Here is a 54,578-nt window from a genome sequence, read left to right on the forward strand (position 1 = left end):
AAACCAGAATATCTTAAAACCATAGCACAAGTGATGGATCACTGCATTCTTATTGCAACTTTTCCTATTTCCAAATGTTTGACAAACATCTCTCCAGTTGAAAACTGATTTGAAACAGTTTCAAAATTAGTTTGGAGTAAAGAAACCACTGAAGATGATGGGATTTATACAAAGTTTAAATATAGATAAGCTATCCTAAAATTCAACTTTAAGGAAATTGAACAAAGTTAGGTCCCACCAAGATTTGAAATCAGATTACTGGATTCAAAGTCCAAAGTGCTCACCATTACACCATGGAACCTATTGTTCGAGAGTCTTCCTCTACTCAATATTGCTGATCTTTGAAATACTGAATGTTCTCCTGTTTTAGGTACATTTGGCATTTTTGTGTTTGCTGATGCTTTTATGTTTGGCCGGTTAGCTCAGTTGGTTAGAGCATGGTGCTAATAACGCCAAGGTCATTTGTTCGATCCCCATACGGGCCATGTGCTTTTTCTTGTTGTCCTACAAGAAATGCCAAGAAGGGATTTTATCCAGCGGCAAAGTGCATGAAGTCTGGGATGAATGCATTGGCTACAGTTAGCAGCCCTTGAAACTTGCTAGAGAACATCATAGACACATACAAAACAGAGAATTTTTAAATCCATGTTAGGAATAAACAAAAATGTCATCCTTTGGCTGATGCAGTATTTCTCTATATGGCATACATAGAAAACTTTTTCTCAAATATAGCAATATGGCAAATCTAAGAAATGCTAAGGCAAATTAATCAATCAGGACATTTATTTGGTGATTGAATCTACTATGGGGGACTAAGTTTTAAGAAGAGAAGAAGAACAGACCTTTACTCTCATTAGTGCTCTCTGAAGAAGAAAATTCTTAAAACCAGAATATCTTAAAACCATAGCACAAGTGATGGATCACTGCATTCTTATTGCAACTTTTCCTATTTCCAAATGTTTGACAAACATCTCTCCAGTTGAAAACTGATTTGAAACAGTTTCAAAATTAGTTTGGAGTAAAGAAACCACTGAAGATGATGGGATTTATACAAAGTTTAAATATAGATAAGCTATCCTAAAATTCAACTTTAAGGAAATTGAACAAAGTTAGGTCCCACCAAGATTTGAAATCAGATTACTGGATTCAAAGTCCAAAGTGCTCACCATTACACCATGGAACCTATTGTTCGAGAGTCTTCCTCTACTCAATATTGCTGATCTTTGAAATACTGAATGTTCTCCTGTTTTAGGTACATTTGGCATTTTTGTGTTTGCTGATGCTTTTATGTTTGGCCGGTTAGCTCAGTTGGTTAGAGCATGGTGCTAATAACGCCAAGGTCATTTGTTCGATCCCCATACGGGCCATGTGCTTTTTCTTGTTGTCCTACAAGAAATGCCAAGAAGGGATTTTATCCAGCGGCAAAGTGCATGAAGTCTGGGATGAATGCATTGGCTACAGTTAGCAGCCCTTGAAACTTGCTAGAGAACATCATAGACACATACAAAACAGAGAATTTTTAAATCCATGTTAGGAATAAACAAAAATGTCATCCTTGGGCTGATGCAGTATTTCTCTATATGGCATACATAGAAAACTTTTTCTCAAATATAGCAATATGGCAAATCTAAGAAATGCTAAGGCAAATTAATCAATCAGGACATTTATTTGGTGATTGAATCTACTATGGGGGACTAAGTTTTAAGAAGAGAAGAAGAACAGACCTTTACTCTCATTAGTGCTCTCTGAAGAAGAAAATTCTTAAAACCAGAATATCTTAAAACCATAGCACAAGTGATGGATCACTGCATTCTTATTGCAACTTTTCCTATTTCCAAATGTTTGACAAACATCTCTCCAGTTGAAAACTGATTTGAAACAGTTTCAAAATTAGTTTGGAGTAAAGAAACCACTGAAGATGATGGGATTTATACAAAGTTTAAATATAGATAAGCTATCCTAAAATTCAACTTTAAGGAAATTGAACAAAGTTAGGTCCCACCAAGATTTGAAATCAGATTACTGGATTCAAAGTCCAAAGTGCTCACCATTACACCATGGAACCTATTGTTCGAGAGTCTTCCTCTACTCAATATTGCTGATCTTTGAAATACTGAATGTTCTCCTGTTTTAGGTACATTTGGCATTTTTGTGTTTGCTGATGCTTTTATGTTTGGCCGGTTAGCTCAGTTGGTTAGAGCATGGTGCTAATAATGCCAAGGTCATTTGTTCGATCCCCATACGGGCCATGTGCTTTTTCTTGTTGTCCTACAAGAAATGCCAAGAAGGGATTTTATCCAGCGGCAAAGTGCATGAAGTCTGGAATGAATGCATTGGCTACAGTTAGCAGCCCTTGAAACTTGCTAGAGAACATCATAGACACATACAAAACAGAGAATTTTTAAATCCATGTTAGGAATAAACAAAAATGTCATCCTTTGGCTGATGCAGTATTTCTCTATATGGCATACATAGAAAACTTTTTCTCAAATATAGCAATATGGCAAATCTAAGAAATGCCAAGGCAAATTAATCAATCAGGACATTTATTTGGTGATTGAATCTACTATGGGGGACTAAGTTTTAAGAAGAGAAGAAGAACAGACCTTTACTCTCATTAGTGCTCTCTGAAGAAGAAAATTCTTAAAACCAGAATATCTTAAAACCATAGCACAAGTGATGGATCACTGCATTCTTATTGCAACTTTTCCTATTTCCAAATGTTTGACAAACATCTCTCCAGTTGAAAACTGATTTGAAACAGTTTCAAAATTAGTTTGGAGTAAAGAAACCACTGAAGATGATGGGATTTATACAAAGTTTAAATATAGATAAGCTATCCTAAAATTCAACTTTAAGGAAATTGAACAAAGTTAGGTCCCACCAAGATTTGAAATCAGATTACTGGATTCAAAGTCCAAAGTGCTCACCATTACACCATGGAACCTATTGTTCGAGAGTCTTCCTCTACTCAATATTGCTGATCTTTGAAATACTGAATGTTCTCCTGTTTTAGGTACATTTGGCATTTTTGTGTTTGCTGATGCTTTTATGTTTGGCCGGTTAGCTCAGTTGGTTAGAGCATGGCGCTAATAACGCCAAGGTCATTTGTTCGATCCCCATACGGGCCATGTGCTTTTTCTTGTTGTCCTACAAGAAATGCCAAGAAGGGATTTTATCCAGCGGCAAAGTGCATGAAGTCTGGGATGAATGCATTGGCTACAGTTAGCAGCCCTTGAAACTTGCTAGAGAACATCATAGACACATACAAAACAGAGAATTTTTAAATCCATGTTAGGAATAAACAAAAATGTCATCCTTTGGCTGATGCAGTATTTCTCTATATGGCATACATAGAAAACTTTTTCTCAAATATAGCAATATGGCAAATCTAAGAAATGCTAAGGCAAATTAATCAATCAGGACATTTATTTGGTGATTGAATCTACTATGGGGGACTAAGTTTTAAGAAGAGAAGAAGAACAGACCTTTACTCTCATTAGTGCTCTCTGAAGAAGAAAATTCTTAAAACCAGAATATCTTAAAACCATAGCACAAGTGATGGATCACTGCATTCTTATTGCAACTTTTCCTATTTCCAAATGTTTGACAAACATCTCTCCAGTTGAAAACTGATTTGAAACAGTTTCAAAATTAGTTTGGAGTAAAGAAACCACTGAAGATGATGGGATTTATACAAAGTTTAAATATAGATAAGCTATCCTAAAATTCAACTTTAAGGAAATTGAACAAAGTTAGGTCCCACCAAGATTTGAAATCAGATTACTGGATTCAAAGTCCAAAGTGCTCACCATTACACCATGGAAACTATTGTTCGAGAGTCTTCCTCTACTCAATATTGTTGATCTTTGAAATACTGAATGTTCTCCTGTTTTAGGTACATTTGGCATTTTTGTGTTTGCTGATGCTTTTATGTTTGGTCGGTTAGCTCAGTTGGTTAGAGCATGGTGCTAATAACGCCAAGGTCATTTGTTCGATCCCCATACGGGCCATGTGCTTTTTCTTGTTGTCCTACAAGAAATGCCAAGAAGGGATTTTATCCAGCGGCAAAGTGCATGAAGTCTGGGATGAATGCATTGGCTACAGTTAGCAGCCCTTGAAACTTGCTAGAGAACATCATAGACACATACAAAACAGAGAATTTTTAAATCCATGTTAGGAATAAACAAAAATGTCATCCTTTGGCTGATGCAGCATTTCTCTATATGGCATACATAGAAAACTTTTTCTCAAATATAGCAATATGGCAAATCTAAGAAATGCTAAGGCAAATTAATCAATCAGGACATTTATTTGGTGATTGAATCTACTATGGGGGACTAAGTTTTAAGAAGAGAAGAAGAACAGACCTTTACTCTCATTAGTGCTCTCTGAAGAAGAAAATTCTTAAAACCAGAATATCTTAAAACCATAGCACAAGTGATGGATCACTGCATTCTTATTGCAACTTTTCCTATTTCCAAATGTTTGACAAACATCTCTCCAGTTGAAAACTGATTTGAAACAGTTTCAAAATTAGTTTGGAGTAAAGAAACCACTGAAGATGATGGGATTTATACAAAGTTTAAATATAGATAAGCTATCCTAAAATTCAACTTTAAGGAAATTGAACAAAGTTAGGTCCCACCAAGATTTGAAATCAGATTACTGGATTCAAAGTCCAAAGTGCTCACCATTACACCATGGAACCTATTGTTCGAGAGTCTTCCTCTACTCAATATTGCTGATCTTTGAAATACTGAATGTTCTCCTGTTTTAGGTACATTTGGCATTTTTGTGTTTGCTGATGCTCTTATGTTTGGCCGGTTAGCTCAGTTGGTTAGAGCATGGTGCTAATAACGCCAAGGTCATTTGTTCGATCCCCATACAGGCCATGTGCTTTTTCTTGTTGTCCTACAAGAAATGCCAAGAAGGGATTTTATCCAGCGGCAAAGTGCATGAAGTCTGGGATGAATGCATTGGCTACAGTTAGCAGCCCTTGAAACTTGCTAGAGAACATCATAGACACATACAAAACAGAGAATTTTTAAATCCATGTTAGGAATAAACAAAAATGTCATCCTTTGGCTGATGCAGCATTTCTCTATATGGCATACATAGAAAACTTTTTCTCAAATATAGCAATATGGCAAATCTAAGAAATGCTAAGGCAAATTAATCAATCAGGACATTTATTTGGTGATTGAATCTACTATGGGGGACTAAGTTTTAAGAAGAGAAGAAGAACAGACCTTTACTCTCATTAGTGCTCTCTGAAGAAGAAAATTCTTAAAACCAGAATATCTTAAAACCATAGCACAAGTGATGGATCACTGCATTCTTATTGCAACTTTTCCTATTTCCAAATGTTTGACAAACATCTCTCCAGTTGAAAACTGATTTGAAACAGTTTCAAAATTAGTTTGGAGTAAAGAAACCACTGAAGATGATGGGATTTATACAAAGTTTAAATATAGATAAGCTATCCTAAATTTCAACTTTAAGGAAATTGAACAAAGTTAGGTCCCACCAAGATTTGAAATCAGATTACTGGATTCAAAGTCCAAAGTGCTCACCATTACACCATGGAACCTATTGTTCGAGAGTCTTCCTCTACTCAATATTGCTGATCTTTGAAATACTGAATGTTCTCCTGTTTTAGGTACATTTGGCATTTTTGTGTTTGCTGATGCTTTTATGTTTGGCTGGTTAGCTCAGTTGGTTAGAGCGTGGTGCTAATAACGCCAAGGTCATGTGTTTGATCCCCATACGGGCCATGTGCTTTTTCTTGTTGTCCTACAAGAAATGCAAAGAAGGGATTTTATCCAGCGGCAAAGTGCATGAAGTGTGGGATGAATGCATTGGCTACAGTTAGCAGCCCTTGAAACTTGCTAGAGAACATCATAGACACATACAAAACAGAGAATTTTTAAATCCATGTTAGGAATAAACAAAAATGTCATCCTTTGGCTGATGCAGCATTTCTCTATATGGCATACATAGAAAACTGTTTTTTTCAAAAATAACAATATGGCAAATCTAAGAAATGCTAAGGCAAATTAATCAATCAGGACATTTATTTGGTGATTGAATCTACTATGGGGGACTAAGTTTTAAGAAGAGAAGAAGAACAGACCTTTACTCTCATTAGTGCACACTGAAGAAGAAAATTCTTAAAACCAGAATATCTTAAAACCATAGCACAAGTGATGGATCACTGCATTCTTATTGCAACTTTTCCTATTTTCAAATGTTTGACAAACATCTCTCCATTTGAAAACTGATTTGAAACAGTTTCAAAATTAGTTTGGAGTAAAGAAACCACTGAAGATGATGGGATTTATACAAAGTTTAAATATAGATAAGCTATCCTAAAATTCAACTTTAAGGAAATTGAACAAAGTTAGGTCTCACCAAGATTTGAAATCAGATTACTGGATTCAAAGTCCAAAGTGCTCACCATTACACCATGGAACCTATTGTTCGAGAGTCTTCCTCTACTCAATATTGCTGATCTTTGAAATACTGAATGTTCTCCTGTTTTAGGTACATTTGGCATTTTTGTGTTTGCTGATGCTTTTATGTTTGGCCGGTTAGCTCAGTTGGTTAGAGCATGGTGCTAATAACGCCAAGGTCATTTGTTCGATCCCCATACAGGCCATGTGCTTTTTCTTGTTGTCCTACAAGAAATGCCAAGAAGGGATTTTATCCAGCGGCAAAGTGCATGAAGTCTGGGATGAATGCATTGGCTACAGTTAGCAGCCCTTGAAACTTGCTAGAGAACATCATAGACACATACAAAACAGAGAATTTTTAAATCCATGTTAGGAATAAACAAAAATGTCATCCTTTGGCTGATGCAGCATTTCTCTATATGGCATACATAGAAAACTTTTTCTCAAATATAGCAATATGGCAAATCTAAGAAATGCTAAGGCAAATTAATCAATCAGGACATTTATTTGGTGATTGAATCTACTATGGGGGACTAAGTTTTAAGAAGAGAAGAAGAACAGACCTTTACTCTCATTAGTGCTCTCTGAAGAAGAAAATTCTTAAAACCAGAATATCTTAAAACCATAGCACAAGTGATGGATCACTGCATTCTTATTGCAACTTTTCCTATTTCCAAATGTTTGACAAACATCTCTCCAGTTGAAAACTGATTTGAAACAGTTTCAAAATTAGTTTGGAGTAAAGAAACCACTGAAGATGATGGGATTTATACAAAGTTTAAATATAGATAAGCTATCCTAAAATTCAACTTTAAGGAAATTGAACAAAGTTAGGTCCCACCAAGATTTGAAATCAGATTACTGGATTTAAAGTCCAAAGTGCTCACCATTACACCATGGAACCCATTGTTCGAGAGTCTTCCTCTACTCAATATTGCTGATCTTTGAAATACTGAATGTTCTCCTGTTTTAGGTACATTTGGCATTTTTGTGTTTGCTGATGCCTTTATGTTTGGCCGGTTAGCTCAGTTGGTTAGAGCGTGGTGCTAATAACGCCAAGGTCATGTGTTCGCTCCCCATACGGGCCATGTGCTTTTTCTTGTTGTCCTACAAGAAATGCCAAGAAGGGATTTTATCCAGCGGCAAAGTGCATGAAGTGTGGGATGAATGCATTGGCTACAGTTAGCAGCCCTTGAAACTTGCTAGAGAACATCATAGACACATACAAAACAGAGAATTTTTAAATCCATGTTAGGAATAAAGAAAAGTGTCATCCTTTGGCTGATGCAGCATTTCTCTATATGGCATACATAGAAAACTTTTTCTCAAATATAGCAATATGGCAAATCTAAGAAATGCTAAGGCTAATTAATCAATCAGGACATTTATTTGGTGATTGAATCTACTATGGGGGACTAAGTTTTAAGAAGAGAAGAAGAACAGACCTTTACTCTCATTAGTGCACACTGAAGAAGAAAATTCTTAAAACCAGAATATCTTAAAACCATAGCACAAGTGATGGATCACTGCATTCTTATTGCAACTTTTCCTATTTTCAAATGTTTGACAAACATCTCTCCAGTTGAAAACTGATTTGAAACAGCTTCAAAATTAGTTTGGAGTAAAGAAACCACTGAAGATGATGGGATTTATACAAAGTTTAAATATAGATAAGCTATCCTAAAATTCAACTTTAAGGAAATTGAACAAAGTTAGGTCCCACCAAGATTTGAAATCAGATTACTGGATTCAAAGTCCAAAGTGCTCACCATTACACCATGAAACCTATTGTTCGAGAGTCTTCCTCTACTCAATATTGCTGATCTTTGAAATACTGAATGTTCTCCTGTTTTAGGTACATTTGGCATTTTTGTGTTTGCTGATGTTTTTATGTTTGGCCGGTTAGCTCAGTTGGTTAGAGCATGGTGCTAATAACGCCAAGGTCATTTGTTCGATCCCCATACGGGCCATGTGCTTTTTCTTGTTGTCCTACAAGAAATGCCAAGAAGGGATTTTATCCAGCGGCAAAGTGCATGAAGTGTGGGATGAATGCATTGGCTACAGTTAGCAGCCCTTGAAACTTGCTAGAGAACATCATAGACACATACAAAACAGAGAATTTTTAAATCCATGTTAGGAATAAACAAAAATGTCATCCTTTGGCTGATGCAGTATTTCTCTATATGGCATACATAGAAAACTTTTTCTCAAATATAGCAATATGGCAAATCTAAGAAATGCTAAGGCAAATTAATCAATCAGGACATTTATTTGGTGATTGAATCTACTATGGGGGACTAAGTTTTAAGAAGAGAAGAAGAACAGACCTTTACTCTCATTAGTGCTCTCTGAAGAAGAAAATTCTTAAAACCAGAATATCTTAAAACCATAGCACAAGTGATGGATCACTGCATTCTTATTGCAACTTTTCCTATTTCCAAATGTTTGACAAACATCTCTCCAGTTGAAAACTGATTTGAAACAGTTTCAAAATTAGTTTGGAGTAAAGAAACCACTGAAGATGATGGGATTTATACAAAGTTTAAATATAGATAAGCTATCCTAAAATTCAACTTTAAGGAAATTGAACAAAGTTAGGTCCCACCAAGATTTGAAATCAGATTACTGGATTCAAAGTCCAAAGTGCTCACCATTACACCATGGAACCTATTGTTCGAGAGTCTTCCTCTACTCAATATTGCTGATCTTTGAAATACTGAATGTTCTCCTGTTTTAGGTACATTTGGCATTTTTGTGTTTGCTGATGCTTTTATGTTTGGCCGGTTAGCTCAGTTGGTTAGAGCATGGTGCTAATAACGCCAAGGTCATTTGTTCGATCCCCATACAGGCCATGTGCTTTTTCTTGTTGTCCTACAAGAAATGCCAAGAAGGGATTTTATCCAGCGGCAAAGTGCATGAAGTGTGGGATGAATGCATTGGCTACAGTTAGCAGCCCTTGAAACTTGCTAGAGAACATCATAGACACATACAAAACAGAGAATTTTTAAATCCATGTTAGGAATAAAGAAAAATGTCATCCTTTGGCTGATGCAGCATTTCTCTATATGGCATACATAGAAAACTTTTTCTCAAATATAGCAATATGGCAAATCTAAGAAATGCTAAGGCAAATTAATCAATCAGGACATTTATTTGGTGATTGAATCTACTATGGGGGACTAAGTTTTAAGAAGAGAAGAAGAACAGACCTTTACTCTCATTAGTGCACACTGAAGAAGAAAATTCTTAAAACCAGAATATCTTAAAACCATAGCACAAGTGATGGATCACTGCATTCTTATTGCAACTTTTCCTATTTTCAAATGTTTGACAAACATCTCTCCAGTTGAAAACTGATTTGAAACAGCTTCAAAATTAGTTTGGAGTAAAGAAACCACTGAAGATGATGGGATTTATACAAAGTTTAAATATAGATAAGCTATCCTAAAATTCAACTTTAAGGAAATTGAACAAAGTTAGGTCCCACCAAGATTTGAAATCAGATTACTGGATTCAAAGTCCAAAGTGCTCACCATTACACCATGGAACCTATTGTTCGAGAGTCTTCCTCTACTCAATATTGCTGATCTTTGAAATACTGAATGTTCTCCTGTTTTAGGTACATTTGGCATTTTTGTGTTTGCTGATGTTTTTATGTTTGGCCGGTTAGCTCAGTTGGTTAGAGCATGGTGCTAATAACGCCAAGGTCATTTGTTCGATCCCCATACGGGCCATGTGCTTTTTCTTGTTGTCCTACAAGAAATGCCAAGAAGGGATTTTATCCAGCGGCAAAGTGCATGAAGTCTGGGATGAATGCATTGGCTACAGTTAGCAGCCCTTGAAACTTGCTAGAGAACATCATAGACACATACAAAACAGAGAATTTTTAAATCCATGTTAGGAATAAACAAAAATGTCATCCTTTGGCTGATGCAGTATTTCTCTATATGGCATACATAGAAAACTTTTTCTCAAATATAGCAATATGGCAAATCTAAGAAATGCTAAGGCAAATTAATCAATCAGGACATTTATTTGGTGATTGAATCTACTATGGGGGACTAAGTTTTAAGAAGAGAAGAAGAACAGACCTTTACTCTCATTAGTGCTCTCTGAAGAAGAAAATTCTTAAAACCAGAATATCTTAAAACCATAGCACAAGTGATGGATCACTGCATTCTTATTGCAACTTTTCCTATTTCCAAATGTTTGACAAACATCTCTCCAGTTGAAAACTGATTTGAAACAGTTTCAAAATTAGTTTGGAGTAAAGAAACCACTGAAGATGATGGGATTTATACAAAGTTTAAATATAGATAAGCTATCCTAAAATTCAACTTTAAGGAAATTGAACAAAGTTAGGTCCCACCAAGATTTGAAATCAGATTACTGGATTCAAAGTCCAAAGTGCTCACCATTACACCATGGAACCTATTGTTCGAGAGTCTTCCTCTACTCAATATTGCTGATCTTTGAAATACTGAATGTTCTCCTGTTTTAGGTACATTTGGCATTTTTGTGTTTGCTGATGCTTTTATGTTTGGCCGGTTAGCTCAGTTGGTTAGAGCATGGTGCTAATAACGCCAAGGTCATTTGTTCGATCCCCATACAGGCCATGTGCTTTTTCTTGTTGTCCTACAAGAAATGCCAAGAAGGGATTTTATCCAGCGGCAAAGTGCATGAAGTGTGGGATGAATGCATTGGCTACAGTTAGCAGCCCTTGAAACTTGCTAGAGAACATCATAGACACATACAAAACAGAGAATTTTTAAATCCATGTTAGGAATAAAGAAAAATGTCATCCTTTGGCTGATGCAGCATTTCTCTATATGGCATACATAGAAAACTTTTTCTCAAATATAGCAATATGGCAAATCTAAGAAATGCTAAGGCAAATTAATCAATCAGGACATTTATTTGGTGATTGAATCTACTATGGGGGACTAAGTTTTAAGAAGAGAAGAAGAACAGACCTTTACTCTCATTAGTGCACACTGAAGAAGAAAATTCTTAAAACCAGAATATCTTAAAACCATAGCACAAGTGATGGATCACTGCATTCTTATTGCAACTTTTCCTATTTTCAAATGTTTGACAAACATCTCTCCAGTTGAAAACTGATTTGAAACAGCTTCAAAATTAGTTTGGAGTAAAGAAACCACTGAAGATGATGGGATTTATACAAAGTTTAAATATAGATAAGCTATCCTAAAATTCAACTTTAAGGAAATTGAACAAAGTTAGGTCCCACCAAGATTTGAAATCAGATTACTGGATTCAAAGTCCAAAGTGCTCACCATTACACCATGGAACCCATTGTTTGAGAGTCTTCCTCTACTCAATATTGCTGCTCTTTGAAATACTGAATGTTCTCCTGTTTTAGGTACAATTGGCATTTTTGAGTTTGCTGATGCTTTTATGTTTGGCCGGTTAGCTCAGTTGGTTAGAGCGTGGTGCTAATAACACCAAGGTCATGGGTTCGATCCCCATATGGGCCATGTGCATTTTCTTGTTGTCCTACAAGAAATGCCAAGAAGGGATTTTATCCAGCGGCAAAGTGCATGAAGTCTGGGATGAATGCATTGGCTACAGTTAGCAGCCCTTGAAACTTGCTAGAGAACATCATAGACACATACAAAACAGAGAATTTTTAAATCCATGTTAGGAATAAACAAAAATGTCATCCTTTGGCTGATGCAGCATTTCTCTATATGGCATACATAGAAAACTTTTTCTCAAATATAGCAATATGGCAAATCTAAGAAATGCTAAGGCTAATTAATCAATCAGGACATTTATTTGGTGATTGAATCTACTATGGGGGACTAAGTTTTAAGAAGAGAAGAAGAACAGACCTTTACTCTCATTAGTGCACACTGAAGAAGAAAATTCTTAAAACCAGAATATCTTAAAACCATAGCACAAGTGATGGATCACTGCATTCTTATTGCAACTTTTCCTATTTTCAAATGTTTGACAAACATCTCTCCAGTTGAAAACTGATTTGAAACAGTTTCAAAATTAGTTTGGAGTAAAGAAACCACTGAAGATGATGGGATTTATACAAAGTTTAAATATAGATAAGCTATCCTAAAATTCAACTTTAAGGAAATTGAACAAAGTTAGGTCCCACCAAGATTTGAAATCAGATTACTGGATTCAAAGTCCAAAGTGCTCACCATTACACCATGGAACCCATTGTTCGAGAGTCTTCCTCTACTCAATTTTGCTGATCTTTGAAATACTGAATGTTCTCCTGTTTTAGGTACATTTGGCATTTTTGTGTTTGCTGATGCCTTTATGTTTGGCCGGTTAGCTCAGTTGGTTAGAGCGTGGTGCTAATAACGCCAAGGTCATGTGTTCGCTCCCCATATGGGCCATGTGCTTTTTCTTGTTGTCCTACAAGAAATGCCAAGAAGGGATTTTATCCAGCGGCAAAGTGCATGAAGTGTGGGATGAATGCATTGGCTACAGTTAGCAGCCCTTGAAACTTGCTAGAGAACATCATAGACACATACAAAACAGAGAATTTTTAAATCCATGTTAGGAATAAAGAAAAATGTCATCCTTTGCCTGATGCAGCATTTCTCTATATGGCATACATAGAAAACTTTTTCTCAAATATAGCAATATGGCAAATCTAAGAAATGCTAAGGCTAATTAATCAATCAGGACATTTATTTGGTGATTGAATCTACTATGGGGGACTAAGTTTTAAGAAGAGAAGAAGAACAGACCTTTACTCTCATTAGTGCACACTGAAGAAGAAAATTCTTAAAACCAGAATATCTTAAAACCATAGCACAAGTGATGGATCACTGCATTCTTATTGCAACTTTTCCTATTTTCAAATGTTTGACAAACATCTCTCCAGTTGAAAACTGATTTGAAACAGCTTCAAAATTAGTTTGGAGTAACGAAACCACTGAAGATGATGGGATTTATACAAAGTTTAAATATAGATAAGCTATCCTAAAATTCAACTTTAAGGAAATTGAACAAAGTTAGGTCCCACCAATATTTGAAATCAGATTACTGGATTCAAAGTCCAAAGTGCTCACCATTACACCATGGAACCCATTGTTCGAGAGTCTTTCTCTACTCAATATTGCTGATCTTTGAAATACTGAATGTTCTCCTGTTTTAGGTACGTTTGGCATTTTTGAGTTTGCTGATGCTTTTATGTTTGGCCGGTTAGCTCAGTTGGTTAGAGCGTGGTGCTAATAACACCAAGGTCATGGGTTCGATCCCCATACGGGCCATGTGCTTTTTCTTGTTGTCCTACAAGAAATGCCAAGAAGGGATTTTATCCAGTGCATGAAGTGTGGGATGAAAGCATTGGCTACAGTTAGCAGCCCTTGAAGCTTGCTAGAGAACATCATAGACACATACAAAACAGAGAATTTTTAAATCCATGTTAGGAATAAAGAAAAGTGTCATCCTTTGGCTGATGCAGCATTTCTCTATATGGCATACATAGAAAACTTTTTCTCAAATATAGCAATATGGCAAATCTAAGAAATGCTAAGGCTAATTAATCAATCAGGACATTTATTTGGTGATTGAATCTACTATGGGGGACTAAGTTTTAAGAAGAGAAGAAGAACAGACCTTTACTCTCATTAGTGCACACTGAAGAAGAAAATTCTTAAAACCAGAATATCTTAAAACCATAGCACAAGTGATGGATCACTGCATTCTTATTGCAACTTTTCCTATTTTCAAATGTTTGACAAACATCTCTCCAGTTGAAAACTGATTTGAAACAGTTTCAAAATTAGTTTGGAGTAAAGAAACCACTGAAGATGATGGGATTTATACAAAGTTTAAATATAGATAAGCTATCCTAAAATTCAACTTTAAGGAAATTGAACAAAGTTAGGTCCCACCAAGATTTGAAATCAGATTACTGGATTCAAAGTCCAAAGTGCTCACCATTACACCATGGAACCCATTGTTCGAGAGTCTTCCTCTACTCAATTTTGCTGATCTTTGAAATACTGAATGTTCTCCTGTTTTAGGTACATTTGGCATTTTTGTGTTTGCTGATGCCTTTATGTTTGGCCGGTTAGCTCAGTTGGTTAGAGCGTGGTGCTAATAACGCCAAGGTCATGTGTTCGCTCCCCATATGGGCCATGTGCTTTTTCTTGTTGTCCTACAAGAAATGCCAAGAAGGGATTTTATCCAGCGGCAAAGTGCATGAAGTGTGGGATGAATGCATTGGCTACAGTTAGCAGCCCTTGAAACTTGCTAGAGAACATCATAGACACATACAAAACAGAGAATTTTTAAATCCATGTTAGGAATAAAGAAAAATGTCATCCTTTGCCTGATGCAGCATTTCTCTATATGGCATACATAGAAAACTTTTTCTCAAATATAGCAATATGGCAAATCTAAGAAATGCTAAGGCTAATTAATCAATCAGGACATTTATTTGGTGATTGAATCTACTATGGGGGACTAAGTTTTAAGAAGAGAAGAAGAACAGACCTTTACTCTCATTAGTGCACACTGAAGAAGAAAATTCTTAAAACCAGAATATCTTAAAACCATAGCACAAGTGATGGATCACTGCATTCTTATTGCAACTTTTCCTATTTTCAAATGTTTGACAAACATCTCTCCAGTTGAAAACTGATTTGAAACAGCTTCAAAATTAGTTTGGAGTAACGAAACCACTGAAGATGATGGGATTTATACAAAGTTTAAATATAGATAAGCTATCCTAAAATTCAACTTTAAGGAAATTGAACAAAGTTAGGTCCCACCAATATTTGAAATCAGATTACTGGATTCAAAGTCCAAAGTGCTCACCATTACACCATGGAACCCATTGTTCGAGAGTCTTCCTCTACTCAATATTGCTGATCTTTGAAATACTGAATGTTCTCCTGTTTTAGGTACGTTTGGCATTTTTGAGTTTGCTGATGCTTTTATGTTTTTTCCGGTTAGCTCAGTTGGTTAGAGCGTGGTGCTAATAACACCAAGGTCATGGGTTCGATCCCCATACGGGCCATGTGCTTTTTCTTGTTGTCCTACAAGAAATGCCAAGAAGGGATTTTATCCAGTGCATGAAGTGTGGGATGAAAGCATTGGCTACAGTTAGCAGCCCTTGAAGCTTGCTAGAGAACATCATAGACACATACAAAACAGAGAATTTTTAAATCCATGTTAGGAATAAACAAAAATGTCATCCTTTGGCTTATGCAGCATTTCTCTATATGGCATACATAGAAAACTTTTTCTCAAATATAGCAATATGGCAAATCTAAGAAATGCTAAGGCAAATTAATCAATCAGGACATTTATTTGGTGATTGAATCTACTATGGGGGACTAAGTTTTAAGAAGAGAAGAAGAACAGACCTTTACTCTCATTAGTGCACACTGAAGAAGAAAATTCTTAAAACCAGAATATCTTAAAACCATAGCACAAGTGATGGATCACTGCATTCTTATTGCAACTTTTCCTATTTCCAAATGTTTGACAAACATCTCTCCAGTTGAAAACTGATTTGAAACAGCTTCAAAATTAGTTTGGAGTAAAGAAACCACTGAAGATGATGGGATTTATACAAAGTTTAAATATAGATAAGCTATCCTAAAATTCAACTTTAAGGAAATTGAACAAAGTTAGGTCCCACCAAGATTTGAAATCAGATTACTGGATTCAAAGTCCAAAGTGCTTACCATTACACCATGGAACCCATTATTAGAGAGTCTTCCTCTACTCAATATTGCTGATCTTTGAAATACTGAATGTTCTCCTGTTTTAGGTACATTTGGCATTTTTGTGTTTGCTGATGCCTTTATGTTTGGCCGGTTAGCTCAGTTGGTTAGAGCGTGGTGCTAATAACGCCAAGGTCATGTGTTCGCTCCCCATACGGGTCATGTGCTTTTTCTTGTTGTCCTACAAGAAATGCCAAGAAGGGATTTTATCCAGCGGCAAAGTGCATGAAGTGTGGGATGAATGCATTGGCTACAGTTAGCAGCCCTTGAAACTTGCTAGAGAACATCATAGACACATACAAAACAGAGAATTTTTAAATCCATGTTAGGAATAAAGAAAAGTGTCATCCTTTGGCTGATGCAGCATTTCTCTATATGGCATACATAGAAAACTTTTTCTCAAATATAGCAATATGGCAAATCTAAGAAATGCTAAGGCTAATTAATCAATCAGGACATTTTTTTGGTGATTGAATCTACTATGGGGGACTAAGTTTTAAGAAGAGAAGAAGAACAGACCTTTACTCTCATTAGTGCACACTGAAGAAGAAAATTCTTAAAACCAGAATATCTTAAAACCATAGCACAAGTGATGGATCACTGCATTCTTATTGCAACTTTTCCTATTTTCAAATGTTTGACAAACATCTCTCCAGTTGAAAACTGATTTGAAACAGCTTCAAAATTAGTTTGGAGTAAAGAAACCACTGAAGATGATGGGATTTATACAAAGTTTAAATATAGATAAGCTATCCTAAAATTCAACTTTAAGGAAATTGAACAAAGTTAGGTCCCACCAAGATTTGAAATCAGATTACTGGATTCAAAGTCCAAAGTGCTCACCATTACACCATGGAACCTATTGTTCGAGAGTCTTCCTCTACTCAATATTGCTGATCTTTGAAATACTGAATGTTCTCCTGTTTTAGGTACATTTGGCATTTTTGTGTTTGCTGATGTTTTTATGTTTGGCCGGTTAGCTCAGTTGGTTAGAGCATGGTGCTAATAACGCCAAGGTCATTTGTTCGATCCCCATACGGGCCATGTGCTTTTTCTTGTTGTCCTACAAGAAATGCCAAGAAGGGATTTTATCCAGCGGCAAAGTGCATGAAGTCTGGGATGAATGCATTGGCTACAGTTAGCAGCCCTTGAAACTTGCTAGAGAACATCATAGACACATACAAAACAGAGAATTTTTAAATCCATGTTAGGAATAAACAAAAATGTCATCCTTTGGCTGATGCAGTATTTCTCTATATGGCATACATAGAAAACTTTTTCTCAAATATAGCAATATGGCAAATCTAAGAAATGCTAAGGCAAATTAATCAATCAGGACATTTATTTGGTGATTGAATCTACTATGGGGGACTAAGTTTTAAGAAGAGAAGAAGAACAGACCTTTACTCTCATTAGTGCTCTCTGAAGAAGAAAATTCTTAAAACCAGAATATCTTAAAACCATAGCACAAGTGATGGATCACTGCATTCTTATTGCAACTTTTCCTATTTCCAAATGTTTGACAAACATCTCTCCAGTTGAAAACTGATTTGAAACAGTTTCAAAATTAGTTTGGAGTAAAGAAACCACTGAAGATGATGGGATTTATACAAAGTTTAAATATAGATAAGCTATCCTAAAATTCAACTTTAAGGAAATTGAACAAAGTTAGGTCCCACCAAGATTTGAAATCAGATTACTGGATTCAAAGTCCAAAGTGCTCACCATTACACCATGGAACCTATTGTTCGAGAGTCTTCCTCTACTCAATATTGCTGATCTTTGAAATACTGAATGTTCTCCTGTTTTAGGTACATTTGGCATTTTTGTGTTTGCTGATGCTTTTATGTTTGGCCGGTTAGCTCAGTTGGTTAGAGCATGGTGCTAATAACGCCAAGGTCATTTGTTCGATCCCCATACAGGCCATGTGCTTTTTCTTGTTGTCCTACAAGAAATACCAAGAAGGGATTTTATCCAGCGGCAAAGTGCATGAAGTGTGGGATGAATGCATTGGCTACAGTTAGCAGCCCTTGAAACTTGCTAGAGAACATCATAGACACATACAAAACAGAGAATTTTTAAATCCATGTTAGGAATAAAGAAAAATGTCATCCTTTGGCTGATGCAGCATTTCTCTATATGGCATACATAGAAAACTTTTTCTCAAATATAGCAATATGGCAAATCTAAGAAATGCTAAGGCAAATTAATCAATCAGGACATTTATTTGGTGATTGAATCTACTATGGGGGACTAAGTTTTAAGAAGAGAAGAAGAACAGACCTTAACTCTCATTAGTGCACACTGAAGAAGAAAATTCTTAAAACCAGAATATCTTAAAACCATAGCACAAGTGATGGATCACTGCATTCTTATTGCAACTTTTCCTATTTTCAAATGTTTGACAAACATCTCTCCAGTTGAAAACTGATTTGAAACAGCTTCTAAATTAGTTTGGAGTAAAGAAACCACTGAAGATGATGGGATTTATACAAAGTTTAAATATAGATAAGCTATCCTAAAATTCAACTTTAAGGAAATTGAACAAAGTTAGGTCCCACCAAGATTTGAAATCAGATTACTGGATTCAAAGTCCAAAGTGCTCACCATTACACCATGGAACCCATTGTTTGAGAGTCTTCCTCTACTCAATATTGCTGCTCTTTGAAATACTGAATGTTCTCCTGTTTTAGGTACAATTGGCATTTTTGAGTTTGCTGATGCTTTTATGTTTGGCCGGTTAGCTCAGTTGGTTAGAGCGTGGTGCTAATAACACCAAGGTCATGGGTTCGATCCCCATATGGGCCATGTGCATTTTCTTGTTGTCCTACAAGAAATGCCAAGAAGGGATTTTATCCAGCGGCAAAGTGCATGAAGTCTGGGATGAATGCATTGGCTAGAGTTAGCAGCCCTTGAAACTTGCTAGAGAACATCATAGACACATACAAAACAGAGAATTTTTAAATCCATGTTAGGAATAAACAAAAATGTCATCCTTTGGCTGATGCAGCATTTCTCTATATGGCATACATAGAAAACTTTTTCTCAAATATAGCAATATGGCAAATCTAAGAAATGCTAAGGCTAATTAATCAATCAGGACATTTATTTGGTGATTGAATCTACTATGGGGGACTAAGTTTTAAGAAGAGAAGAAGAACAGACCTTTACTCTCATTAGTGCACACTGAAGAAGAAAATTCTTAAAACCAGAATATCTTAAAACCATAGCACAAGTGATGGATCACTGCATTCTTATTGCAACTTTTCCTATTTCCAAATGTTTGACAAACATCTCTCCAGTTGAAAACTGATTTGAAACAGTTTCAAAATTAGTTTGGAGTAAAGAAACCACTGAAGATGATGGGATTTATACAAAGTTTAAATATAGATAAGCTATCCTAAAATTCAACTTTAAGGAAATTGAACAAAGTTAGGTCCCACCAAGATTTGAAATCAGATTACTGGATTCAAAGTCCAAAGTGCTCACCATTACACCATGGAACCCATTGTTCGAGAGTCTTCCTCTACTCAATTTTGCTGATCTTTGAAATACTGAATGTTCTCCTGTTTTAGGTACATTTGGCATTTTTGTGTTTGCTGATGCCTTTATGTTTGGCCGGTTAGCTCAGTTGGTTAGAGCGTGGTGCTAATAACGCCAAGGTCATGTGTTCGCTCCCCATACGGGCCATGTGCTTTTTCTTGTTGTCCTACAAGAAATGCCAAGAAGGGATTTTATCCAGCGGCAAAGTGCATGAAGTGTGGGATGAATGCATTGGCTACAGTTAGCAGCCCTTGAAACTTGCTAGAGAACATCATAGACACATACAAAACAGAGAATTTTTAAATCCATGTTAGGAATAAAGAAAAATGTCATCCTTTGCCTGATGCAGCATTTCTCTATATGGCATACATAGAAAACTTTTTCTCAAATATAGCAATATGGCAAATCTAAGAAATGCTAAGGCTAATTAATCAATCAGGACATTTATTTGGAGATTGAATCTACTATGGGGGACTAAGTTTTAAGAAGAGAAGAAGAACAGACCTTTACTCTCATTAGTGCACACTGAAGAAGAAAATTCTTAAAACCAGAATATCTTAAAACCATAGCACAAGTGATGGATCACTGCATTCTTATTGCAACTTTTCCTATTTTCAAATGTTTGACAAACATCTCTCCAGTTGAAAACTGATTTGAAACAGCTTCAAAATTAGTTTGGAGTAACGAAACCACTGAAGATGATGGGATTTATACAAAGTTTAAATATAGATAAGCTATCCTAAAATTCAACTTTAAGGAAATTGAACAAAGTTAGGTCCCACCAATATTTGAAATCAGATTACTGGATTCAAAGTCCAAAGTGCTCACCATTACACCATGGAACCCATTGTTCGAGAGTCTTCCTCTACTCAATATTTGTAATCTTTGAAATACTGAATGTTCTCCTGTTTTAGGTACGTTTGGCATTTTTGAGTTTGCTGATGCTTTTATGTTTGGCCGGTTAGCTCAGTTGGTTAGAGCGTGGTGCTAATAACACCAAGGTCATGGGTTCGATCCCCATACGGGCCATGTGCTTTTTCTTGTTGTCCTACAAGAAATGCCAAGAAGGGATTTTATCCAGTGCATGAAGTGTGGGATGAAAGCATTGGCTACAGTTAGCAGCCCTTGAAGCTTGCTAGAGAACATCATAGACACATACAAAACAGAGAATTTTTAAATCCATGTTAGGAATAAACAAAAATGTCATCCTTTGGCTTATGCAGCATTTCTCTATATGGCATACATAGAAAACTTTTTCTCAAATATAGCAATATGGCAAATCTAAGAAATGCTAAGGCAAATTAATCAATCAGGACATTTATTTGGTGATTGAATCTACTATGGGGGACTAAGTTTTAAGAAGAGAAGAAGAACAGACCTTTACTCTCATTAGTGCACACTGAAGAAGAAAATTCTTAAAACCAGAATATCTTAAAACCATAGCACAAGTGATGGATCACTGCATTCTTATTGCAACTTTTCCTATTTCCAAATGTTTGACAAACATCTCTCCAGTTGAAAACTGATTTGAAACAGCTTCAAAATTAGTTTGGAGTAAAGAAACCACTGAAGATGATGGGATTTATACAAAGTTTAAATATAGATAAGCTATCCTAAAATTCAACTTTAAGGAAATTGAACAAAGTTAGGTCCCACCAAGATTTGAAATCAGATTACTGGATTCAAAGTCCAAAGTGCTCACCATTACACCATGGAACCTATTGTTCGAGAGTCTTCCTCTACTCAATATTGCTGATCTTTGAAATACTGAATGTTCTCCTGTTTTAGGTACATTTGGCATTTTTGTGTTTGCTAATGCTTTTATGTTTGGCCGGTTAGCTCAGTTGGTTAGAGCATGGTGCTAATAACGCCAAGGTCATTTGTTCGATCCCAATACGGGCCATGTGCTTTTTCTTGTTGTCCTACAAGAAATGCCAAGAAGGGATTTTATCCAGCGGCAAAGTGCATGAAGTGTGGGATGAATGCATTGGCTACAGTTAGCAGCCCTTGAAACTTGCTAGAGAACATCATAGACACATACAAAACAGAGAATTTTTAAATCCATGTTAGGAATAAAGAAAAGTGTCATCCTTTGGCTGATGCAGCATTTCTCTATATGGCATACATAGAAAACTTTTTCTCAAATATAGCAATATGGCAAATCTAAGAAATGCTAAGGCAAATTAATCAATCAGGACATTTATTTGGTGATTGAATCTACTATGGGGGACTAAGTTTTAAGAAGCGAAGAAGAACAGACCTTTACTCTCATTAGTGCACACTGAAGAAGAAAATTCTTAAAACCAGAATATCTTAAAACCATAGCAAAAGTGATGGATCACTGCATTCTTATTGCAACTTTTCCTATTTTCAAATGTTTGACAAACATCTCTCCAGTTGAAAACTGATTTGAAACAGCTTCAAAATTAGTTTGGAGTAAAGAAACCACTGAAGATGATGGGATTTATAGAAAGTTTAAATATAGATAAGCTATCCTAAAATTCAACTTTAAGGAAATTGAACAAAGTTAGGTCGCACCAAGATTTGAAATCAGATTACTGGATTCAAAGTCCAAAGTGCTTACCATTACACCATGGAACCCATTATTAGAGAATCTTCCTCTACTCAATATTGCTGATCTTTGAAATACTGAATGTTCTCCTGTTGTATGTACATTTGGCATTTTTGTGTTTGCTGATGCCTTTATGTTTGGCCGGTTAGCTCAGTTGGTTAGAGCGTGGTGCTAATAACGCCAAGGTCATGTGTTCGATCCCCATACGGGCCATGTGCTTTTTCTTGTTGTCCTACAAGAAATGCCAAGAAGGGATTTTATCCAGCGGCAAAGTGCATGAAGTCTGGGATGAATGCATTGGCTACAGTTAGCAGCCCTTGAAACTTGCTAGAGAACATCATAGACACATACAAAACAGAGAATTTTTAAATCCATGTTAGGAATAAAGAAAAATGTCATCCTTTGCCTGATGCAGCATTTCTCTATATGGCATACATAGAAAACTTTTTCTCAAATATAGCAATATGGCAAATCTAAGAAATGCTAAAGCTAATTAATCAATCAGGACATTTATTTGGTGATTGAATCTACTATGGGGGACTAAGTTTTAAGAAGAGAAGAAGAACAGACCTTTACTCTCATTAGTGCACACTGAAGAAGAAAATTCTTAAAACCAGAATATCTTAAAACCATAGCACAAGTGATGGATCACTGCATTCTTATTGCAACTTTTCCTATTTTCAAATGTTTGACAAACATCTCTCCAGTTGAAAACTGATTTGAAACAGCTTCAAAATTAGTTTGGAGTAACGAAACCACTGAAGATGATGGGATTTATACAAAGTTTAAATATAGATAAGCTATCCTAAAATTCAACTTTAAGGAAATTGAACAAAGTTAGGTCCCACCAATATTTGAAATCAGATTACTGGATTCAAAGTCCAAAGTGCTCACCATTACACCATGGAACCCATTGTTCGAGAGTCTTCCTCTACTCAATATTGCTGATCTTTGAAATACTGAATGTTCTCCTGTTTTAGGTACGTTTGGCATTTTTGAGTTTGCTGATGCTTTTATGTTTGGCCGGTTAGCTCAGTTGGTTAGAGCGTGGTGCTAATAACACCATGGTCATGGGTTCGATCCCCATACGGGCCATGTGCTTTTTCTTGTTGTCCTACAAGAAATGCCAAGAAGGGATTTTATCCAGTGCATGAAGTGTGGGATGAAAGCATTGGCTACAGTTAGCAGCCCTTGAAGCTTGCTAGAGAACATCATAGACACATACAAAACAGAGAATTTTTAAATCCATGTTAGGAATAAACAAAAATGTCATCCTTTGGCTTATGCAGCATTTCTCTATATGGCATACATAGAAAACTTTTTCTCAAATATAGCAATATGGCAAATCTAAGAAATGATAAGGCAAATTAATCAATCAGGACATTTATTTGGTGATTGAATCTACTATGGGGGACTAAGTTTTAAGAAGAGAAGAAGAACAGACCTTTACTCTCATTAGTGCACACTGAAGAAGAAAATTCTTAAAACCAGAATATCTTAAAACCATAGCACAAGTGATGGATCACTGCATTCTTATTGCAACTTTTCCTATTTCCAAATGTTTGACAAACATCTCTCCAGTTGAAAACTGATTTGAAACAGCTTCAAAATTAGTTTGGAGTAAAGAAACCACTGAAGATGATGGGATTTATACAAAGTTTAAATATAGATAAGCTATCCTAAAATTCAACTTTAAGGAAATTGAACAAAGTTAGGTCCCACCAAGATTTGAAATCAGATTACTGGATTCAAAGTCCAAAGTGCTCACCATTACACCATGGAACCTATTGTTCGAGAGTCTTCCTCTACTCAATATTGCTGATCTTTGAAATACTGAATGTTCTCCTGTTTTAGGTACATTTGGCATTTTTGTGTTTGCTAATGCTTTTATGTTTGGCCGGTTAGCTCAGTTGGTTAGAGCATGGTGCTAATAACGCCAAGGTCATTTGTTCGATCCCAATACGGGCCATGTGCTTTTTCTTGTTGTCCTACAAGAAATGCCAAGAAGGGATTTTATCCAGCGGCAAAGTGCATGAAGTGTGGGATGAATGCATTGGCTACAGTTAGCAGCCCTTGAAACTTGCTAGAGAACATCATAGACACATACAAAACAGAGAATTTTTAAATCCATGTTAGGAATAAAGAAAAGTGTCATCCTTTGGCTGATGCAGCATTTCTCTATATGGCATACATAGAAAACTTTTTCTCAAATATAGCAATATGGCAAATCTAAGAAATGCTAAGGCAAATTAATCAATCAGGACATTTATTTGGTGATTGAATCTACTATGGGGGACTAAGTTTTAAGAAGCGAAGAAGAACAGACCTTTACTCTCATTAGTGCACACTGAAGAAGAAAATTCTTAAAACCAGAATATCTTAAAACCATAGCAAAAGTGATGGATCACTGCATTCTTATTGCAACTTTTCCTATTTTCAAATGTTTGACAAACATCTCTCCAGTTGAAAACTGATTTGAAACAGCTTCAAAATTAGTTTGGAGTAAAGAAACCACTGAAGATGATGGGATTTATAGAAAGTTTAAATATAGATAAGCTATCCTAAAATTCAACTTTAAGGAAATTGAACAAAGTTAGGTCGCACCAAGATTTGAAATCAGATTACTGGATTCAAAGTCCAAAGTGCTTACCATTACACCATGGAACCCATTATTAGAGAATCTTCCTCTACTCAATATTGCTGATCTTTGAAATACTGAATGTTCTCCTGTTGTATGTACATTTGGCATTTTTGTGTTTGCTGATGCCTTTATGTTTGGCCGGTTAGCTCAGTTGGTTAGAGCGTGGTGCTAATAACGCCAAGGTCATGTGTTCGATCCCCATACGGGCCATGTGCTTTTTCTTGTTGTCCTACAAGAAATGCCAAGAAGGGATTTTATCCAGCGGCAAAGTGCATGAAGTCTGGGATGAATGCATTGGCTACAGTTAGCAGCCCTTGAAACTTGCTAGAGAACATCATAGACACATACAAAACAGAGAATTTTTAAATCCATGTTAGGAATAAAGAAAAATGTCATCCTTTGCCTGATGCAGCATTTCTCTATATGGCATACATAGAAAACTTTTTCTCAAATATAGCAATATGGCAAATCTAAGAAATGCTAAAGCTAATTAATCAATCAGGACATTTATTTGGTGATTGAATCTACTATGGGGGACTAAGTTTTAAGAAGAGAAGAAGAACAGACCTTTACTCTCATTAGTGCACACTGAAGAAGAAAATTCTTAAAACCAGAATATCTTAAAACCATAGCACAAGTGATGGATCACTGCATTCTTATTGCAACTTTTCCTATTTTCAAATGTTTGACAAACATCTCTCCAGTTGAAAACTGATTTGAAACAGCTTCAAAATTAGTTTGGAGTAACGAAACCACTGAAGATGATGGGATTTATACAAAGTTTAAATATAGATAAGCTATCCTAAAATTCAACTTTAAGGAAATTGAACAAAGTTAGGTCCCACCAATATTTGAAATCAGATTACTGGATTCAAAGTCCAAAGTGCTCACCATTACACCATGGAACCCATTGTTCGAGAGTCTTCCTCTACTCAATATTGCTGATCTTTGAAATACTGAATGTTCTCCTGTTTTAGGTACGTTTGGCATTTTTGAGTTTGCTGATGCTTTTATGTTTGGCCGGTTAGCTCAGTTGGTTAGAGCGTGGTGCTAATAACACCATGGTCATGGGTTCGATCCCCATACGGGCCATGTGCTTTTTCTTGTTGTCCTACAAGAAATGCCAAGAAGGGATTTTATCCAGTGCATGAAGTGTGGGATGAAAGCATTGGCTACAGTTAGCAGCCCTTGAAGCTTGCTAGAGAACATCATAGACACATACAAAACAGAGAATTTTTAAATCCATGTTAGGAATAAACAAAAATGTCATCCTTTGGCTTATGCAGCATTTCTCTATATGGCATACATAGAAAACTTTTTCTCAAATATAGCAATATGGCAAATCTAAGAAATGATAAGGCAAATTAATCAATCAGGACATTTATTTGGTGATTGAATCTACTATGGGGGACTAAGTTTTAAGAAGAGAAGAAGAACAGACCTTTACTCTCATTAGTGCACACTGAAGAAGAAAATTCTTAAAACCAGAATATCTTAAAACCATAGCACAAGTGATGGATCACTGCATTCTTATTGCAACTTTTCCTATTTCCAAATGTTTGACAAACATCTCTCCAGTTGAAAACTGATTTGAAACAGCTTCAAAATTAGTTTGGAGTAAAGAAACCACTGAAGATGATGGGATTTATACAAAGTTTAAATATAGATAAGCTATCCTAAAATTCAACTTTAAGGAAATTGAACAAAGTTAGGTCCCACCAAGATTTGAAATCAGATTACTGGATTCAAAGTCCAAAGTGCTCACCATTACACCATGGAACCTATTGTTCGAGAGTCTTCCTCTACTCAATATTGCTGATCTTTGAAATACTGAATGTTCTCCTGTTTTAGGTACATTTGGCATTTTTGTGTTTGCTAATGCTTTTATGTTTGGCCGGTTAGCTCAGTTGGTTAGAGCATGGTGCTAATAACGCCAAGGTCATTTGTTCGATCCCAATACGGGCCATGTGCTTTTTCTTGTTGTCCTACAAGAAATGCCAAGAAGGGATTTTATCCAGCGGCAAAGTGCATGAAGTCTGGGATGAATGCATTGGCTACAGTTAGCAGCCCTTGAAACTTGCTAGAGAACATCATAGACACATACAAAACAGAGAATTTTTAAATCCATGTTAGGAATAAAGAAAAATGTCATCCTTTGCCTGATGCAGCATTTCTCTATATGGCATACATAGAAAACTTTTTCTCAAATATAGCAATATGGCAAATCTAAGAAATGCTAAGGCTAATTAATCAATCAGGACATTTATTTGGTGATTGAATCTACTATGGGGGACTAAGTTTTAAGAAGAGAAGAAGAACAGACCTTTACTCTCATTAATGCACACTGAAGAAGAAAATTCTTAAAACCAGAATATCTTAAAACCATAGCACAAGTGATGGATCACTGCATTCTTATTGCAACTTTTCCTATTTCCAAATGTTTGACAAACATCTCTCCAGTTGAAACCTGATTTGAAACAGCTTCAAAATTAGTTTGGAGTAAAGAAACCACTGAAGATGATGGGATTTATACAAAGTTTAAATATAGATAAGCTATCCTAAAATTCAACTTTAAGGAAATTGAACAAAGTTAGGTCCCACCAAGATTTGAAATCAGATTACTGGATTCAAAGTCCAAAGTGCTTACCATTACACCATGGAACCCATTATTAGAGAGTCTTCCTCTACTCAATATTTCTGATCTTTGAAATACTGAATGTTCTCCTGTTTTAGGTACATTTGGCATTTTTGTGTTTGCTGATGCCTTTATGTTTGGCCGGTTAGCTCAGTTGGTTAGAGCGTGGTGCTAATAACGCCAAGGTCATGTGTTCGCTCCCCATACGGGCCATGTGCTTTTTCTTGTTGTCCTACAAGAAATGCCAAGAAGGGATTTTATCCAGCGGCAAAGTGCATGAAGTGTGGGATGAATGCATTGGCTACAGTTAGCAGCCCTTGAAACTTGCTAGAGAACATCATAGACACATACAAAACAGAGAATTTTTAAATCCATGTTAGGAATAAAGAAAAATGTCATACTTTGCCTGATGCAGCATTTCTCTATATGGCATACATAGAAAACTTTTTCTCAAATATAGCAATATGGCAAATCTAAGAAATGCTAAGGCTAATTAATCAATCAGGACATTTATTTGGTGATTGAATCTACTATGGGGGACTAAGTTTTAAGAAGAGAAGAAGAACAGACCTTTACTCTCATTAGTGCACACTGAAGAAGAAAATTCTTAAAACCAGAATATCTTAAAACCATAGCACAAGTGATGGATCACTGCATTCTTATTGCAACTTTTCCTATTTCCAAATGTTTGACAAACATCTCTCCAGTTGAAACCTGATTTGAAACAGCTTCAAAATTAGTTTGGAGTAAAGAAACCACTGAAGATGATGGGATTTATACAAAGTTTAAATATAGATAAGCTATCCTAAAATTCAACTTTAAGGAAATTGAACAAAGTTAGGTCCCACCAAGATTTGAAATCAGATTACTGGATTCAAAGTCCAAAGTGCTTACCATTACACCATGGAACCCATTATTAGAGAGTCTTCCTCTACTCAATATTTCTGATCTTTGAAATACTGAATGTTCTCCTGTTTTAGGTACATTTGGCATTTTTGTGTTTGCTGATGCCTTTATGTTTGGCCGGTTAGCTCAGTTGGTTAGAGCGTGGTGCTAATAACGCCAAGGTCATGTGTTCGCTCCCCATACGGGCCATGTGCTTTTTCTTGTTGTCCTACAAGAAATGCCAAGAAGGGATTTTATCCAGCGGCAAAGTGCATGAAGTGTGGGATGAATGCATTGGCTACAGTTAGCAGCCCTTGAAACTTGCTAGAGAACATCATAGACACATACAAAACAGAGAATTTTTAAATCCATGTTAGGAATAAAGAAAAATGTCATACTTTGCCTGATGCAGCATTTCTCTATATGGCATACATAGAAAACTTTTTCTCAAATATAGCAATATGGCAAATCTAAGAAATGCTAAGGCTAATTAATCAATCAGGACATTTATTTGGTGATTGAATCTACTATGGGGGACTAAGTTTTAAGAAGAGAAGAAGAACAGACCTTTACTCTCATTAGTGCACACTGAAGAAGAAAATTCTTAAAACCAGAATATCTTAAAACCATAGCACAAGTGATGGATCACTGCATTCTTATTGCAACTTTTCCTATTTTCAAATGTTTGACAAACATCTCTCCAGTTGAAAACTGATTTGAAACAGCTTCAAAATTAGTTTGGAGTAACGAAACCACTGAAGATGATGGGATTTATACAAAGTTTAAATATAGATAAGCTATCCTAAAATTCAACTTTAAGGAAATTGAACAAAGTTAGGTCCCACCAATATTTGAAATCAGATTACTGGATTCAAAGTCCAAAGTGCTCACCATTACACCATGGAACCCATTGTTCGAGAGTCTTCCTCTACTCAATATTGCTGATCTTTGAAATACTGAATGTTCTCCTGTTTTAGGTACGTTTGGCATTTTTGAGTTTGCTGATGCTTTTATGTTTGGCCGGTTAGCTCAGTTGGTTAGAGCGTGGTGCTAATAACACCATGGTCATGGGTTCGATCCCCATACGGGCCATGTGCTTTTTCTTGTTGTCCTACAAGAAATGCCAAGAAGGGATTTTATCCAGTGCATGAAGTGTGGGATGAAAGCATTGGCTACAGTTAGCAGCCCTTGAAGCTTGCTAGAGAACATCATAGACACATACAAAACAGAGAATTTTTAAATCCATGTTAGGAATAAACAAAAATGTCATCCTTTGGCTTATGCAGCATTTCTCTATATGGCATACATAGAAAACTTTTTCTCAAATATAGCAATATGGCAAATCTAAGAAATGCTAAGGCAAATTAATCAATCAGGACATTTATTTGGTGATTGAATCTACTATGGGGGACTAAGTTTTAAGAAGAGAAGAAGAACAGACCTTTACTCTCATTAGTGCACACTGAAGAAGAAAATTCTTAAAACCAGAATATCTTAAAACCATAGCACAAGTGATGGATCACTGCATTCTTATTGCAACTTTTCCTATTTCCAAATGTTTGACAAACATCTCTCCAGTTGAAAACTGATTTGAAACAGCTTCAAAATTAGTTTGGAGTAAAGAAACCACTGAAGATGATGGGATTTATACAAAGTTTAAATATAGATAAGCTATCCTAAAATTCAACTTTAAGGAAATTGAACAAAGTTAGGTCCCACCAAGATTTGAAATCAGATTACTGGATTCAAAGTCCAAAGTGCTCACCATTACACCATGGAACCTATTGTTCGAGAGTCTTCCTCTACTCAATATTGCTGATCTTTGAAATACTGAATGTTCTCCTGTTTTAGGTACATTTGGCATTTTTGTGTTTGCTAATGCTTTTATGTTTGGCCGGTTAGCTCAGTTGGTTAGAGCATGGTGCTAATAACGCCAAGGTCATTTGTTCGATCCCAATACGGGCCATGTGCTTTTTCTTGTTGTCCTACAAGAAATGCCAAGAAGGGATTTTATCCAGCGGCAAAGTGCATGAAGTGTGGGATGAATGCATTGGCTACAGTTAGCAGCCCTTGAAACTTGCTAGAGAACATCATAGACACATACAAAACAGAGAATTTTTAATCCATGTTAGGAATAAAGAAAAGTGTCATCCTTTGGCTGATGCAGCATTTCTCTATATGGCATACATAGAAAACTTTTTCTCAAATATAGCAATATGGCAAATCTAAGAAATGCTAAGGCAAATTAATCAATCAGGACATTTATTTGGTGATTGAATCTACTATGGGGGACTAAGTTTTAAGAAGAGAAGAAGAACAGACCTTTACTCTCATTAGTGCACACTGAAGAAGAAAATTCTTAAAACCAGAATATCTTAAAACCATAGCAAAAGTGATGGATCACTGCATTCTTATTGCAACTTTTCCTATTTTCAAATGTTTGACAAACATCTCTCCAGTTGAAAACTGATTTGAAACAGCTTCAAAATTAGTTTGGAGTAAAGAAACCACTGAAGATGATGGGATTTATACAAAGTTTAAATATAGATAAGCTATCCTAAAATTCAACTTTAAGGAAATTGAACAAAGTTAGGTCGCACCAAGATTTGAAATCAGATTACTGGATTCAAAGTCCAAAGTGCTTACCATTACACCATGGAACCCATTATTAGAGAATCTTCCTCTACTCAATATTGCTGATCTTTGAAATACTGAATGTTCTCCTGTTGTATGTACATTTGGCATTTTTGTGTTTGCTGATGCCTTTATGTTTGGCTGGTTAGCTCAGTTGGTTAGAGCGTGGTGCTAATAACGCCAAGGTCATGTGTTCGATCCCCATACGGGCCATGTGCTTTTTCTTGTTGTCCTACAAGAAATGCCAAGAAGGGATTTTATCCAGCGGCAAAGTGCATGAAGTCTGGGATGAATGCATTGGCTACAGTTAGCAGCCCTTGAAACTTGCTAGAGAACATCATAGACACATACAAAACAGAGAATTTTTAAATCCATGTTAGGAATAAAGAAAAATGTCATCCTTTGCCTGATGCAGCATTTCTCTATATGGCATACATAGAAAACTTTTTCTCAAATATAGCAATATGGCAAATCTAAGAAATGCTAAGGCTAATTAATCAATCAGGACATTTATTTGGTGATTGAATCTACTATGGGGGACTAAGTTTTAAGAAGAGAAGAAGAACAGACCTTTACTCTCATTAGTGCACACTGAAGAAGAAAATTCTTAAAACCAGAATATCTTAAAACCATAGCACAAGTGATGGATCACTGCATTCTTATTGCAACTTTTCCTATTTCCAAATGTTTGACAAACATCTCTCCAGTTGAAACCTGATTTGAAACAGCTTCAAAATTAGTTTGGAGTAAAGAAACCACTGAAGATGATGGGATTTATACAAAGTTTAAATATAGATAAGCTATCCTAAAATTCAACTTTTAGGAAATTGAACAAAGTTAGGTCCCACCAAGATTTGAAATCAGATTACTGGATTCAAAGTCCAAAGTGCTTACCATTACACCATGGAACCCATTATTAGAGAGTCTTCCTCTACTCAATATTTCTGATCTTTGAAATACTGAATGTTCTCCTGTTTTAGGTACATTTGGCATTTTTGTGTTTGCTGATGCTTTTATGTTTGGCCGGTTAGCTCAGTTGGTTAGATCGTGGTGCTAATAACGCCAAGGTCATGTGTTCGATCCCCATACGGGCCATGTGCTTTTTCTTGTTGTCCTACAAGAAATGCCAAGAAGGGATTTTACCAGCGGCAAAGTGCATGAAGTGTGGGATGAATGCATTGGCTACAGTTAGCAGCCCTTGAAACTTGCTAGAGAACGTCATAGACACATACAAAACAGAGAATTTTTAAATCCATGTTAGGAATAAACAAAAATGTCATCCTTTGGCTGATGCAGCATTTCTCTATATGGCATACATAGAAAACTTTTTCTCAAATATAGCAATATGGCAAATCTAAGAAATGCTAAGGCTAATTAATCAATCAGGACATTTATTTGGTGATTGAATCTACTATGGGGGACTAAGTTTTAAGAAGAGAAGAAGAACAGACCTTTACTCTCATTAGTGCACACTGAAGAAGAAAATTCTTAAAACCAGAATATCTTAAAACCATAGCACAAGTGATGGATCACTGCATTCTTATTGCAACTTTTCCTATTTTCAAATGTTTGACAAACATCTCTCCAGTTGAAAACTGATTTGAAACAGCTTCAAAATTAGTTTGGAGTAAAGAAACCACTGAAGATGATGGGATTTATACAAAGTTTAAATATAGATAAGCTATCCTAAAATTCAACTTTAAGGAAATTGAACAAAGTTAGGTCCCACCAAGATTTGAAATCAGATTACTGGATTCAAAGTCCAAAGTGCTCACCATTACACCATGGAACCTATTGTTCGAGAGTCTTCCTCTACTCAATATTGCTGATCTTTGAAATACTGAATGTTCTCCTGTTTTAGGTACATTTGGCATTTTTGTGTTTGCTAATGCTTTTATGTTTGGCCGGTTAGCTCAGTTGGTTAGAGCATGGTGCTAATAACGCCAAGGTCATTTGTTCGATCCCAATACGGGCCATGTGCTTTTTCTTGTTGTCCTACAAGAAATGCCAAGAAGGGATTTTATCCAGCGGCAAAGTGCATGAAGTGTGGGATGAATGCATTGGCTACAGTTAGCAGCCCTTGAAACTTGCTAGAGAACATCATAGACACATACAAAACAGAGAATTTTTAATCCATGTTAGGAATAAAGAAAAGTGTCATCCTTTGGCTGATGCAGCATTTCTCTATATGGCATACATAGAAAACTTTTTCTCAAATATAGCAATATGGCAAATCTAAGAAATGCTAAGGCAAATTAATCAATCAGGACATTTATTTGGTGATTGAATCTACTATGGGGGACTAAGTTTTAAGAAGAGAAGAAGAACAGACCTTTACTCTCATTAGTGCACACTGAAGAAGAAAATTCTTAAAACCAGAATATCTTAAAACCATAGCAAAAGTGATGGATCACTGCATTCTTATTGCAACTTTTCCTATTTCCAAATGTTTGACAAACATCTCTCCAGTTGAAACCTGATTTGAAACAGCTTCAAAATTAGTTTGGAGTAAAGAAACCACTGAAGATGATGGGATTTATACAAAGTTTAAATATAGATAAGCTATCCTAAAATTCAACTTTTAGGAAATTGAACAAAGTTAGGTCCCACCAAGATTTGAAATCAGATTACTGGATTCAAAGTCCAAAGTGCTTACCATTACACCATGGAACCCATTATTAGAGAATCTTCCTCTACTCAATATTGCTGATCTTTGAAATACTGAATGTTCTCCTGTTGTATGTACATTTGGCATTTTTGTGTTTGCTGATGCCTTTATGTTTGGCCGGTTAGCTCAGTTGGTTAGAGCGTGGTGCTAATAACGCCAAGGTCATGTGTTCGATCCCCATACGGGCCATGTGCTTTTTCTTGTTGTCCTACAAGAAATGCCAAGAAGGGATTTTATCCAGCGGCAAAGTGCATGAAGTCTGGGATGAATGCATTGGCTACAGTTAGCAGCCCTTGAAACTTGCTAGAGAACATCATAGACACATACAAAACAGAGAATTTTTAAATCCATGTTAGGAATAAAGAAAAATGTCATCCTTTGCCTGATGCAGCATTTCTCTATATGGCATACATAGAAAACTTTTTCTCAAATATAGCAATATGGCAAATCTAAGAAATGCTAAGGCTAATTAATCAATCAGGACATTTATTTGGTGATTGAATCTACTATGGGGGACTAAGTTTTAAGAAGAGAAGAAGAACAGACCTTTACTCTCATTAGTGCACACTGAAGAAGAAAATTCTTAAAACCAGAATATCTTAAAACCATAGCACAAGTGATGTATCACTGCATTCTTATTGCAACTTTTCTTATTTCCAAATGTTTGACAAACATCTCTCCAGTTGAAACCTGATTTGAAACAGCTTCAAAATTAGTTTGGAGTAAAGAAACCACTGAAGATGATGGGATTTATACAAAGTTTAAATATAGATAAGCTATCCTAAAATTCAACTTTTAGGAAATTGAACAAAGTTAGGTCCCACCAAGATTTGAAATCAGATTACTGGATTCAAAGTCCAAAGTGCTTACCATTACACCATGGAACCCATTATTAGAGAGTCTTCCTCTACTCAATATTTCTGATCTTTGAAATACTGAATGTTCTCCTGTTTTAGGTACATTTGGCATTTTTGTGTTTGCTGATGCTTTTATGTTTGGCCGGTTAGCTCAGTTGGTTAGATCGTGGTGCTAATAACGCCAAGGTCATGTGTTCGATCCCCATACGGGCCATGTGCTTTTTCTTGTTGTCCTACAAGAAATGCCAAGAAGGGATTTTACCAGCGGCAAAGTGCATGAAGTGTGGGATGAATGCATTGGCTACAGTTAGCAGCCCTTGAAACTTGCTAGAGAACGTCATAGACACATACAAAACAGAGAATTTTTAAATCCATGTTAGGAATAAACAAAAATGTCATCCTTTGGCTGATGCAGCATTTCTCTATATGGCATACATAGAAAACTTTTTCTCAAATATAGCAATATGGCAAATCTAAGAAATGCTAAGGCTAATTAATCAATCAGGACATTTATTTGGTGATTGAATCTACTATGGGGGACTAAGTTTTAAGAAGAGAAGAAGAACAGACCTTTACTCTCATTAGTGCACACTGAAGAAGAAAATTCTTAAAACCAGAATATCTTAAAACCATAGCACAAGTGATGGATCACTGCATTCTTATTGCAACTTTTCCTATTTTCAAATGTTTGACAAACATCTCTCCAGTTGAAAACTGATTTGAAACAGCTTCAAAATTAGTTTGGAGTAAAGAAACCACTGAAGATGATGGGATTTATACAAAGTTTAAATATAGATAAGCTATCCTAAAATTCAACTTTAAGGAAATTGAACAAAGTTAGGTCCCACCAAGATTTGAAATCAGATTACTGGATTCAAAGTCCAAAGTGCTTACCATTACACCATGGAACCCATTATTAGAGAATCTTCCTCTACTCAATATTGCTGATCTTTGAAATACTGAATGTTCTCCTGTTTTATGTACATTTGGCATTTTTGTGTTTGCTGATGCCTTTATGTTTGGCCGGTTAGCTCAGTTGGTTAGAGCATGGTGCTAATAACGCCAAGGTCATGTGTTCGATCCCCATACGGGCCATGTGCTTTTTCTTGTTGTCCTACAAGAAATGCCAAGAAGGGATTTTATCCAGCGGCAAAGTGCATGAAGTCTGGGATGAATGCATTGGCTACAGTTAGCAGCCCTTGAAACTTGCTAGAGAACATCATAGACACATACAAAACAGAGAATTTTTAAATCCATGTTAGGAATAAAGAAAAATGTCATCCTTTGCCTGATGCAGCATTTCTCTATATGGCATACATAGAAAACTTTTTCTCAAATATAGCAATATGGCAAATCTAAGAAATGCTAAGGCTAATTAATCAATCAGGACATTTATTTGGTGATTGAATCTACTATGGGGGACTAAGTTTTAAGAAGAGAAGAAGAACAGACCTTTACTCTCATTAGTGCACACTGAAGAAGAAAATTCTTAAAACCAGAATATCTTAAAACCATAGCACAAGTGATGGATCACTGCATTCTTATTGCAACTTTTCCTATTTCCAAATGTTTGACAAACATCTCTCCAGTTGAAACCTGATTTGAAACAGCTTCAAAATTAGTTTGGAGTAAAGAAACCACTGAAGATGATGGGATTTATACAAAGTTTAAATATAGATAAGCTATCCTAAAATTCAACTTTAAGGAAATTGAACAAAGTTAGGTCCCACCAAGATTTGAAATCAGATTACTGGATTCAAAGTCCAAAGTGCTTACCATTACACCATGGAACCCATTATTAGAGAATCTTCCTCTACTCAATATTGCTGATCTTTGAAATACTGAATGTTCTCCTGTTTTAGGTACATTTGGCATTTTTGTGTTTGCTGATGCTTTTATGTTTGGCCGGTTAGCTCAGTTGGTTAGAGCGTGGTGCTAATAACACCAAGGTCATGGGTTCGATCCCCATTTGGGCCATGTGCTTTTTCTTGTTGTCCTACAAGAAATGCCAAGAAGGGATTTTATCCAGCGGCAAAGTGCATGAAGTGTGGGATGAATGCATTGGCTACAGTTAGCAGCCCTTGAAACTTGCTAGAGAACATCATAGACACATACAAAACACAGAATTTTTAAATCCATGTTAGGAATAAACAAAAATGTAATCCTTTGGCTGATGCAGCATTTCTCTATATGGCATACATAGAAAACTTTTTCTCAAATATAGCAATATGGCAAATCTAAGAAATGCTAAGGCTAATTAATCAATCAGGACATTTATTTGGTGATTGAATCTACTATGGGGGACTAAGTTTTAAGAAGAGAAGAAGAACAGACCTTTACTCTCATTAGTGCACACTGAAGAAGAAAATTCTTAAAACCAGAATATCTTAAAACCATAGCACAAGTGATGGATCACTGCATTCTTATTGCAACTTTTCCTATTTTCAAATGTTTGACAAACATCTCTCCAGTTGAAAACTGATTTGAAACAGCTTCAAAATTAGTTTGGAGTAAAGAAACCACTGAAGATGATGGGATTTATACAAAGTTTAAATATAGATAAGCTATCCTAAAATTCAACTTTAAGGAAATTGAACAAAGTTAGGTCCCACCAAGATTTGAAATCAGATTACTGGATTCAAAGTCCAAAGTGCTTACCATTACACCATGGAACCCATTATTAGAGAATCTTCCTCTTCTCAATATTGCTGATCTTTGAAATACTGAATGTTCTCCTGTTTTATGTACATTTGGCATTTTTGTGTTTGCTGATGCCTTTATGTTTGGCCGGTTAGCTCAGTTGGTTAGAGCGTGGTGCTAATAACGCCAAAGTCATGTGTTCGATCCCCATACGGGCCATGTGCTTTTTCTTGTTGTCCTACAAGAAATGCCAAGAAGGGATTTTATCCAGCGGCAAAGTGCATGAAGTGTGGGATGAATGCATTGGCTACAGTTAGCAGCCCTTGAAACTTGCTAGAGAACATCATAGACACATACAAAACAGAGAATTTTTAAATCCATGTTAGGAATAAAGAAAAATGTCATCCTTTGCCTGATGCAGCATTTCTCTATATGGCATACATAGAAAACTTTTTCTCAAATATAGCAATATTGCAAATCTAAGAAATGCTAAGGCTAATTAATCAATCAGGACATTTATTTGGTGATTGAATCTACTATGGGGGACTAAGTTTTAAGAAGAGAAGAAGAACAGACCTTTACTCTCATTAGTGCACACTGAAGAAGAAAATTCTTAAAACCAGAATATCTTAAAACCATAGCACAAGTGATGGATCACTGCATTCTTATTGCAACTTTTCCTATTTTCAAATGTTTGACAAACATCTCTCCAGTTGAAAACTGATTTGAAACAGCTTCAAAATTAGTTTGGAGTAAGGAAACCACTGAAGATGATGGGATTTATACAAAGTTTAAATATAGATAAGCTATCCTAAAATTCAACTTTAAGGAAATTGAACAAAGTTAGGTCCCACCAAGATTTGAAATCAGATTACTGGATTCAAAGTCCAAAGTGCTCACCATTACACCATGGAACCCATTGTTCGAGAGTCTTCCTCTACTCAATATTGCTGATCTTTGAAATACTGAATGTTCTCCTGTTTTAGGTACATTTGGCATTTTTGTGTTTGCTGATGCCTTTATGTTTGGCCGGTTAGCTCAGTTGGTTAGAGCGTGGTGCTAATAACGCCAAGGTCATGTGTTCGATCCCCATACGGGCCATGTGCTTTTTCTTGTTGTCCTACAAGAAATGCCAAGAAGGGATTTTATCCAGCGGCAAAGTGCATGAAGTGTGGGATGAATGCATTGGCTACAGTTAGCAGCCCTTGAAACTTGCTAGAGAACATCATAGACACATACAAAACAGAGAATTTTTAAATCCATGTTAGGAATAAAGAAAAATGTCATCCTTTGCCTGATGCAGCATTTCTCTATATGGCATACATAGAAAACTTTTTCTCAAATATAGCAATATGGCAAATCTAAGAAATGCTAAGGCTAATTAATCAATCAGGACATTTATTTGGTGATTGAATCTACTATGGGGGACTAAGTTTTAAGAAGAGAAGAAGAACAGACCTTTACTCTCATTAGTGCACACTGAAGAAGAAAATTCTTAAAACCAGAATATCTTAAAACCATAGCACAAGTGATGGATCACTGCATTCTTATTGCAACTTTTCCTATTTTCAAATGTTTGACAAACATCTCTCCAGTTGAAAACTGATTTGAAACAGCTTCAAAATTATTTTGGAGTAAAGAAACCACTGAAGATGATGGGATTTATACAAAGTTTAAATATAGATAAGCTATCCTAAAATTCAACTTTAAGGAAATTGAACAAAGTTAGGTCCCACCAAGATTTGAAATCAGATTACTGGATTCAAAGTCCAAAGTGCTCACCATTACACCATGGAACCCATTGTTCGAGAGTCTTCCTCTACTCAATATTGCTGATCTTTGAAATACTGAATGTTCTCCTGTTTTAGGTACATTTGGCATTTATGAGTTTGCTGATGCTTTTATGTTTGGCTGGTTAGCTCAGTTGGTTAGAGCGTGGTGCTAATAACGCCAAGGTCCCCATACGGGCCATGTGCTTTTTCTTGTTGTCCTACAAGAAATGCCAAGAAGGGATTTTATCCAGCGGCAAAGTGCATGAAGTGTGGGATGAATGCATTGGCTACAGTTAGCAGCCCTTGAAACTTGCTAGAGAACATCATAGACATATACAAAACAGAGAATTTTTAAATCCATGTTAGGAATAAACAAAAATGTCATCCTTTGGCTGATGCAGCATTTCTCTATATGGCATACATAGAAAACTTTTTCTCAAATATAGCAATATGGCAAATCTAAGAAATGCTAAGGCAAATTAATCAATCAGGACATTTATTTGGTGATTGAATCTACTATGGGGGACTAAGTTTTAAGAAGAGAAGAAGAACAGACCTTTACTCTCATTAGTGCACACTGAAGAAGAAAATTCTTAAAACCAGAATATCTTAAAACCATAGCACAAGTGATGGATCACTGCATTCTTATTGCAACTTTTCCTATTTCCAAATGTTTGACAAACATCTCCCCAGTTGAAAACTGATTTGAAACAGTTTCAAAATTAGTTTGGAGTAAAGAAACCACTGAAGATGATGGGATTTATACAAAGTTTAAATATAGATAAGCTATCCTAAAATTCAACTTTAAGGAAATTGAACAAAGTTAGGTCCCACCAAGATTTGAAATCAGATTACTGGATTCAAAGTCCAAAGTGCTTACCATTACACCATGGAACCCATTATTAGAGAGTCTTCCTCTACTCAATATTGCTGATCTTTGAAATACTGAATGTTCTCCTGTTTTAGGTACATTTGGCATTTTTGAGTTTGCTGATGCTTTTATGTTTGGCCGGTTAGCTCAGTTGGCTAGAGCGTGGTGCTAATAACGCCAAGGTCCCCATACGGGCCATGTGCTTTTTCTTGTTGTCCTACAAGAAATGCCAAGAAGGGATTTTATCCAGCGGCAAAGTGCATGAAGTGTGGGATGAATGCATTGGCTACAGTTAGCAGCCCTTGAAACTTGATAGAGAACATCATAGACACATACAAAACAGATAATTTTTAAATCCATGTTAGGAATAAACAAAAATGTCATCCTTTGGCTGATGCAGCATTTCTTTATATGGCATACATAGAAAACTTTTTCTCAAATATAGCAATATGGCAAATCTAAGAAATGCTAAGGCAAATTAATCAATCAGGACATTTATTTGGTGATTGAATCTACTATGGGGGACTAAGTTTTAAGAAGAGAAGAAGAACAGACCTTTACTCTCATTAGTGCACACTGAAAAAGAAAATTCTTAAAACCAGAATATCTTAAAACCATACCACAAGTGATGGATCACTGCATTCTTATTGCAACTTTTCCTATTTCCAAATGTTTGACAAACATCTCTCCAGTTGAAAACTGATTTGAAACAGTTTCAAAATTAGTTTGGAGTAAAGAAACCACTGAAGATGATGGGGTTTATACAAAGTTTAAATATAGATAAGCTATCCTAAAATTCAACTTTAAGGAAATTGAACAAAGTTAGGTCCCACCAAGATTTGAAATCAGATTACTGGATTCAAAGTCCAAAGTGCTCACCATTACACCATGGAACCCATTGTTCGAGAGTCTTCCTCTACTCAATATTGCTGATCTTTGAAATACTGAATGTTCTCCTGTTTTAGGTACATTTGGCATTTATGAGTTTGCTGATGCTTTTATGTTTGGCTGGTTAGCTCAGTTGGTTAGAGCGTGGTGCTAATAACGCCAAGGTCCCCATACGGGCCATGTGCTTTTTCTTGTTGTCCTACAAGAAATGCCAAGAAGGGATTTTATCCAGCGGCAAAGTGCATGAAGTGTGGGATGAATGCATTGGCTACAGTTAGCAGCCCTTGAAACTTGCTAGAGAACATCATAGACATATACAAAACAGAGAATTTTTAAATCCATGTTAGGAATAAACAAAAATGTCATCCTTTGGCTGATGCAGCATTTCTCTATATGGCATACATAGAAAACTTTTTCTCAAATATAGCAATATGGCAAATCTAAGAAATGCTAAGGCAAATTAATCAATCAGGACATTTATTTGGTGATTGAATCTACTATGGGGGACTAAGTTTTAAGAAGAGAAGAAGAACAGACCTTTACTCTCATTAGTGCACACTGAAGAAGAAAATTCTTAAAACCAGAATATCTTAAAACCATAGCACAAGTGATGGATCACTGCATTCTTATTGCAACTTTTCCTATTTCCAAATGTTTGACAAACATCTCTCCAGTTGAAAACTGATTTGAAACAGTTTCAAAATTAGTTTGGAGTAAAAAAACCACTGAAGATGATGGGATTTATACAAAGTTTAAATATAGATAAGCTATCCTAAAATTCAACTTTAAGGAAATTGAACAAAGTTAGGTCCCACCAAGATTTGAAATCAGATTACTGGATTCAAAGTCCAAAGTGCTCACCATTACACCATGGAACCCATTGTTCGAGAGTCTTCCTCTACTCAATATTGCTGATCTTTGAAATACTGAATGTTCTCCTGTTTTAGGTACATTTGGCATTTATGAGTTTGCTGATGCTTTTATGTTTGGCTGGTTAGCTCAGTTGGTTAGAGCGTGGTGCTAATAACGCGAAGGTCCCCATACGGGCCATGTGCTTTTTCTTGTTGTCCTACAAGAAATGCCAAGAAGGGATTTTATCCAGCGGCAAAGTGCATGAAGTGTGGGATGAATGCATTGGCTACAGTTAGCAGCCCTTGAAACTTGCTAGAGAACATCATAGACATATACAAAACAGAGAATTTTTAAATCCATGTTAGGAATAAACAAAAATGTCATCCTTTGGCTGATGCAGCATTTCTCTATATGGCATACATAGAAAACTTTTTCTCAAATATAGCAATATGGCAAATCTAAGAAATGCTAAGGCAAATTAATCAATCAGGACATTTATTTGGTGATTGAATCTACTATGGGGGACTAAGTTTTAAGAAGAGAAGAAGAACAGACCTTTACTCTCATTAGTGCACACTGAAGAAGAAAATTCTTAAAACCAGAATATCTTAAAACCATAGCACAAGTGATGGATCACTGCATTCTTATTGCAACTTTTCCTATTTCCAAATGTTTGACAAACATCTCTCCAGTTGAAAACTGATTTGAAACAGTTTCAAAATTAGTTTGGAGTAAAAAAACCACTGAAGATGATGGGATTTATACAAAGTTTAAATATAGATAAGCTATCCTAAAATTCAACTTTAAGGAAATTGAACAAAGTTAAGTCCCACCAAGATTTGAAATCAGATTACTGGATTCAAAGTCCAAAGTGCTCACCATTACACCATGGAACCCATTGTTCGAGAGTCTTCCTCTACTCAATATTGCTGATCTTTGAAATACTGAATGTTCTCCTGTTTTAGGTACATTTTGCATTTATGAGTTTGCTGATGCTTTTATGTTTGGCCGGTTAGCTCAGTTGGTTAGAGCGTGGTGCTAATTACGCCAAGGTCATGGGTTCGATCCCCATACGGGCTATGTGCTTTTTCTTGTTGTCCTACAAGAAATGCCAAGAAGGGATTTTATCCAGCGGCAAAGTGCATGAAGTGTGGGATGAATGCATTGGCTACAGTTAGCAGCCCTTGAAACTTGATAGAGAACATCATAGACACATACAAAACAGAGAATTTTTAAATCCATGTTAGGAATAAACAAAAATGTCATCCTTTGGCTGATGCAGCATTTCTCTATATGGCATACATAGAAAACTTTTTCTCAAATATAGCAATATGGCAAATCTAAGAAATGCTAAGGCTAATTAATCAATCAGGACATTTATTTGGTGATTGAATCTACTATGGGGGACTAAGTTTTAAGAAGAGAAGAAGAACAGACCTTTACTCTCATTAGTGCACACTGAAGAAGAAAATTCTTAAAACCAGAATATCTTAAAACCATAGCACAAGTGATGGATCACTGCATTCTTATTGCAACTTTTCCTATTTCCAAATGTTTGACAAACATCTCTCCAGTTGAAAACTGATTTGAAACAGCTTCAAAATTAGTTTGGAGTAAAAAAACCACTGAAGATGATGGGATTTATACAAAGTTTAAATATAGATAAGCTATCCTAAAATTCAACTTTAAGGAAATTGAACAAAGTTAGGTCCCACCAAGATTTGAAATCAGATTACTGGATTCAAAGTCCAAAGTGCTCACCATTACACCATGGAACCCATTATTAGAGAGTCTTCCTCTACTCAATATTGCTGATCTTTGAAATACTGAATGTTCTCCTGTTTTAGGTACATTTGGCATTTTTGTGTTTGCTGATGCTTTTATGTTTGGCCGGTTAGCTCAGTTGGTTAGAGCGTGGTGCTAATAACGCCAAGGTCCCCATACGGGCCATGTGCTTTTTCTTGTTGTCCTACAAGAAATGCCAAGAAGGGATTTTATCCAGCGGCAAAGTGCATGAAGTGTGGGATGAATGCATTGGCTACAGTTAGCAGCCCTTGAAACTTGATAGAGAACATCATAGACACATACAAAACAGAGAATTTTTAAATCCATGTTAGGAATAAACAAAAATGTCATCCTTTGGCTGATGCAGCATTTCTCTATATGGCATACATAGAAAACTTTTTCTCAAATATAGCAATATGGCAAATCTAAGAAATGCTAAGGCTAATTAATCAATCAGGACATTTATTTGGTGATTGAATCTACTATGGGGGACTAAGTTTTAAGAAGAGAAGAAGAACAGACCTTTACTCTCATTAGTGCACACTGAAGAAGAAAATTCTTAAAACCAGAATATCTTAAAACCATAGCACAAGTGATGGATCACTGCATTCTTATTGCAACTTTTCCTATTTCCAAATGTTTGACAAACATCTCTCCAGTTGAAAACTGATTTGAAACAGCTTCAAAATTAGTTTGGAGTAAAAAAACCACTGAAGATGATGGGATTTATACAAAGTTTAAATATAGATAAGCTATCCTAAAATTCAACTTTAAGGAAATTGAACAAAGTTAGGTCCCACCAAGATTTGAAATCAGATTACTGGATTCAAAGTCCAAAGTGCTCACCATTACACCATGGAACCCATTATTAGAGAGTCTTCCTCTACTCAATATTGCTGATCTTTGAAATACTGAATGTTCTCCTGTTTTAGGTACATTTGGCATTTTTGTGTTTGCTGATGCTTTTATGTTTGGCCGGTTAGCTCAGTTGGTTAGAGCGTGGTCCTAATAACGCCAAGGTCCCCATACGGGCCATGTGCTTTTTCTTGTTGTCCTACAAGAAATGCCAAGAAGGGATTTTATCCAGCGGCAAAGTGCATGAAGTGTGGGATGAATGCATTGGCTACAGTTAGCAGCCCTTGAAACTTGCTAGAGAACATCATAGACACATACAAAACAGAGAATTTTTAAATCCATGTTAGGAATAAAGAAAAATGTCATCCTTTGCCTGATGCAGCATTTCTCTATATGGCATACATAGAAAACTTTTTCTCAAATATAGCAATATGGCAAATCTAAGAAATGCTAAGGCTAATTAATCAATCAGGACATTTATTTGGTGATTGAATCTACTATGGGGGACTAAGTTTTAAGAAGAGAAGAAGAACAGACCTTTACTCTCATTAGTGCACACTGAAGAAGAAAATTCTTAAAACCAGAATATCTTAAAACCATAGCACAAGTGATGGATCACTGCATTCTTATTGCAACTTTTCCTATTTTCAAATGTTTGACAAACATCTCTCCAGTTGAAAACTGATTTGAAACAGCTTCAAAATTAGTTTGGAGTAACGAAACCACTGAAGATGATGGGATTTATACAAAGTTTAAATATAGATAAGCTATCCTAAAATTCAACTTTAAGGAAATTGAACAAAGTTAGGTCCCACCAATATTTGAAATCAGATTACTGGATTCAAAGTCCAAAGTGCTCACCATTACACCATGGAACCCATTCTTCGAGAGTCTTCCTCTACTCAATATTGCTGATCTTTGAAATACTGAATGTTCTCCTGTTTTAGGTACGTTTGGCATTTTTGAGTTTGCTGATGCTTTTATGTTTGGCCGGTTAGCTCAGTTGGTTAGAGCGTGGTGCTAATAGCACCAAGGTCATGGGTTCGATAACCCATACGGGCCATGTGCTTTTTCTTGTTGTCCTACAAGAAATGCCAAGAAGGGATTTTATCCAGTGCATGAAGTGTGGGATGAAAGCATTGGCTACAGTTAGCAGCCCTTGAAGCTTGCTAGAGAACATCATAGACACATACAAAACAGAGAATTTTTAAATCCATGTTAGGAATAAACAAAAATGTCATCCTTTGGCTTATGCAGCATTTCTCTATATGGCATACATAGAAAACTTTTTCTCAAATATAGCAATATGGCAAATCTAAGAAATGCTAAGACAAATTAATCAATCAGGACATTTATTTGGTGATTGAATCTACTATGGGGGACTAAGTTTTAAGAAGAGAAGAAGAACAGACCTTTACTCTCATTAGTGCACACTGAAGAAGAAAATTCTTAAAACCAGAATATCTTAAAACCATAGCACAAGTGATGGATCACTGCATTCTTATTGCAACTTTTCCTATTTCCAAATGTTTGACAAACATCTCTCCAGTTGAAAACTGATTTGAAACAGTTTCAAAATTAGTTTGGAGTAAAAAAACCACTGAAGATGATGGGATTTATACAAAGTTTAAATATAGATAAGCTATCCTAAAATTCAACTTTAAGGAAATTGAACAAAGTTAGGTCCCACCAAGATTTGAAATCAGATTACTGGATTCAAAGTCCAAAGTGCTCACCATTACACCATGGAACCCATTGTTCGAGAGTCTTCCTCTACTCAATATTGCTGATCTTTGAAATACTGAATGTTCTCCTGTTTTAGGTACATTTGGCATTTTTGTGTTTGCTAATGCTTTTATGTTTGGCCGGTTAGCTCAGTTGGTTAGAGCATGGTGCTAATAACGCCAAGGTCATTTGTTCGATCCCAATACGGGCCATGTGCTTTTTCTTGTTGTCCTACAAGAAATGCCAAGAAGGGATTTTATCCAGCGGCAAAGTGCATGAAGTCTGGGATGAATGCATTGGCTACAGTTAGCAGCCCTTGAAACTTGCTAGAGAACATCATAGACACATACAATACAGAGAATTTTTAAATCCATGTTAGGAATAAAGAAAAGTGTCATCCTTTGGCTGATGCAGCATTTCTCTATATGGCATACATAGAAAACTTTTTCTCAAATATAGCAATATGGCAAATCTAAGAAATGCTAAGGCAAATTAATCAATCAGGACATTTATTTGGTGATTGAATCTACTATGGGGGACTAAGTTTTAAGAAGAGAAGAAGAACAGACCTTTACTCTCATTAGTGCACACTGAAGAAGAAAATTCTTAAAACCAGAATATCTTAAAACCATAGCACAAGTGATGGATCACTGCATTCTTATTGCAACTTTTCCTATTTCCAAATGTTTGACAAACATCTCTCCAGTTGAAAACTGATTTGAAACAGCTTCAAAATTAGTTTGGAGTTAAAAAACCACTGAAGATGATGGGATTTATACAAAGTTTAAATATAGATAAGCTATCCTAAAATTCAACTTTAAGGAAATTGAACAAAGTTAGGTCCCACCAAGATTTGAAATCAGATTACTGGATTCAAAGTCCAAAGTGCTCACCATTACACCATGGAACCTATTGTTCGAGAGTCTTCCTCTACTCAATATTGCTGATCTTTGAAATACTGAATGTTCTCCTGTTTTAGGTACATTTGGCATTTTTGTGTTTGCTAATGCTTTTATGTTTGGCCGGTTAGCTCAGTTGGTTAGAGCATGGTGCTAATAACGCCAAGGTCATTTGTTCGATCCCAATACGGGCCATGTGCTTTTTCTTGTTGTCCTACAAGAAATGCCAAGAAGGGATTTTATCCAGCGGCAAAGTGCATGAAGTCTGGGATGAATGCATTGGCTACAGTTAGCAGCCCTTGAAACTTGCTAGAGAACATCATAGACACATACAATACAGAGAATTTTTAAATCCATGTTAGGAATAAAGAAAAGTGTCATCCTTTGGCTGATGCAGCATTTCTCTATATGGCATACATAGAAAACTTTTTCTCAAATATAGCAATATGGCAAATCTAAGAAATGCTAAGGCAAATTAATCAATCAGGACATTTATTTGGTGATTGAATCTACTATGGGGGACTAAGTTTTAAGAAGAGAAGAAGAACAGACCTTTACTCTCATTAGTGCACACTGAAGAAGAAAATTCTTAAAACCAGAATATCTTAAAACCATAGCACAAGTGATGGATCACTGCATTCTTATTGCAACTTTTCCTATTTCCAAATGTTTGACAAACATCTCTCCAGTTGAAAACTGATTTGAAACAGCTTCAAAATTAGTTTGGAGTTAAAAAACCACTGAAGATGATGGGATTTATACAAAGTTTAAATATAGATAAGCTATCCTAAAATTCAACTTTAAGGAAATTGAACAAAGTTAGGTCCCACCAAGATTTGAAATCAGATTACTGGATTCAAAGTCCAAAGTGCTTACCATTACACCATGGAACCCATTATTAGAGAATCTTCCTCTACTCAATATTGCTGATCTTTGAAATACTGAATGTTCTCCTGTTTTATGTACATTTGGCATTTTTGTGTTTGCTGATGCTTTTATGTTTGGCCGGTTAGCTCAGTTGGTTAGAGCGTGGTGCTAATAACACCAAGGTCATGTGTTCGATCCCCATACGGGCCATGTGCTTTTTCTTGTTGTCCTACAAGAAATGCCAAGAAGTGATTTTATCCAGCGGCAAAGTGCATGAAGTGTGGGATGAATGCATTGGCTACAGTTAGCAGCCCTTGAAACTTGCTAGAGAACATCATAGACACATACAAAACAGAGAATTTTTAAATCCATGTTAGGATTAAAGAAAAATGTCATCCTTTGCCTGATGCAGCATTTCTCTATATGGCATACATAGAAAACTTTTTCTCAAATATAGCAATATGGCAAATCTAAGAAATGCTAAGGCTAATTAATCAATCAGGACATTTATTTGGTGATTGAATCTACTATGGGGGACTAAGTTTTAAGAAGAGAAGAAGAACAGACCTTTACTCTCATTAGTGCACACTGAAGAAGAAAATTCTTAAAACCAGAATATCTTAAAACCATAGCACAAGTGATGGATCACTGCATTCTTATTGCAACTTTTCCTATTTTCAAATGTTTGACAAACATCTCTCAAGTTGAAAACTGATTTGAAACAGCTTCAAAATTATTTTGGAGTAAAGAAACCACTGAAAATGATGGGATTTATACAAAGTTTAAATATAGATAAGCTATCCTAAAATTCAACTTTAAGGAAATTGAACAAAGTTAGGTCCCACCAAGATTTGAAATCAGATTACTGGATTCAAAGTCCAAAGTGCTCACCATTACACCATGGAACCCATTGTTCGAGAGTCTTCCTCTACTCAATATTGCTGATCTTTGAAATACTGAATGTTCTCCTGTTTTAGGTACATTTGGCATTTATGAGTTTGCTGATGCTTTTATGTTTGGCTGGTTAGCTCAGTTGGTTAGAGCGTGGTGCTAATAACGCCAAGGTCCCCATACGGGCCATGTGCTTTTTCTTGTTGTCCTACAAGAAATGCCAAGAAGGGATTTTATCCAGCGGCAAAGTGCATGAAGTGTGGGATGAATGCATTGGCTACAGTTAGCAGCCCTTGAAACTTGCTAGAGAACATCATAGACATATACAAAACAGAGAATTTTTAAATCCATGTTAGGAATAAACAAAAATGTCATCCTTTGGCTGATGCAGCATTTCTCTATATGGCATACATAGAAAACTTTTTCTCAAATATAGCAATATGGCAAATCTAAGAAATGCTAAGGCAAATTAATCAATCAGGACATTTATTTGGTGATTGAATCTACTATGGGGGACTAAGTTTTAAGAAGAGAAGAAGAACAGACCTTTACTCTCATTAGTGCACACTGAAGAAGAAAATTCTTAAAACCAGAATATCTTAAAACCATAGCACAAGTGATGGATCACTGCATTCTTATTGCAACTTTTCCTATTTCCAAATGTTTGACAAACATCTCCCCAGTTGAAAACTGATTTGAAACAGTTTCAAAATTAGTTTGGAGTAAAGAAACCACTGAAGATGATGGGATTTATACAAAGTTTAAATATAGATAAGCTATCCTAAAATTCAACTTTAAGGAAATTGAACAAAGTTAGGTCCCACCAAGATTTGAAATCAGATTACTGGATTCAAAGTCCAAAGTGCTTACCATTACACCATGGAACCCATTATTAGAGAGTCTTCCTCTACTCAATATTGCTGATCTTTGAAATACTGAATGTTCTCCTGTTTTAGGTACATTTGGCATTTTTGAGTTTGCTGATGCTTTTATGTTTGGCCGGTTAGCTCAGTTGGTTAGAGCGTGGTGCTAATAACGCCAAGGTCCCCATACGGGCCATGTGCTTTTTCTTGTTGTCCTACAAGAAATGCCAAGAAGGGATTTTATCCAGCGGCAAAGTGCATGAAGTGTGGGATGAATGCATTGGCTACAGTTAGCAGCCCTTGAAACTTGATAGAGAACATCATAGACACATACAAAACAGAGAATTTTTAAATCCATGTTAGGAATAAACAAAAATGTCATCCTTTGGCTGATGCAGCATTTCTTTATATGGCATACATAGAAAACTTTTTCTCAAATATAGCAATATGGCAAATCTAAGAAATGCTAAGGCAAATTAATCAATCAGGACATTTATTTGGTGATTGAATCTACTATGGGGGACTAAGTTTTAAGAAGAGAAGAAGAACAGACCTTTACTCTCATTAGTGCACACTGAAAAAGAAAATTCTTAAAACCAGAATATCTTAAAACCATAGCACAAGTGATGGATCACTGCATTCTTATTGCAACTTTTCCTATTTCCAAATGTTTGACAAACATCTCTCCAGTTGAAAACTGATTTGAAACAGTTTCAAAATTAGTTTGGAGTAAAGAAACCACTGAAGATGATGGGGTTTATACAAAGTTTAAATATAGATAAGCTATCCTAAAATTCAACTTTAAGGAAATTGAACAAAGTTAGGTCCCACCAAGATTTGAAATCAGATTACTGGATTCAAAGTCCAAAGTGCTCACCATTACACCATGGAACCCATTGTTCGAGAGTCTTCCTCTACTCAATATTGCTGATCTTTGAAATACTGAATGTTCTCCTGTTTTAGGTACATTTGGCATTTATGAGTTTGCTGATGCTTTTATGTTTGGCTGGTTAGCTCAGTTGGTTAGAGCGTGGTGCTAATAACGCCAAGGTCCCCATACGGGCCATGTGCTTTTTCTTGTTGTCCTACAAGAAATGCCAAGAAGGGATTTTATCCAGCGGCAAAGTGCATGAAGTGTGGGATGAATGCATTGGCTACAGTTAGCAGCCCTTGAAACTTGCTAGAGAACATCATAGACATATACAAAACAGAGAATTTTTAAATCCATGTTAGGAATAAACAAAAATGTCATCCTTTGGCTGATGCAGCATTTCTCTATATGGCATACATAGAAAACTTTTTCTCAAATATAGCAATATGGCAAATCTAAGAAATGCTAAGGCAAATTAATCAATCAGGACATTTATTTGGTGATTGAATCTACTATGGGGGACTAAGTTTTAAGAAGAGAAGAAGAACAGACCTTTACTCTCATTAGTGCACACTGAAGAAGAAAATTCTTAAAACCAGAATATCTTAAAACCATAGCACAAGTGATGGATCACTGCATTCTTATTGCAACTTTTCCTATTTCCAAATGTTTGACAAACATCTCTCCAGTTGAAAACTGATTTGAAACAGTTTCAAAATTAGTTTGGAGTAAAAAAACCACTGAAGATGATGGGATTTATACAAAGTTTAAATATAGATAAGCTATCCTAAAATTCAACTTTAAGGAAATTGAACAAAGTTAGGTCCCACCAAGATTTGAAATCAGATTACTGGATTCAAAGTCCAAAGTGCTCACCATTACACCATGGAACCCATTGTTCGAGAGTCTTCCTCTACTCAATATTGCTGATCTTTGAAATACTGAATGTTCTCCTGTTTTAGGTACATTTGGCATTTATGAGTTTGCTGATGCTTTTATGTTTGGCTGGTTAGCTCAGTTGGTTAGAGCGTGGTGCTAATAACGCCAAGGTCCCCATACGGGCCATGTGCTTTTTCTTGTTGTCCTACAAGAAATGCCAAGAAGGGATTTTATCCAGCGGCAAAGTGCATGAAGTGTGGGATGAATGCATTGGCTACAGTTAGCAGCCCTTGAAACTTGCTAGAGAACATCATAGACATATACAAAACAGAGAATTTTTAAATCCATGTTAGGAATAAACAAAAATGTCATCCTTTGGCTGATGCAGCATTTCTCTATATGGCATACATAGAAAACTTTTTCTCAAATATAGCAATATGGCAAATCTAAGAAATGCTAAGGCAAATTAATCAATCAGGACATTTATTTGGTGATTGAATCTACTATGGGGGACTAAGTTTTAAGAAGAGAAGAAGAACAGACCTTTACTCTCATTAGTGCACACTGAAGAAGAAAATTCTTAAAACCAGAATATCTTAAAACCATAGCACAAGTGATGGATCACTGCATTCTTATTGCAACTTTTCCTATTTCCAAATGTTTGACAAACATCTCTCCAGTTGAAAACTGATTTGAAACAGTTTCAAAATTAGTTTGGAGTAAAAAAACCACTGAAGATGATGGGATTTATACAAAGTTTAAATATAGATAAGCTATCCTAAAATTCAACTTTAAGGAAATTGAACAAAGTTAGGTCCCACCAAGATTTGAAATCAGATTACTGGATTCAAAGTCCAAAGTGCTCACCATTACACCATGGAACCCATTGTTCGAGAGTCTTCCTCTACTCAATATTGCTGATCTTTGAAATACTGAATGTTCTCCTGTTTTAGGTACATTTGGCATTTATGAGTTTGCTGATGCTTTTATGTTTGGCTGGTTAGCTCAGTTGGTTAGAGCGTGGTGCTAATAACGCGAAGGTCCCCATACGGGCCATGTGCTTTTTCTTGTTGTCCTACAAGAAATGCCAAGAAGGGATTTTATCCAGTGGCAAAGTGCATGAAGTGTGGGATGAATGCATTGGCTACAGTTAGCAGCCCTTGAAACTTGCTAGAGAACATCATAGACATATACAAAACAGAGAATTTTTAAATCCATGTTAGGAATAAACAAAAATGTCATCCTTTGGCTGATGCAGCATTTCTCTATATGGCATACATAGAAAACTTTTTCTCAAATATAGCAATATGGCAAATCTAAGAAATGCTAAGGCTAATTAATCAATCAGGACATTTATTTGGTGATTGAATCTACTATGGGGGACTAAGTTTTAAGAAGAGAAGAAGAACAGACCTTTACTCTCATTAGTGCACACTGAAGAAGAAAATTCTTAAAACCAGAATATCTTAAAACCATAGCACAAGTGATGGATCACTGCATTCTTATTGCAACTTTTCCTATTTCCAAATGTTTGACAAACATCTCTCCAGTTGAAAACTGATTTGAAACAGTTTCAAAATTAGTTTGGAGTAAAAAAACCACTGAAGATGATGGGATTTATACAACGTTTAAATATAGATAAGCTATCCTAAAATTCAACTTTAAGGAAATTGAACAAAGTTAGGTCCCACCAAGATTTGAAATCAGATTACTGGATTCAAAGTCCAAAGTGCTCACCATTACACCATGGAACCCATTGTTCGAGAGTCTTCCTCTACTCAATATTGCTGATCTTTGAAATACTGAATGTTCTCCTGTTTTAGGTACATTTTGCATTTATGAGTTTGCTGATGCTTTTATGTTTGGCCGGTTAGCTCAGTTGGTTAGAGCGTGGTGCTAATTACGCCAAGGTCATGGGTTCGATCCCCATACGGGTTATGTGCTTTTTCTTGTTGTCCTACAAGAAATGCCAAGAAGGGATTTTATCCAGCGGCAAAGTGCATGAAGTGTGGGATGAATGCATTGGCTACAGTTAGCAGCCCTTGAAACTTGATAGAGAACATCATAGACACATACAAAACAGAGAATTTTTAAATCCATGTTAGGAATAAACAAAAATGTCATCCTTTGGCTGATGCAGCATTTCTCTATATGGCATACATAGAAAACTTTTTCTCAAATATAGCAATATGGCAAATCTAAGAAATGCTAAGGCTAATTAATCAATCAGGACATTTATTTGGTGATTGAATCTACTATGGGGGACTAAGTTTTAAGAAGAGAAGAAGAACAGACCTTTACTCTCATTAGTGCACACTGAAGAAGAAAATTCTTAAAACCAGAATATCTTAAAACCATAGCACAAGTGATGGATCACTGCATTCTTATTGCAACTTTTCCTATTTCCAAATGTTTGACAAACATCTCTCCAGTTGAAAACTGATTTGAAACAGCTTCAAAATTAGTTTGGAGTAAAAAAACCACTGAAGATGATGGGATTTATACAAAGTTTAAATATAGATAAGCTATCCTAAAATTCAACTTTAAGGAAATTGAACAAAGTTAGGTCCCACCAAGATTTGAAATCAGATTACTGGATTCAAAGTCCAAAGTGCTCACCATTACACCATGGAACCCATTATTAGAGAGTCTTCCTCTACTCAATATTGCTGATCTTTGAAATACTGAATGTTCTCCTGTTTTAGGTACATTTGGCATTTTTGTGTTTGCTGATGCTTTTATGTTTGGCCGGTTAGCTCAGTTGGTTAGAGCGTGGTGCTAATAACGCCAAGGTCCCCATACGGGCCATGTGCTTTTTCTTGTTGTCCTACAAGAAATGCCAAGAAGGGATTTTATCCAGCGGCAAAGTGCATGAAGTGTGGGATGAATGCATTGGCTACAGTTAGCAGCCCTTGAAACTTGCTAGAGAACATCATAGACATATACAAAACAGATAATTTTTAAATCCATGTTAGGAATAAACAAAAATGTCATCCTTTGGCTGATGCAGCATTTCTCTATATGGCATACATAGAAAACTTTTTCTCAAATATAGCAATATGGCAAATCTAAGAAATGCTAAGGCAAATTAATCAATCAGGACATTTATTTGGTGATTGAATCTACTATGGGGGACTAAGTTTTAAGAAGAGAAGAAGAACAGACCTTTACTCTCATTAGTGCACACTGAAGAAGAAAATTCTTAAAACCAGAATATCTTAAAACCATAGGACAAGTGATGGATCACTGCATTCTTATTGCAACTTTTCCTATTTTCAAATGTTTGACAAACATCTCTC

General features: G+C 35.9%; 14 non-coding genes across 14 annotated transcripts; all 14 read left to right on the forward strand.

The window, feature by feature from the left end:
* The first annotated feature begins 11,879 nt into the window (after positions 1-11,879).
* TRNAI-AAU (transfer RNA isoleucine (anticodon AAU)) lies at positions 11,880-11,953 on the forward strand. The gene has a single exon. It is a non-coding gene; the product is annotated as a tRNA-Ile (tRNA).
* A 1,690-nt stretch (positions 11,954-13,643) lies between these two features.
* TRNAI-AAU (transfer RNA isoleucine (anticodon AAU)) lies at positions 13,644-13,717 on the forward strand. The gene has a single exon. It is a non-coding gene; the product is annotated as a tRNA-Ile (tRNA).
* Positions 13,718-18,920: 5,203 nt separating this feature from the next.
* TRNAI-AAU (transfer RNA isoleucine (anticodon AAU)) lies at positions 18,921-18,994 on the forward strand. Its single transcript has one exon. It is a non-coding gene; the product is annotated as a tRNA-Ile (tRNA).
* Positions 18,995-20,684: 1,690 nt separating this feature from the next.
* Positions 20,685-20,758, forward strand: TRNAI-AAU (transfer RNA isoleucine (anticodon AAU)). Its single transcript has one exon. It is a non-coding gene; the product is annotated as a tRNA-Ile (tRNA).
* A 1,682-nt stretch (positions 20,759-22,440) lies between these two features.
* TRNAI-AAU (transfer RNA isoleucine (anticodon AAU)) lies at positions 22,441-22,514 on the forward strand. Its single transcript has one exon. It is a non-coding gene; the product is annotated as a tRNA-Ile (tRNA).
* An 808-nt stretch (positions 22,515-23,322) lies between these two features.
* TRNAI-AAU (transfer RNA isoleucine (anticodon AAU)) lies at positions 23,323-23,396 on the forward strand. Its single transcript has one exon. It is a non-coding gene; the product is annotated as a tRNA-Ile (tRNA).
* Positions 23,397-25,078: 1,682 nt separating this feature from the next.
* On the forward strand, positions 25,079-25,152 carry TRNAI-AAU (transfer RNA isoleucine (anticodon AAU)). Its single transcript has one exon. It is a non-coding gene; the product is annotated as a tRNA-Ile (tRNA).
* Positions 25,153-25,960: 808 nt separating this feature from the next.
* TRNAI-AAU (transfer RNA isoleucine (anticodon AAU)) lies at positions 25,961-26,034 on the forward strand. The gene has a single exon. It is a non-coding gene; the product is annotated as a tRNA-Ile (tRNA).
* A 3,446-nt stretch (positions 26,035-29,480) lies between these two features.
* TRNAI-AAU (transfer RNA isoleucine (anticodon AAU)) lies at positions 29,481-29,554 on the forward strand. The gene has a single exon. It is a non-coding gene; the product is annotated as a tRNA-Ile (tRNA).
* A 1,681-nt stretch (positions 29,555-31,235) lies between these two features.
* TRNAI-AAU (transfer RNA isoleucine (anticodon AAU)) lies at positions 31,236-31,309 on the forward strand. Its single transcript has one exon. It is a non-coding gene; the product is annotated as a tRNA-Ile (tRNA).
* A 2,570-nt stretch (positions 31,310-33,879) lies between these two features.
* Positions 33,880-33,953, forward strand: TRNAI-AAU (transfer RNA isoleucine (anticodon AAU)). The gene has a single exon. It is a non-coding gene; the product is annotated as a tRNA-Ile (tRNA).
* Positions 33,954-35,642: 1,689 nt separating this feature from the next.
* Positions 35,643-35,716, forward strand: TRNAI-AAU (transfer RNA isoleucine (anticodon AAU)). The gene has a single exon. It is a non-coding gene; the product is annotated as a tRNA-Ile (tRNA).
* Positions 35,717-38,288: 2,572 nt separating this feature from the next.
* On the forward strand, positions 38,289-38,362 carry TRNAI-AAU (transfer RNA isoleucine (anticodon AAU)). The gene has a single exon. It is a non-coding gene; the product is annotated as a tRNA-Ile (tRNA).
* Positions 38,363-42,650: 4,288 nt separating this feature from the next.
* Positions 42,651-42,724, forward strand: TRNAI-AAU (transfer RNA isoleucine (anticodon AAU)). Its single transcript has one exon. It is a non-coding gene; the product is annotated as a tRNA-Ile (tRNA).
* The last annotated feature ends 11,854 nt before the right edge of the window (positions 42,725-54,578 follow it).

The sequence above is a fragment of the Taudactylus pleione genome, unplaced genomic scaffold (assembly GCF_031769625.1).
Source record: "Taudactylus pleione unplaced genomic scaffold, aTauple2 ptg000085l, whole genome shotgun sequence".
Classification (NCBI taxonomy): domain Eukaryota; kingdom Metazoa; phylum Chordata; class Amphibia; order Anura; family Myobatrachidae; genus Taudactylus; species Taudactylus pleione.